Source organism: the organism of the source record quoted next, unplaced genomic scaffold (genome assembly GCF_019419815.1).
Source record: "Pyrus x bretschneideri cultivar Hongxiangsu unplaced genomic scaffold, Pyrus_bretschneideri_v1 Contig24, whole genome shotgun sequence".
NCBI classification, from domain to species: Eukaryota; Viridiplantae; Streptophyta; class Magnoliopsida; order Rosales; family Rosaceae; genus Pyrus; species Pyrus x bretschneideri.
The window spans coordinates 5,887,205-5,954,963 of NW_025999546.1; the positions used below are offsets into that span (position 1 = coordinate 5,887,205).

At 36.0% G+C, this 67,759-nt stretch overlaps 5 protein-coding genes and 1 long non-coding RNA gene across 8 annotated transcripts; 3 read left to right on the plus strand and 3 right to left on the minus strand.

Moving 5' to 3' along the window:
* The first annotated feature begins 5,234 nt into the window (after positions 1–5,234).
* On the plus strand, positions 5,235–12,704 carry LOC103945829 (linoleate 13S-lipoxygenase 2-1, chloroplastic). The gene is made up of 9 exons (XM_009356413.3): positions 5,235–5,785; positions 7,917–8,185; positions 9,209–9,446; positions 9,946–10,266; positions 10,401–10,486; positions 10,694–10,804; positions 10,885–11,186; positions 11,388–11,654; positions 11,810–12,704. Exons 1-9 carry the CDS (start codon positions 5,395–5,397, stop codon positions 12,567–12,569), a joined length of 2,745 nt encoding a protein of 914 aa, XP_009354688.2. The 5' UTR covers positions 5,235–5,394; the 3' UTR covers positions 12,570–12,704.
* A 184-nt stretch (positions 12,705–12,888) lies between these two features.
* On the minus strand, positions 12,889–16,892 carry LOC103945827 (O-fucosyltransferase 20). The gene is given in 8 exon segments (XM_009356411.3): positions 12,889–13,484; positions 13,487–13,652; positions 14,009–14,267; positions 14,389–14,672; positions 14,794–14,883; positions 15,483–15,651; positions 15,917–16,071; positions 16,073–16,892. Coding segments are annotated over 8 exon segments (1,746 nt in total). The 5' UTR covers positions 16,628–16,892; the 3' UTR covers positions 12,889–13,416.
* A 14,569-nt stretch (positions 16,893–31,461) lies between these two features.
* LOC103945826 (vicianin hydrolase) lies at positions 31,462–39,112 on the minus strand. 2 transcript variants are annotated; one of them, XM_009356410.3, is made up of 13 exons: positions 38,848–39,110; positions 38,681–38,750; positions 38,188–38,246; positions 37,939–38,014; positions 37,318–37,395; positions 37,111–37,198; positions 36,757–37,009; positions 32,934–33,049; positions 32,606–32,829; positions 32,367–32,398; positions 32,186–32,288; positions 31,992–32,100; positions 31,462–31,855 (listed from the first exon to the last, which is right to left on the minus strand). In XM_009356410.3, the coding sequence occupies exons 1-13, from the start codon at positions 39,058–39,060 to the stop codon at positions 31,687–31,689; spliced, it is 1,590 nt and encodes a 529-aa protein (XP_009354685.2). In that variant the 5' UTR covers positions 39,061–39,110; the 3' UTR covers positions 31,462–31,686. The 2 variants fall into 2 exon arrangements, with proteins under 2 accessions (XP_009354685.2, XP_048442156.1); XM_048586199.1 differs by having other exon boundaries at positions 31,705–31,855; positions 31,966–32,100; positions 38,848–39,112.
* Positions 39,113–40,530: 1,418 nt separating this feature from the next.
* Positions 40,531–41,636, plus strand: LOC125478239. The gene is made up of 2 exons (XR_007259043.1): positions 40,531–40,869; positions 40,991–41,636. It is a non-coding gene; the product is annotated as an uncharacterized LOC125478239 (long non-coding RNA).
* A 1,644-nt stretch (positions 41,637–43,280) lies between these two features.
* On the minus strand, positions 43,281–46,518 carry LOC103945825 (box C/D snoRNA protein 1). The gene is made up of 5 exons (XM_009356409.3): positions 46,210–46,518; positions 45,571–45,772; positions 45,333–45,401; positions 45,099–45,231; positions 43,281–44,414 (listed from the first exon to the last, which is right to left on the minus strand). The coding sequence occupies exons 1-5, from the start codon at positions 46,430–46,432 to the stop codon at positions 43,800–43,802; spliced, it is 1,242 nt and encodes a 413-aa protein (XP_009354684.3). The 5' UTR covers positions 46,433–46,518; the 3' UTR covers positions 43,281–43,799.
* Positions 46,519–51,978: 5,460 nt separating this feature from the next.
* Positions 51,979–59,270, plus strand: LOC103945823 (protein EMSY-LIKE 3). Of its 2 annotated transcripts, none has more exons than XM_048586358.1 (10): positions 51,979–52,343; positions 55,294–55,505; positions 55,597–55,709; positions 55,844–56,108; positions 56,237–56,419; positions 56,512–56,580; positions 57,768–58,010; positions 58,098–58,166; positions 58,275–58,338; positions 58,723–59,270. In XM_048586358.1, exons 1-10 carry the CDS (start codon positions 52,316–52,318, stop codon positions 58,743–58,745), a joined length of 1,269 nt encoding a protein of 422 aa, XP_048442315.1. In that variant the 5' UTR covers positions 51,979–52,315; the 3' UTR covers positions 58,746–59,270. The 2 variants fall into 2 exon arrangements, with proteins under 2 accessions (XP_048442315.1, XP_009354681.2); XM_009356406.3 differs by having other exon boundaries at positions 51,981–52,343; positions 56,201–56,419.
* Positions 59,271–67,759: the final 8,489 nt, after the last annotated feature.

Consider the following 67,759-nt stretch of genomic DNA (forward strand, 5'->3'; position numbering starts at 1 on the left):
CTAATTAACCATGGATGTACATATAAAGCAAGATTATAAATATGCATGCACAAAGTAATAGCAGAAGCAACAAAACTAGTCGTAAGTACAAACCCCTTTCGAGATCATTGACCTAAGTGGTTGATCTATTATTTGCTTTCAAGATTCAATAACAAAATTCAAAACTCATTCACCTAAGGCAAAACTAGCCGTAGGGTTTCTTTGTCCTTTTGGTCCTTCTCTCAACTTAAGTTACCAAAGGACTTAATATGGTCCAAGTGAGCTCCATTGGGTCCCTATCAATCCAACATTATTTCGACGCTCAAATTAGGCATTAAACGTCTATGATAATTAATTATTTCATCATTTCCTTCTTACCAAAACTTTTTTTATTCATCTCACACAAAGACTATATATATGGTGTGCAATCATTAAGTTTTTATCGACAAGGCCGTGAGACAAATACAAACTCTTTGGTCGTTTTGAAGGATTGAAAACAACCTTTCAATCTACCTTATTGTGAATAGCTCATTATTGACTTTACGTGACTTCACTAATTATGAGTGACACCTAGCCATATATCATTGCCCCCAACGCAATATAAAATGTATAAGGAAAACCTATTCAATTGCAAGTTACAATGAAGTTTGATCCATCTCTACACAATACCCCCAATCACATTGTCAGGGTATAGATAGTCTATGTCTAACCCAATGTGATCCCTTATCTACATACATGATACTTATTGTTAAGCTATCAAGAATTTATTCTCGATCACATTTAGTACTTTGGCCCAGTATTCTTTGATTATGTCTTAGAGTATTCAACTTTCATTTAAACAAAGCTAGAGATCCCTATTGTATATTCACCTAACACTATAGATAAGGAGATGACCCATATGTAACACCTTGATAGCCTTTGGGCATGACACGTGTACAAAGTCACCTTGATAGCCTTAGGCGAAATCTATACCGGACCACTAGCTACTGGATACTAGTGTCCCAACAACTCGTGCGTCGTGCCTCGTGCATCGTGCTATCATTTTAAGAGAAGGTCAAATCCACAAGGCCGGTCACTTTCTCTTCCCATGTTAATTGCTTTCCTCGTAAATCTAAGACCACTTGTAGCTACATCCAAAGACATGAAATATCCATGCGAGAACCACACATTCATGCACCAAACCCTATTTAATTGCGCATCTTTGGAAGTACTTGGGGTCTCATCTATTGCGGAATACTTCAATTCCTTATAAGAACATGAGGTTTGGTAAACTTTTCAATGTGAAATTTTATTTTTACATCTCCGCATGCCTCTTCATATGTAACAAGTTTGTACATTTAAATATGTGAACAACACCATTGGGTAAGAAACTCGTACCCAAGATGGCTCAAATCCCTTGTTATATTGGCATTGAGCTACAAAATTAGTCTTGTAAATGGCATTTGAGCTGTGGCAATTAGGAAACCACGGATGTGGAACTTCACACCATGCCTCCTGCTCAAGTGTGCAACTTCGTGGCAATTCGGAACTATATATGAGACTAAGTCATGGATAAAAACTTGTTTGTACTTCTTGTTCATATTTGGTTGATTGGATTTCCAGGGAATGGCAGTTGAGGATCCTACAGGCTACAGCTGAGCATGGCTTGAAGATAACAATTGAAGACTACCCAATTGCAAATTATGGTCACATTCTGTGGGATGCCATTAAGGAGTGGGTGAGTGATTATGTGAGCCACTACTATCCAGACCCAAATCTTATTGAATCTGATACGGAGCTTCAAGGTTGGTGGACAGAAGTAGAACCAAAGGTCATGCAGACAGGAAAGATGAACCATGGTGGCCTTTTTTGAAAACCCCGGAAAATCTAATTCACATTTTGACTACTATCATTTGGGTAACCGCTGGTCATCATGCAGCAGTGAACTTTGGTCAGTACATGTATGCTGGATATCTCCCTAACCGCTAACAAATATGATATCCATTATATCTTTATTTGGACCGCTAGATTAAAGTTTGTAATAAATTGGAAAGGAATTTGATTATTCGATCATAAAGATGGTACAAAAATGTGATCTACTTATAATTACTCTTATCTCGTTGGATATTGGTTATGTGTATCATTTGCCACATTATATGATACATTAATGTGATCCAAAAATGTGTTATCGCTAATATTTTTTTAAGTAGAACGATGGTGTCATTGTGTTAAATAATTAGTTGTTAAGGAGCGAGAGAATTGATGGATTAAATCTACAGTAGAGTACATAATCATGATTGATTTCTACCACTGCAGAAAACAGAGTCACCTGCCTAACATTACTCGAACATTAAAAAGAACTAAAGCTAAGTAATGATATCTCTGTTTTTATGGAAGAAAGAAATCTCGTTTCTTTAGCACTCAAACAAGCTCTTAACTGGCAGGACGGTTGAAACCTCAACGTGTCATCATTGAAGGAGATTCAAAGATTCTGCTACTTGCAATTTAAGAAGATTCAGATTCATTGGAAAGTTCCTTCAAATTTTAAGAATTTTTGGTACATGCTTCAGCAAATTCTACTAAATATCTTTAAGACATTTATTTTGGTCTAGGAATTTTTACCATTTTGCTATATATTCTCATGCTCGATTGATATGTATAGTTATATGAGCTTCTGTAGTGAATTCTAAAGAGTAATGCTAGATATACTAAATTTTTTAAATTAAATTTACAAACCAAATGATGTGGTTGTAGATGATTAGATTATTAATTAAATATCAATTAACGTGTTTATTTCTTATTAATGACACATCATTTAATTTAAAATTTTTTATTTGTCTAGTATTATCCGAATGCTAAAATTGTCCTCATCACCGTATACAGCTTAAACGTAGAGATAGATAGCTTTTAAATTTCAATGGGTCGTAAGGAGAGATCCAGTATTATCCGAATGCTAAAATTGTCCTCATCACCGTATACAGCTTAAACGTAGAAATAGATAGCTTTCAAATTTCAATGGGTCGTAAGGAGAGGCCCCACTAAACAAGGACTAAAGGGAAGGTGTTTATCATTTTAAGCCAATTGGAAAAGTCGTCCCTTACTTCTCTCCCTTATGCCAACGCATTTATGGAATCCCATGAATTTCACAGAGAAGGACAAATAATTACCGGACCACTAGCTACTAGTATCCCAACGGTCATGCATCATCCGTACCAAATAAGCAAGGCCGGTCACTCTCTCTTCCCGTGTTAATTGCTTTCCTTGTTTAAGCCGACAGTAAATTCGTCGATACATCCAAAGATATGTTAACCACACATGCATGCATCAAACCCCAAATAATCGCGCATCTTTGGAAGCACTTGAGCTTTCCACTGTAGCGGAATACTCCAATTCCTTGTAGGAACATGGAAGAGGTTTGGTAAACCTTCCAACATGAAATTTTATTTTTACACTTCCACATGCCTCTTAACGCATGAGGAATTTTTAAGTTTAACACGTAAAAACATTATTAGATGACGTAAGGCATGTGTGGTCATTGAGCTTTATACTTAGGCCAAACTAACTCTGATAAGAGACATTTCATCACATCCTCACACATGCATGTCGTTCAATATTCTAATGAATAGAGCATTGGGTTTCTACTCATGCATCCTGAGTTTGAAACCCCTCAAACCCCTAAATTATTTTAATAATTTGGAACCTCTCCCTCCCCTTAATTAATAATAATAATTTAATAAAAACTACATCTTTATATACTATATTTAATCCTAACAGGTCGAAAGAACAAATTGAGTGAACCCATATGGCATTAAATATGACAATAATCAAGTCAATGAGCTCCTAGCCAATGTCAACTGTAATTAAATTTAACTTCTCTCTCTCAACTTCAAATCTTCTTACCCAAATTTTTTTTTTTTAACAAACGATATTATCTACATTAAATAAGTGGAGAGTGAGCTAATCTTTACAATAGATTAGATATAATAATGTACTCATTTTATTTATGGCCTCACTGTAGCCCGTTGAACTTAGCGATACTTGTCCTTAACCTAACTTCAATCTAACAGTATTAATTAACTTTGATATATCTCAAAGAAAGCAAAAGGCAATAAACCCCTTAAGCCCCCTAGAGTCGCAACCACGTACGTACCCCGACCACCTATCTCGCCGGTGAACATCCCCCTCCTCCCCACCTGCCACTGCCGGCCAAGTCTCCATGCTCTTTCTCTTCTCTTTTTCTTCGAAGCTGTTCTCTCCAGCACAAACCACCCCAAAAAGCAGAAACCAAACCCACACTAGAAATCCAAGCCTTCATCTTTTACACACTGAAACACTGAGTTTCCCATTTATTTCTTCAAAACAGAGAAACCCAGACCAAGGTGAGAATGTGAAGGTAAAAGAGTTCCACATTGGTGAAAGACGAAACTTTACAAGAGCTTATAAGAAGTTAGGCTACTTCCTATATTGCCAATTGATTTTGTAGTGGAACTTTCAACTTTCTTCAATTAAAATCTAACAATCAAAAACCTCAGATAATGACAGCTTCGAGCCCAATTTCACAAATTTGAAAAAAAAAAAAAAAAAAAAAATTCTAGAATTTCACCAACAAAATCTCGTTGTATTGGAACCCGTATCGCAGAATTTGATAGATGAGTAAAAAAAGTAGTTCTTGTGCACTGCAAGTTTTCTCGGCGAAAGGAAAAAGGGTTTAGGCGAGAGGAAGAGCCACTTGGTTCTTTCCATTTTAGGTTTCGGAGATACCAAGATAATTAACACTGTTGTGTTAAGTGGAGTCGTCACGAAATTAGAAAAGTCACATAGAGGACACTTACATTTGGAGGATAATGTTTGTGTTCCTCCGTGAGAAAACTAGTATTCTTACTTACAAATAACGAATCTTTACCATCTGAACATTAAAGTCGGAGCTATTAATTCTCTTTATCATCATCTAAATATCATATTTGCAGAAAAAAAAACATTTAATTTGGAGACATAATTTAGTCATTCGTCACTTAGAAAGACTTGGAAAGAGACTTGAAGATAAGACATGAAGTACTTGGAGCTGACGAAAGACTTGCCCCAAAACTAAGTGTGTGGTGTTTTAGGATTCACACACAATGGACCCCACTTAGTGGTATAAGGTTTTATTGTTGTTGTTGTGGAGAATGATCTTTAGATGTTGATGAACGATTTTGATTATAATGTTTGGACGGTAAATATTCGTTAATCGCAAGTAGGAGAAAAAGTAGGTTCCCACGAGAAGAACTCAAGCATTATCCCATTTTGGGTGGAGAAGATTTGAAGTCCTCACCCTCTCTCTCATTTATCTCTCTATAAATGCATGAACTCGCAAACCTATTTTAGCAAATTAGAAGCTTTCAAAAAAATTCTTCCAGATTAGAAAGCATATTAATCCAACTCTTAAGTGAGACGACGATGACGTCTCAGCTACAGAAACCCATTTACGCTCCATCCTTCTCTCTCTTTCCAAAATCGTCCATTAACCCTAATCATCTGATTAAGCATGGTAACCCCTCCCTGATCAGCATCGTTCCGCGCCACCATGTCCATCAAAATCGTAACAAGAAAAATTCCTCCTCCTTGGTGATCCGTGCCGCTTCTGGTGAGCTCAAATCATCACCTGCATCAGTGTCCACGGTTACTTCAACGGAGAATCAGGCGTTTACGGTAAAGGCTTTGGTGACGGTGACGGTAACAGCTGGAGGGTTCCTCTCCAGCCTAAGCTTGACTCGCCCCCTCGATGACATTACCGACTTGCTCGGAAAAACCTTGCTTTTGGAGCTTGTTAGCGCCGAGCTTGACCCCAGTAAGCAAACAGTACTCTAAGCATACAGAATATATATAACTTTTCTCATTAGAAAAAACACACACAGATTGTCTTACAGCCTCAGCCAGTTTGACCGTAAACTTTTTACTTCCACAAATATTTTTAGAGTTGAGATTTTTTTTTGTTTAATACAAGTGAGTTTTTTCTATTATATTTGTTGTTCATTATTCGTTCGAGTTTTTTTTTTTTTTTTTTTTTCACGAAAATAACAAATGATTAGCCCCAAGGTTATCCAAAACAGTCCTTCTTTTTTCTTTATAAAGAAACCCATTGGAAATCAACTCTAATCAGACACCTGATTCAATGGACAGAAATCCCCTTTCAAATCTGTATTCGGACTCTTTCTGTACTTGGATAATCGGATTGGTTATAGAAGTGATTTTAACGTATCATTTTTAACTTCTGACACACTTTTCCTTATTTAAGACAATTGAATTGAATAAATCAAATGAAATCTACTACTATAATTAAATAATAAGAGTGTGTAAGAAGCTAAAAATGATATGTGAAAATTACTTTCCATATTTATATAGCCCCCCTTCCGTTGAAGGATGCCTCAAATAAAATTATTTGAGAAAGAAGGACACTTTGTGGTGCTCATTCCATAACTTTTTTCAACGATTCAAATCATCTATATTTCCGTTCATCATTATAAATCATCCTTGCATAAATTTGGACAAATCTAAAATCATTATAAGATATCCATTTGTAGTGAAGACCATAGACGTGTACGGTTAAAAAAAACACTCATTTGACCATTTAGTCTAATGGTCAAATAGGTTTCACATTGGGGTGATATTTGATAGAGAAAATCTTAGAGAAAATACCTAAAAGATTGATTGTTTGATCGTTGTAATACGATGTGGAGTGAATCCACAGAGAATCTCTCAAACATGTGGGATCCCTGGAATTAAGGAGACTATAAGTATATATATGTATATTAGTAATACAAACACAAATAACTATTTTTATTAGGGCTGCTCATTTTACCAACTCTTTTGTTGGTTTCTTATTTTCTTTTCCATTTTTTAATGGACAAAATTTTGGTTCCGGCTCTTGATTGATTAAACTCTTAAATTTGAACTTTATTAATTTAAATATTTTATTAATTTGAATGCTTTTACTGAAGGATAAAAATGTTATTTCGGTATTAATCAAGAAATTTAATAACAACACCTATTAATCCTTCCCAAAATCATGCAAAGATTAATACCAAATAGGGATTTTTTATTTACTTTTTTCTTCAAATTGAATTGTAAGAAATATAATCAGATTTTTTATTTTTTCAAAATAAAATGTCTTATATTTATTTTTAAATATAGGTACGTTTTAAATTTAAATATAGTTACATTTTATCATAAAATATGGGTACATTATAAATAAAAAAATGAATACTTTTTACACTAAAAATGGTACATGTTATCATGATTCTTTTTTATTTCCTACGAAGAGGTTATGTGAAGAAAAAAATTAAATTTTCAGGTTAAATTTGTCTTTTGATGGAAAATTAACGGAAGGGATTTTGTGAAAACAATTTGAAGCCTTACGGAATGTTTGTGTAGCACAAATCTTAGGGATGAATGTGAAATCTAATCTTTGAGGTTATATTTGTCATTTGAAGAAAATTTATGATGGTATCATCATTTTTGGATGGAAAATTAAGGGTTTAGGAGCTTTGTGAAAATAATTTGGTACCTTAGGAGGTGTTAAGTGTATTTTCCAAAACCTTAGAAAGTTTTTGTGGACAAACAACAGGATATAGATCTACACCATAAGAAGGGGAAATGTTTGAATCTAAGACACGGTGTTTTGAAGAGGAATGTTATATCCATCTGAACCATTCACCACTTGGTCACTATTTCTCTTTCCGCAATACTGTTTTTTGCAAACATGAATTTCATGTTGATGAAATGAGAGACTTCGCATAGCGGAATCTCAACTTTCTTCAAATTAATGGGTTTTATGGTGGATTGTTATCACATTAATGGGACCTCAACTTAATTTCTTCACATAGCATATGATTATACAATTGTATGAACAATTAGCACTTTAAATTTTACAAATACGGATTGAATTTATTTACTACATATTTTTGAATTGGGCTTTGTAGAGACGGGGTTGGAGAAGGAAACAGTGAAGGGGTATGCGCACAATGCGAGCCACAAAGACAACGAGGTGGTGTATGAGACTACTTTCACCATCCCAGAAGGGTTTGGAGACGTTGGAGCTGTTCAGGTAGAGAATGAACACCACAAGGAGATCTTCATCAAGAGCATCGACCTCGATGGCTTCCCGAAAGGCACTGTTAATATTCCCTGCAATTCCTGGGCTCATTCCAAGTTTGACAACCCTCGGAAGAGAATTTTTTTCACCAACAAGGTCCTCTATTTTAGATCCTTATATTTTTTTCGTTGCTTTCTCATTATTATCATACAAACACACACACACATATATACATGGGATTAGGATCAAGAGACAAATATTTTGATAAATACTTTTACACTCTTTTTTAGCGATTAGATCTTATAACATCTGATGGTCTTGATTAATAGTGATGTGGAAGCTTTTACGACTTGATGATGATGTAGATTGTAACTAACAATAAATTTTGTCACTCCCCTACACTTTAGTTTAGCCTTTTAGAAGGCTATACCATTGCAATTTTGCAGTGTAGTTGAGATTTATGTCTTGTACATGTCGTTGATGTATTGTTGAAGTTTTTTTTAATCAATAATGCTTTGTTCAAGAAGGAAAAAGTGATCGTTTTCTTATCTTCTTTCTTAAGATTACCCATTGTTCTAAAAATCTCCACCTAGGGCCCTTCTAGACGTTAGGCAGCTGGCCACCGTCCTAATTAGTCCCCAGACGTTTGAAAAATGAGAAAGTATGCCTAGCCCATCTAGGCGGCCGCCTAAACCTGCCTAGGCATCCGCCTAGATCGTGACTCTCACTTAGACACAAAATCAATAAGTTTCTTTTTGCATTCTATTATGTCAATAAAATGTAAGAAACTTGTTGAATACTTAGATGAACACTCATCATATGTTTGTCCCCCCATATTTTCAATATATTCTAACACTTCATAATTTATATGCCTTTTTTTTCTTCTTTTTTTTGCAATTAATGTATGCCATTGAAATTAGGTGTTTTTTTAAGTATAAATAGGCACTGATTTATACAAAATATATAATATATTTACTTAAATCCGCCTAGTTTGCCTAGGCCTGCACCTAAAATCCGCCTAGCTGCCTAGGCGCTAGACCCAGCACGCCGCCTGACTAGCTCCTAGCGTCTTTTAGAACCTTGAGATTACCTTGTGTTTTGACTAGTTTTGGCTGACATATTCATCCACAAAATTAATTGATGTGTTAATTTGTGTGAAAATGTAATGATTCCAAGCAGTCGTACATACCATCAGAGACGCCAAGCGGGTTGAAGAAGCTAAGAGAATCTGAGCTGCAGACTTTGCGAGGAGACGGGCGGGGCCAAAGAAAAACATCTGATAGGATTTACGATTATGATACTTATAACGACCTTGGCGATCCGGACAGCAATGAGGAACTGGCTAGGCCTGTCCTTGGCAGCAAAGATCACCCGTACCCCAGGCGCTGCAGAACTGGAAGACCACGCTCTAAAAAGGGTAATTATATAACCATCTAATTACATACTAATCCCTCAAATGGTTGTATAAAGTAAACGCCATGCCCTTTTCTACTCAATAGGTCCGTAGTTGGTAAAGAAAGCTTGCCTATCCCGGGTTCCAATTCAACCTCTTCTTTCTATTTCACTTGGAATATGAAGTTACGTCACGAGAGATATAGGAAAAGAGTGGCAGAAACCCTTGGCAGCCAATTAGCTCCCATATTTATGAAAATAAAACAGTGTTCTAGACACACAAGACTAAAAGTTTGTTTTGGTTCGTGTCTCATAACAAACATTTACAAAAATAAATTTGTGTTTATGCCTTTTGAAATGGAAACTCATGTGCTTCAAGAACTTAATGTTACCAAGGACAATGATTCAAGCTATGAACCATTTTCTTTTATTATATGCTAATTTCGAATGTGGGAAATTGTATGACTGAGAAACTATGAGAGCAATGTGATTATTGTATCATATATTTTCCACCAATATTGCAGATCCTTTATCGGAACAAAGAAGCAGCAATGTGTATGTACCAAGAGATGAAGCGTTTTCAGAGGTGAAACAGCTGACATTTTCGACAAAGACCCTGAAATCTGTGCTACATGCGTTGATCCCTTCGCTTGAGACAGCACTTCTTGATCCAGACTTAGGATTTCCATACTTCACGGCCATAGATTCACTATTTAACGAAGGAATCACATTACCTAAGCCAAAGACCGGTGAGTTTTTCCAGACAATCATCCCAAGGCTAGTCAAGACTATTACAGATGGAGGAGACGATCTTCTGCTCTTTGAGACCCCTGAAGTAATTGACCGTATGCCTCCCTCCCCCACTCCCTGTGTATAGATCACGATCAAGCAAAAATTTCTAAATGATGATTCCCTCTTGAGGAAAATAGACCACAAAATTGCTGGCTTCACCCTGTATATCACTTGTCTTCTATTGCAGGTGATAAATTTTCTTGGTTTAGAGATGAAGAATTTTCCAGGCAAACTCTAGCTGGTCTTAATCCATATAGTATCGAGCTAGTGAAGGTATGCTTTCTTTATTATTTTGCTGATACAAGTAGAACTCCCCCACTTCAATATAGAAATTCAAATTTGTATATTCCATTTATCACCCGAGGTCGCCATCTTCTTTGGTGATCAAGTAATTAAAGAGTTAGAAGCGTATCTTGTTTTAGCTGGTTAAACTCTATTTTTTCCTCTAGTGGCAGTAAATTCTGTAATTTCCTAATGCAGGAATGGCCATTGAAAAGTAAACTTGATCCCGAGGTTTATGGCCCCCCTGAATCATTGATCACAACAGAGGTGGTTGAAAAGGAGATCAAAGGTTTTATGACTGTCAATGAGGTATAATAAACACACCCCCAATCTCTTTGACTTGCAACCGGGTTATGCTTTAAGTAAAAGAAAATTGCTTGAACATGTAGGCCTTGGAAAGAAATAAGATGTTTATTTTGGATTACCATGACCTGCTCATGCCTTATGTGAACAAAGTAAGAGAGATTGAAGGTACCACACTGTATGGTTCTCGTACACTATTCTTCCTCACTGATGATGGGACACTGAGGCCTATTGCCATTGAACTCACTCGACCGCCTGTTGGTGACAAGCCACAATGGAAGCAAGTCTTTACTCCAACCTGGGAGGCCACCGGTTGCTGGCTGTGGAGGCTTGCTAAAGCCCACGTTCTTGCTCATGACTCTGGCTATCATCAGCTTGTCGTGCACTGGTAAGAAACTCGTACCCAAGATGGCTTAAATCCCTTTTTATATTGGCATTGAGCTACCAAATTAGTCGTGTAAATGGCATTTAAGTTGTGGCAATCAGGAAACCACGAATGTGGAACTTCACATTATGCCTCCTGTGGCAATTGGGAACTATGAGACTAAGTCATGGATAATAACTTGTTTGTACTTTTATATTTTCACAGGCTGAGGACTCATTGCTGTACAGAGCCATACATAATTGCAGCTAATCGACAATTAAGCGTAATGCATCCCATCTACAGACTTCTGCACCCTCATTTCCGGTATACAATGGAAATCAATGCTCTGGCTCGAGAAGCCCTCATCAATGCAGATGGAATCATTGAGAGCAGCTTTTCACCTGGAAAGTACTCCATGGAGTTCAGTTCTGTTGCTTACGACCAGCTTTGGCGCTTTGACATGGAAGCTTTGCCAGCAGATCTCATCAGAAGGTATTGTACTTGATAAAACTAGCATAAGACTAATCTAAACTATTTGATGCAGGAAACTTTGTACAAAGAAGATTTTCGATTTTTAAAAAGAAAACTTCACTGAAAACCCCACGGAATTTGAACTGCTTGTTCATATTTGGTTGATTGGATTTCAGGGGAATGGCAGTTGAGGATCCTACAGCTGAGCATGGCTTGAAGCTAACAATTGAAGACTACCCATTTGCAAATGATGGTCTCATTCTGTGGGATACCATTAAGGAGTGGGTGAGTGATTATGTGAACCATTACTATCCAGACCCAAATCTTATTGAGTCTGATACGGAGCTTCAAGGTTGGTGGACAGAAGTTAGAACCAAAGGTCATGCAGACAAGAAAGATGAGCCATGGTGGCCTGTTTTGAAAACCCCGGAAAGTCTGATTCACACTTTGACTACTATCATTTGGGTAGCCGCTGGTCATCATTCAGCAGTGAACTTTGGTCAGTACACGTATGGTGGATATTTCCCTAACCGCCCTACAATTGCTCGAACCAACATGCCAACTGAAGATCCATCTGAGGAGTTTTTCCAGAACTTCATGAAGAAACCAGAAGTGGCTTTGCTGATGTGCTTCCCCTCACAAATTCAAGCAACAAAAGTGATGGCCGTGTTAGATGTACTATCGAATCATTCACCCGATGAGGAGTATATTGGTGATTGTCTAGAGTCAGCTTGGGCTGAAAATCCTGTTATAAAGGCCGCGTATGAGAGATTCAGTGGCAATTTGAAGAGGTTAGAAGGAATTATTGATGAGAGAAATACCAATTTGAAACTGAAAAACAGAGTTGGAGCAGGAGTTGTTCCATATGAGCTTTTGAAGCCATTCTCAACCCCCGGTGTCACAGGAATGGGAGTTCCAAACAGCATCTCCATCTAAATTTGATGATGAGGAATCGATGTTCCAAACAGCATCTCTGTCTAGATTTTAGGTTGATGTTGTAAAAACTCTTTATGTATTCTATTTGGCCATTAATAAATCAATAATACGGGGTGCTTAAAGTTCTGATGAAAACTGTTGCATGATTCCACCAAACTCGAACTGGAACAAGTAATATCAGATCACGTCCAGTGTGTAACTTGTTTCTTTGTTTCAAGTACAGAGATCATTACATGAAAGTTACAAATTTCAGCAATAACTGACGCTGCTGCAACTTCCCCTATGCAGAGCCGGAAAATATGTCAACAGCAACATGATGTGAGCTTGTGAAACAGATATATAGCTTATTACTTGAAGTATGCTTATATACACGTATGTCTATATTATACATCAACGTGGTACAATACAGTAGATGAACGAACGAAAAATGTGGAAAATCTATCCTAAAAGAATTCTTCCTATAAAGAATTAAAGAATTAGGGGACCTTCGCCTTCTGCTGAGTTGCTCATGAAAGTCCGGAAGTGAATCCAGGTGACTGAAGCTTCAGAGTTTCTCTCCACAGAACCTTATATGATGTTGTCTTACAAGCAGACATTTGTCTTGCCTCACTTGAATTTGTACACCAAGGAAGGAGTGTAAAAGAAACAATGTGAGCAAACTCACAAAATGAGTGTGATGCTACGGTTGCTCTTAAAATCACCGTCCATCCAAAGAACCATCATTGCACTGGAGAACAAACCACTTTTCAGAAGGCTCAAACTCAAGGGATTTGCTGAGAAATTCCAATTTTTCGATTAGGCGGTCCATTGCAGAGTTAGCATTGTGCTCGAAATCTTCAGCATTGACTCACATGTACGAATGAGTATTAGTTTCATTGCACATGCACTCTGGAATGGGGTACTTTGTGACATCTTTCCAACTCTACTACTCCTGAGGTCTGGCTGTCCTAAGGAATCTCTGTGCAATTCCTTTATGATTCTATTGAACTCTGCTTCAGGGAGAGAAGAGTTCAGAAAGTACGGAAGCATATGCCTCTTGTCTGGGGTTATATACTTCTTGTGGCCAGCGTAGGCACGATGTCCCTGAAAGAGAATACAAAACTTGGTGTAAGTGAAGTCTCCATCAAATTAGATAAGCAAACTACGTAAAAGAACTATTAGTATGATAATTTCAAATTGTTCGCCTTCCATGCATATTTTCTCAACACATTCCTTTTTGTTGCTCCAAATTGGAAGGGCCTCAATGACACATCACTCATATTTCAGATCAGTTGTGCATTTATCTAAGCATTTCATTTGTTTCACTCGATTTATTTTGAGCATTTCATGCATTTATCTAAGCATTACCGGTTAACTTGATTTATTTTGATCATATTTGTTAATTGTTTTATCTAGCATATAGTATATACATTTACTTAAACAAAAACAAATAACTATACCTGCATAACATGGCCCATATTTCCCCCATGAGAAGGCATGAAGACATCACTATTCTCGGAAACTATATAATCAATGGCAGCCATGACAGACGCTCTGTTTGCAAAAGGTTCTAGTTCACCAGGCAAAGCAAGATCTTCCTTATTGTAAAAATGGGGAAATTCTTCGATTAACGGTAGTAAGGCTTCTTTTCCACCAAAAGGCTGCCCGCCAGCCCAATATATTCTTGCACTTTTTGGAGCTCCAAGAGCTTTAAGCAACCTAAAACACAAGATGTGGTTTGTCAGAAAACTCTCTGCAACATACAACAAATACAAATACAAATACAAAAAAAAAGCTACCTATTTGGTTTAATTAAAATGCCTAAATGTGACTATCATACCTGGTCACCTCCACAGCATTCAAGGGGCAGAGACCTGCAAGTTTTCTTTCATGGTAAGTCATGTTTGATCTTCCAGTTAGGAGCTCTGGCCGCCGAATCCTCTCATTGTAAATTATCTCATCATATTTAGGATTCAAACCAGGAAGACAACCGGTCCTCACCCATACGTCCTTCTCCATTCTTAAATGAAGCGCAAGGTATGGACCCTTATTGTGCATCCTCTCTGCAAGCTTGGTACCAATTCCCAAAATTGGAGGAGCAAACCTCAATGCATGAAAAGCAACCTGAAGTCAAATAAGGAAGAGATTACAGTCAGCTGTCTATAGGACCTTGTTCCAATTCTGTAATGAAACAAAGTCAGCTTGCATATACAAAAATAAATTATAAACATATTTAGCAAATTACCTTGCATCGAAGCTTTTGAAGATCAGAGGGAAGATCCTTAGAGAGCCTTGAATCCAAGCCTCTTAGAAGCAGAACCCCTTCTCTTTTAATCTGCATAGAAAAGGAGGAATTAGCATAATTTATAGTGTCCATTGGAATTCCACAGGAAATTCGTTTGTAAAACCACAAATAACAAAACCGATAAACATGGTTAAAAAATCATGTTACGAAATTAGACACAAGGAAAATGACTTAAGCATGATCAGAAAACCCTAAAATCGTCATTTGTTTTACATAGTTAAAATGTTCGGCAGCACATAAAGTTTATCTGTAGTCTGCACATAAGGTTTACATAATAAGTACAATATTGTAGTCATAAGGGTTGGACTGGACGGCTCTTCAATTGTGTTACCACGGCATGGTTAGAGTACATTTCTAACAGTTAGAGCTATTGAGGCCTTCCCATGCTATTGTAGCAACACTTGTAGACTAAAATATGAGAACAACCGTTAGAAAGCTGACATTTTTCGTAGGAACGCACCAGCAAAAACAAACCAAACAAAAAACTTTTGGTGTCACTAGGCCCACAAATAACAAACTAAACAGCTGCTAAAGCATCTTTTCCTCTATTCCATATTTCCTTAATTCAAATATTTAGGAAAAACAACCGGGTTGCTTCAATGCAAGCACAAAGACAGCAATGATCTTACCCTCTTGTGATAATGCGACCGAATCCAATTAGGCGAAGCATGTAGAGGAGTCCGTTTCTCCTCCACTGGCCTTGTCATTATATGCGTCGACGGTAGTGCAGAAACTATCCGAACATCGTCAGCAAGAACTTCCTTAAAGTGCTTCAAATCAAATATATCAGAAAATTCACTGCACCCAGCAAACGAAACACAGAAAATCAATTTCAGTCTCCTAAGCAAATATATTGCAACATAAGCTATTCATAAACCAACAACAACAAATCCTAACTATTCGTGGGGTCGGAATCGGATAATAAACCATTCTAAAAAGGAAATATGATAATTTAGCATAATTATATGAATCATGATACACAACAACACAAACCCATTGAATCCAAAAAAAGGCAGGTAATTTAGTGAGAAAAAAATGTGAGTTGAGGTGCAACTTTGTATACCTTTCATCTCCCCAGATGACATTAACCTGAAAAATAGGAACCACCAGAGCAGCTCCAAGAATCCTGGCAATAACGACAGCATCGACAATCTGATTCCTCTGCTGGTTCATCCCACCAGAAACCACAACAATCAGGTATTTAGTCCTGTCCTTCACTGATCCCCTCACTAGCTCTCTTATACTCCGTCGTCAAATCCAAGCACGGCCGATACCCCAAACCATCCGGCTGCTTCCAAAACTCACTCCCATCAGCTTCCTCTCCGACCTTCCCACTGTCAGGCTCAACCCCCACCTCTGATTGCAAAACCTCACTCGAAATCAACGGCTGGGATTCGCTCAAAACCTCGACTTGGTGGCTGTTTGCACCGTGTGAAGTAAAACCCATGTGTGATTTTAAGTACCTATTGGAGACCAAGTCATGGAGCTGAGTTGTGGAACATGGGTATGGAGAGTACGGGACTAAACGGTCGAGATTGAATCCCAGCTTCAGCATCCCAATCATTCCAAAGAGGAAGAGGAAGCAAACCCAGAACTTTGGGGTCCTGTAGTTGCTGAGCCAGCTCAAGCAGCTGCTGCTTTTGCTCCTTGAAGATTTCTTGGGAGAAACGAGGAGCGATTGCAGAGAAGAGGAAGACAGAGAGTTGATAATCTGAGAAGGGACTGAAATGTAAGAAAGCTTCTTGGTGGTGCTGTTGTTCTTCGACTTGGCCATTGATAGGCTGAGAAACTCTGTAATAACTCTGTCTCTTCTTCTTATTTGAAGAAAGAAAAGCAAAAAGTTGAGATTTATTTATGAGATTCCTTCACTCGCATTGACCGCTCAGAGGCAGAGGGAGAGAGAGAGAGATGGGGTGAAACAGGCGGCGGGAACATGGAAGTCCGAGAAGAAGCGTACGCGTTAACGTTTATATATATATATGAAAGAACAAGGGGTAGGAAAGGAAAGCTCGCAGCTTCTCTTTAAACAGAGGGACTTCAGCTGGTTTATTTATATACAATTGGCGAAGTGGGATGTGAACTATTAAATCCTGTCCCTAACTTTGTTTAATTATTTTTTTTTTTTAATTTTCTGACAGGAATCTATCTAACTACATTATACATGTTTTCTGATAAACCTTTTTTTTTTAATTTTTTATAAAACTAAAAAATTGATTGAAAATTAATTTTAGTTTTTTTAGCTTTCACAAATATAAAAACTAATAATTTTCAACAAAGTTTGAAAACTTAAAAAAAAAAAACTTTCAGTTTTCAAATGTAATTACAAAATAAATTTTAATTTTTAAAAATAAAACTAATATGATTATTACACGAATTTTGTAAAAGATTATAAAGTAATGTTAGCGAGATTAAATTGTAAACAAAATGATGTGGTTGTTGATAACTGAATTATTAACTAAGTGTCGATTAATATATTTATTTTAATTAATGACACATCATTTAATTTGTAAATTTGATCTTTCTAGTATTATTCTTTTATACGTGGTTAATGGCTGTATTTTTATTTGGATGCAATGAGAACAATATTAAACACATGGTTAATTGACCAAAAAAGAAACACATGGTTAATTAATGGCATAAGCAGAGCAATATTTCGGTAGTTGGGTCAACAAAATTAATTTTCAAATTTATTTACCTAGTTTTTTTTTTAAGCAAATGATATTTTTTTAGGAAAGGTGTGAGCTTAATCTCTCAATAGGCTAATAATAATATGATTTAAATTTATTTTTGGTAAAAATCAAATATAAAAACTCTCATTTATAAATAAAAGAATTTCACAAAATTCTAATATTAAGTGACAGTTTTAAATTTATTTTTAAAAGGGGGGGACAACTACATCTCGAGGGGAATGCGTGTCGTGTTGTAGTATATAGCCGGCTGGCTAGAAAGGATCAGTCAGCAGAGAGAGAGAGGGGGAGGGGCACCACCATGTGACTCTCTTTCCTACAGCCTGGATTATTATTGGTCCCTATGCGTAATTTCTCTCCCAAATCAGACCAATAGGGAGCTGTGAACCTATGACCTACCCAACTTCCTATGCTGCCCAACTGGCACTGCTCTGCTTTCCCATGCTGGCATTCTTTTCCACGTGGCAGATAGTGACTTCTCAATTCCCCTGCCACATGGGATTTTCCTTTTCTTACTTTTCTGTTGTTGGGGTTTGATCATATTCTGGGACCCAAAAAATTACTTAAGGTTACATGTAGAGTTGGATTTGGGACAAATAAAGAATGGATAATGGGATGTTTCTTTTCGCTATAATTGGGAATGGATTTTGTTTGTACCATGTTTGATCAATCCTGAACTACCGAGCATCAAACAACGTCATACTTTCAAAGATCCATTAAGGGGTTCATGCTAAGGCACCCTTGCCAAAGCATTAGAGTTTCCCTTCAACCAAAAGGTCAATCACAACGCGAATGTCATTATTGTACTTAAACTAGTCATTAGAACCCACTAGTGATAATTATGCTTAAACTTATGTATTTGTGTAAACCCTTGACTATTAATGAGAACTCATCTACTCCATGAACGTAGCCAGACTTAGGGCGAACCACGTACATCTTGTGTTTGCTTCCCTATCTCTACCTCTTTACATATTATCATCACTAGGTGACCGAAGCAACCGAGCGAAGGTCACAAACTTGACACTTTATGTTGTTCCAAAGTCTTCACCGATTTTGTGCATCAATAGATTTTTTTTTTTTTTGGTCAAATTACGTGCCAACCGAAGCACCAACCGTGTTGTATTGATTTTGTATCAATTTTTTTGTGCCAATCAATAATGGTGCAGTATATACCGTACCAAAATTTTATGGTACAATTTGGTAATATATAACATTACTACAGTATTACCATACTGTACCGAAAATATAATATAATATATAATTACATAACACATATTTATAATATTCCAATCATTTGAAAATAAAACCCTACTTATATTAGCATTGTTGTTGGTAACTTTGATCTTTTGAGTTGATGGAAATCAAACACAAAAGAGTTCCCAATTCTTTTAGAAATAGCCAAGGATATCTTCGCAATCTCCACTTCTATTGTTGCTAGTGAAAATGCATTTAGCCTAGGGAGGAGGGTTGTTGACCCTTTTAAAGCATCCTTAACTCCTAAAATGATAAAGGCACTAGTGTGTACCAATGATTGGCTTAGGGTAGATGAAATAAACTTCAACAAGGAACCAACGGAAGATATGCTTTAATTTTACAAGGAAATGGAAGAAGTGAAAACAAGTAAGATATGCTTTTAACTTTTTAGTAAATTTGTTATTAAATGGGTTTCAACTTTAATTCTTCTTGCTGCTAATATGTTTTCTTTGTTTGTAATGTAGGTTTGACACAAGCTCAATCTTCTACAAGTTCAATGCCACCTCCAAAAGTTTTGACATCTTAAGCTTAAAGAATTGATCAATGAATTTTACTTTTTGAAGTTTAGTTCCAATTTTCATTTGGTTTGAAACTTTAACTTCTATTTGTTTTGGTTCGTAACTTCTATTTGGATTGTAAACTTAATTTTCATCATAAATCTTGATGCATCATTTGAATTATTGCGTGTGTGAATTGTGAATGATAAATAATAGACGAATTTAGGCTACAATGTATGCAATAAAGGTACCAAAAAAAAAAAAAGTTTTGCCCTTGAATTGGGTTAAAAAAATAAAAACAAATTTTGTCCCAAAACAAAGTGGCAATAACTGTAATATCCCACATCGCCCAAGGGAGTGGATCTTGTAAGCCTTATATGTATATTCTCATCTCTACCTAGCATGAGGCCTTTTGGGAGCTCACTGGTTTCGGGTTCCATAGGAACTCCGAAGTTAAACGAGTTAAAGCGAGAGCAATCCCAGGATGGGTGACCCACTTGAAAGTTCTTGTTTGAGTGCTTAGAAACAAAACCGTGAGGGTGTGGTAGGGGCCCAAAGTGGACAATATCATGCTACGGTGGAGTCGGGCCTGGGATGTGGGGTCCTGGGTCGAGATGTGACAATTTGGTATCAAAGCCAATCCCTGGGTGGAAGTGTGCCAATGAGGACGTCGGGCCCCTAGGGGAGGGTTGGATTGTAACATCCCACATCGCCCAGGGGAGTGGATCCTGTAAGCCTTATATGTATATTCCCATCTCTACCTAGCACGAGGGCTTTTGGGTGCTCATTGGCTTCGAGTTCCATAGGAACTTCGAAGTTAAGCGAGTTAACGCGAGAACAATTCCAGGATGGGTGACCCACTGGAAAGTTCTTGTGTGAGTTCCCATAAACAAAACCGTGAGGGTGTGGTAGGGGCCCAAAGCAGACAATGTCGTGCTACGGTGAAGTCGGGTCTGGGATGTGGTGGGGGCCCGGGTCAGGATGTGACAATAACCATTGTCATACCATGCCAACCAAACTATTTGGCAATACCGAACTTCGGTATATTGAAAGTTTGGTACAATAATGGTAATAGCTTTTTCCAAATCAAAAGTTTGGTACAGTAATTGGTATGACGGTAATCGTACCAAATCCACCCCTAACTGTAATCGGTTTACGAATTCAAATCTTATATTTGAGTCTAAATATGAAGCCAATCATTTCCAATTTATAGGAGACAAAATTTATATTTATTTTTCAGAAATCAAATTTAAATTTGGTTTTCAATATGAAATTTGAGTTTAAGATGGACCCTATGCCAATGAGAAAGATATTATTCATCCAAGAAAAATAATATTTGAATTTTGAGCACAATAAGTTTCAATGCACATAGCCAAAAATCAAATTTTAAGTTTTAAAAATCCAATGTTTTCTTCTCTAACGCAAAGACTTAAATCTTAAAATTCAAAATATAAGAACATAAGTTTAAGAATACAAGTCCTTGCGTGGAAGAAGAAAAACAAAAATTTCAAACTCACCACCTTTTTGGGACTCAAATATAAGAAAATAGGTTTAACATTTGAGTCTTTGCATTGGGGATGGTCTTTTTACTTTTTTTTTTCTCTCTTCTTTTCTTTGTGATGAAATTCTTCGCAAGTAATTTTTTTTGTGAGTTTGATTCCTGTAGAGGACCAGATTGTCTGAAGCTAATCCCCTTAAGAGGATTATTTTAGTGGTGCAAATTTAATAGTTACAGCCAATTATTAAGAAAATGAAACTATTAGCCAGTCCACATAGAATAGGCTTAGAAAGATCAAGAAAGATATATAGAACATTGACTTGTATAAATTTGTGTGAAGAAATGACATTATTTCATATATAAATCAGTTCTTGATAAAATATTTCTCTTGTTAATGTTTGAAGAGGTTCAAAGTGAAATCTCCCCTCCCTTGTTAATATAATAAAGTTATATATTTATATTTAACGGTTAGAGAATAAATTGGTTTTAAATCGTCATTAATAAGATTTTTCATTGTGAAGAGGAATGCAACTATCTTTATGTTTAAAGTAATCCAATTTGTTTCTTTAAAAAAGTGGTCATAAAGACTTATGATTCAATTAGTTGAAAATGTTAAGTCATGTGTTAAACATTTTAAGTTCGACATTCTCTTTCTCAGTATTGCAAGTATAAAAATATACGATTGAACAACTTTTGTGAGTGGTACATTGGTGAGCGATGTCAATTTACCTTACTTGTAATGATAGCATGGATCTATGATTGCACGTACATTCTTAACCACTACTCAACACACACTCATTCATCATAATTGGGTAATCCATGACAATTGTAAAATGAATGGGTGGGGGATTTTGAAAGGGACAAGTTCATTCAAGGTGATTATTCAAGATATATCCTAATATGAGTCCGGATCCTCTTTGTGAGAATCTCGAAGATCTATGAATCGTGTCCGTTCATCATATATTATACGATCAAAAATCATTTTAAATATTTTTATTTAAAAATAAATATAAACAATATTTGATAAAAACTGACCGCACAATGTACGATAAACAAACACAATTTATGAATCTCTAGAATCCTTATCCCCAAACCCAAAAAATAAAAGTGAAAAGCTCTTCAATAAACGTACAATGCAATCTTGTTTTCTTGTTCATAAAGTAATTAACCTTATTCATCTTATTGATTAATTAACAGAAATTATCAGTTAATTATGAGTGGGTGATTGGTGATTAAACAACCAAAGTGGAAAAGTACCAAACTGAAATATCAAGCCATGACATGGACAAGTTGGAGTATTAGGAATTACGGAGTGGGGCCCACTCGGACTGTAGCAATAAATGACGACTAACACTCAGATTACGCTATTCTCGGCCTTTGGTCAAAGCTCATAAACCTACATACCCACCTTGGAGGCTCCAGCTGTGCCTCTCTCGTGTTGGACGTCCGCGTGGCCAATCGCCTTCAACATCTTATTCAAATGTCTTTTTCTCATGCCAGAGTCTCACTCTCTCCCTTGCGAGAAATTTTTAATTGTGACAAAAATATAAATGGTATAGCATGTGTCTTTATGTAAATGATGAAAATTTTATTTTTTAAGTTATTAATTTTTTAACACACATATCCCACCATTTATATAACGACAAATAGTGTACCATTTTATGTGCCGATGACATTAAAAAATCTCTCATCCCTTTCAAGGTTCCAATGATGGCTTCTCTCCACATTGACACCAGTCACCACTCTTATTATATACTCTTCAAACTCACATCAAGTCTCTACTCAATATAATCTCTTTCGAAAGATTGAAGATTCAAAGCTTCTTATTCATACCATTCAAAATAGGTGCATTATTGAAGATATTCGTTAGCTCTCTTTTTTTTTTTATCTTTGTCCACATATTTCAGGGAGTCATAGTCATAGAGAAGACAAACTTTCTAGCAGATGTTATTTATCTAATGTGATCTACTTTCTTTTTTCTTATACTTGAATGGAGAAAATTCCGGTGAAGGAAAAAATAGTGCACATACAGATGATATAGCACGTGTTTTTATGTAAGTGGTGGGAAATTTATTTTTTAAGTTATTAATTTTTTAACACACATATAACACCATTTATATAACGACACATAGTATACCATTCTATGTGCCAATTACATTAAAAAATCTCTCATCCCTTTCAAGGTTCCAATGATGCTTCTCTCCACATTGACACCAGTCACCACACTCTTATTATATACTCTTCAAACTCACATCAAGTCTCTACTCGATATAATCTCTTTCGAGAGATTGAAGATTCAAAGCTTTTTATTCATACCATTCAAAATAGATGCATTATTGAAGATATTCGTTAGCTCTTTTTTTTATCTTTGTCCACATATTTCAGGGAGTCATATTCATAGAGAAGACGGATCAGGATCCTCTCCTAATCTAAGGATGAGGATCCTCATGACCAAAGGATGTGGGCCGTTGGATGAAAATTCAACGGTTATAATTATTATAACTTTAAAGGGACCCCCCTTTTGTAGCCGTTGGATTTTCATCCAACGACCCACATCCCTTGGTCATGAGGATCCTCATCCTTAGATTAGGAGAGGATCCTGGTTCAAAGAAGACAAACTTTCTAGCAGATGTTATTTATCTAATGCGATCTACTTTCTTTTTTCTTATACTTGAATGGAGAAAATTCCGGTGAAGGAAAAAATAGTGCACATACGGATGATATAGCACGTGTTTTTATGTAAGTTGTGAGAAATTTATTTTTGAAGTTATTAATTTTTTAACACACATATCACACTATTTATATAACGACACATAGTGTACCATTCCATGTGCCGATCACATTAAAAAATCTCTCATCCTTTCAAGGTTCCAATGATGGCTTCTCTCCACATTGACACCAGTCACCACACTCTTATTATATACTCTTCAAACTCACATCAAGTCTCTACTCGATATAATCTCTTTCGAGAGATTGAAGATTCAAACCTTCTTATTCATACCATTCAAAATAGATGCATTATTGAAGATATTCGTTAGCTCTTTTTTTTATCTTTGTCCACATATTTCAGGGAGTCATATTCATAGAGAAGACAAACTTTCAAGCCGATATTATTTATCTAATGTGATCTACTTTCTTTTTTCTTATACTTGAATGGAGAAAATTCCGGTGAAGGAAAAAATTACGCACATGCCAATAATAATTAAGAAGAAGAGAGAGGGTTTCGAAACTTTTACATTAATTTGAATGATGAGGAGTTTTGAACATTACTTACATATTAAGTTTTTTACGTACATCGTGCGAGAGTGTGTTTCGAAGTGCGAGTATGTGAGTTCATCATTATAAATTTATACAAGTGCAAATCCTTTGGCGATAAGGTTACAATTGTGCTCAAGTTATCTCATATGCCATAATTTATAAGAACATTGTAACTTCTTATACAAGTGCAAATCCAATGCACTAATTAATGTCAACTGAAACGCCAATGCACTAATGCCAATTGAAACGCCATATATCTCATATGCCAATTTTTATTTATTTATTTTTATATTTTAAGGGGAGGGAGAGAGGGAGAGCTCAAAATTATTACAATAATTAAGGAGAGGGGAAAGTTTGAAATCATTAGGCATGAGTAGAAACTCAATACTATATCCACTAGAATATTAAACCACAAATCAGATATCTCATATCTCATCATTTGTGACACATTTCTCACCAAGTATGATTGCATATACCAAATATGCCAATAGACTTTAGTGGACCTCGATTAAGTTTGTATTGTTTCAATATTGAATGATGCATTCAAAATTTTTAATTTATGAATAATTTTCAACTATAAGAAGCTGTTTTCACTTAAATATAGGTCTTATGTTTGATGTATAATAATTTTATATTAATACCTTGTGAAATACTAAGGTAGTGACATAGCTTTATCATCGAAGAATTATCTCGTTGTGATATAGAATAAATGTAAATACGTGGAAGACAACAAATGCATATGATTGAATTGACATTCTTTTACAATAATACAACATTAAAATGCAAGGTATGAAGAGGAAATGCTCTTAGGATTCGCCTTTGCCTTTGCATATATCGTAGTGATGAATCGTGTCATGATTGATGACCAGGCTAGCTGCTATAGAATAATTGTCAGCCGTCCCATTGGTGGTCTAGGTAGTTGAGTCATATATTCTTCAGTCATACACGTCAAGCCAGCCAACCACGATTTCATCATGCATGCAAGCTGCAGCCTGCAGGAGGGTAAATCTGAGATGTAGTGGATAGATGAAAAATGCTATAGATTCATTGGGACATTAAGTATTGGTTTGGAACTGATGTACTTTTATAAAAAATAAATATAAAAAAAAAATTGAGCTCAAAAAGTCTTTTAGTAAACACTTAAAAACAACTTATTTTCACAGTTTTGAGTAAAAAAAAAAAACTGAAAACGTGAAACAACAAAAATAAGCTTATTCTCATAACACAGTAGAAGTAATATTTTTTTAAAGCACAGCAATACCAAACTAGGCTTAACAATCCTTCACTTGCGAAACACTTAATTATATATGATGCATTTGCATGTGTTTTTATTGTTCTACTTTAATGTAAAGTGGAGAATTTTAATTTTTAGAGCTCTTTCTTGCGGAATACCAAATACATTTCTTTTTTCTTTTTCTTACTTTTTTCGCAAAACACTCTTTGTTTTTATTTTTATTTTGTCCAAAAACACCCTTTATTTCATTCATGGTTGTGGTTGGTAAAACATGAGCATCGGTCCATAGGTTTCTGATCCACCTTTTATTTTCATAATTTTTCTTGGTCAATTTGACATATTCTCTAGCTCTCGCATGCCAAAAGAGGCCAATTCCCTCATCATTTTATAAAATTATTAAGTTATAAAAAAGACATGTGTGACAAAAATAAATTGTAAATTTAAATGACCTCAAACTCAGTGTATATATATAAGGGTGAAGTGCTGATTTAGTCACTGAATTATCACTTAGTGAAAATTAGGTCTCTAAATTATTTTTCAGGAAAATAAGTCCCTAATCATTAAAAATTACTAATTTCACTCCTACTATTATATTCAAAGCTATTTTATCTAATTTTTCGCTAACTTAAGTCGCTTTATACACTTTAGGGTGTAATGCTGTCATTTTCTCGCCTATAAACCGTTAACATTTCATATATGTTGCGACTCTAACGTATACCTCCAAAGTTAACTCCAGACACTATTTCTTTATGAAAATATACCAATCTACCCTCCAATATGTATCACATGCAAGTAACGTGACTTAAATTGATGGAAAATTGAATATAGTAGCTTCAAATATAATACTAAGGATGTAACTAGGCAAATTCTTTTTATAATTCAATAACTGATTTTTTTTTGGAAAAAAAAATAGTTTAGGGATTGAATTTTTACTCAGGTGATATGTGACATCCCACATCATCCTAGGGGAGTGATCCTTAAATGTATATTCTCATTCTTACCTAACATGAGGCCTTTTGGAAGCTCACTGGCTTCGGGTTCTGTAGGAACTCCGAAGTTAAGCGAAAAGGGGGCTAGAGCAATCCCATGATGGGTGACCCACTGGGAAGTTGCTCGTGAGTTCCAAAAACAAAACCGTGAGGGAATGGTAAGCCCAAAGCGGACAATATCGTGCTACGGTGGTGGAGTGGGCCCGGGAAGTGGTCCCGCCGGGGCCAGGATGTGACATTTGGTATCAGAGCCTAACCCTGGTCGTGGTGTGCCGACGAGGGCGTCGGGCCCCTAAGGGGGGTGGATTGTGACATCCCACATCGCCTAGAGGAGTGATCCTTAAATGTATATTTCCATCCTTAGTAAACACGAGGCCTTTTGGGAGCTCACTGGCTTCGGGTTCCGTAGGAACTCCGAAGTTAAGTGAGAAGGGGGCTAGAGCAATCCCATGATGGGTGACCTATTGGGAAGTTGCTCGTGAGTTCCCAAAAATAAAACCGTGAGGGAATGGTAAGCCCAAAGCGAACAATATCGTGCTACGGTGGTGGAGCGGGCCCGGGAAGTGGTCCTCCCGGGCCGGGATGTGACAATTTGGTATCAGAGTCTAACCCTGGTCGCGTGTGTGCCGACGAGGACGTCGGGCCCCTAAGGGGGGTGGATTGTGACATCCCACATCGCCCAAGGAAGTGATCCTTAAATGTATATTCTCATCTCTACCTAGCACGAGGCCTTTTGGGAGCTCACTGGCTTCGGGTTCCGTAGGAACTCTAAAGTTAAGCGAGAAAGGGGGCTAGAGCAATCCCATGATGGGTGACCCACTGGGAAGTTGCTCGTGAGTTCCTAAAAACAAAACCGTGAGAGAATGGTAAGCCCAAAGCAGACAATATCATGCTACGGTGGTGAAGCAGGACCCGGAAAGTGATCCGCCTCGGGCCTAGGATGTGACATGATAATTCAATTACTAAATTAACAATTCACCCTATATATTATGGTAGGATTATCTCAATTTCGTGATACTTGCCAGAATTTATTAATAAGATTTCGACGTGGTCGTTTAATAGGCATACACACACCGATATAAAACAAGTAGTTTTCACTTTGATTAGAGTTTTCCATCTCCGTCTCGACAAAGATAAAAACAGAAAGACTTTTCTATATGTGCAAACTCCAAATGTATGCTTCACTATGAACAATTTAAGATGCAAGATGGTGACAAATACATGTCTGAACTAAAATAATATATGGTAGTTTAAATGTAAGGATCATAGCATTATTTAAGTTTATTGTATATTGTGAGATATGCAAGCATGTTCAATATTTTAGCATAAATAATATCTTATACTAAAGAAACTGATTCTGCTTAATCTGGACAAGTTCTGGTCTCTTCTTATTGATTGGACGTAGAGAATAGTCGTCATATAATTCCATTCAAGGGAATAAAAAATTATGCATTAGGATTTAGTAGTATTTTTTTATTGATGATAAATTTGATATCTAATTGCGATGTCATATTGTGTGGCTTGTTCCAAATCCCCCACTACAGTATCATTCCAAATCTCCCACCTTCAATATCATTGTATGAAAAAAAGAACAAAGAATATTATATCTATCAAAAACATATTTTTGTATCACTATTTTTATTTCTTTTCTCCTAGATATACGATCATTAATTTTTCTTCTTTTTGTTATACCATATGGTGCTGGTTATTTGACCTATATCATAAATAATATAAGAATCAAGTTGTAATTGTCATTGCTTAACAACTCTAATTATATGTCCTAACCATTTTAGTTTCTATAAACAATTAAGATATCATTTGGGTGGTTATAACTAAAAGTACTATCTGTACAACCAACCCTACCTAGCTTAACTAATTTATATGAATTATCGTTTCGAAAGTGAGAGACTGAGACTCAGAGTAGGTGCAAAAGTCATCGCTTCCTAATAGCTGGTTGTCTTTAATTTGTCTCTGGCTTTCCTCCTGCATCTTGCCAAAGATTTAACACGCTACTACTTGTTGGTTCAACAATAATATAACTTAAGCGACTAACTAATATCCACAATGGCGGATGCACATTGAAACCAAAGTAATCTCATAAATTTGAAAAATATACATGTGAAGGTTTTCCAATGACTCTTCAAATGTTTAGCAATCCAATCGTCATTATCTTTTTGATGGAGTAGTACTCACCTAATTAATTATTAAAACAAAATTAATTTTATTATATTAACCATATATGGGGGTTGTTGAGTGGTTAAGCTCATATACGAAGGAGAAGTTGAACAACCAGGCTTTTAAATAAAAGGAAAATAAGAGTAGAGAAGATGTGCATAATTATTATTATTATTATTATTAGTTCTTGAAAATTACATTTCTTAGAAGTAGTTAAGGAAATTGGCAAGTGGATCTGCCCCACCTTGCCATTGGAAAAAAGGTAAAAATTTGTACCCATTAACGCTACAAATTCAACTGTAATCTTTACATACGATTTCATCGCTGAACGAATATGACATTTTCTTTCTTGGAGACGAAGGTATCATAATGTTGACTTAAATGGCAGTTGCAAATCAAGCATTAGTCGTAGGTCGCCCTTCCCCCACCCCACCGTTATTGGGATCGCACCTGGCCATAAATTTTACACCAGTGTAACATTGTCCCTCAGACATCCACAGGTTCAAGTTCAACACAAGGTGATCAAGGCAAGTGACTTTTCGTGTGCTTATAAGGTGGCATGCTATTCTTCATATTGGCAATAAATTTTATGGTGAAACCTCAATTTCTTTAAGCTCGACTTCAAATATTTCTTAGACATCTCGAATGTGGAACAATAGTATTGATTATTGGCTCCACAAATTCCTCATATGCACCACTATCAAATGGCAAACCAACTCGCCTCCTTTCCCGGCTTTCCCCCAACCTCCCGAAAAGAAACTTTGTGATTTTTTGCCTCCTCTTGAATAATTGATAGCCTTCGGGCTTTTAATTAGAAAAACAGAAAGCAAAAAAAATTATAATTTTGGTAGCAACATTTGTGTACAAGGAGAAAAAGAATGTGTGATTATCAATTCTCATATATTTTGACAGAAGCGTAACTTGCAATGAAACGTGGCATCAAGTTATTTCAAAATAATAGTATGGCACTTTTCATACATGTGCAAAGCTTGTGTACTAACCATGTTATCCTCCATCCCAATCTTTCATTGCTCATCAAATATATATTACACTTTTTGAAGTGTATATTCAGCAGACAAGGCAGGGGAAGTGGGGGACAGTGTTCTTGTTTGTACCAAATTATCAATACAAAAGTGTGTGCCAAACCTTGAAGTTAGCCTAAATGATCACGAGAGATGGATAAGGTAAGTTAGATTTAGTATAAGTTCAGGATTTAATTCATGCTTATATATGTAATTACATAAAATAAAATAAAAAACATAAAATCAAAGTGTTTGAAGAATGATTTGACAAATTAAAGAGGATAAGATGCAGATGTAAATGAGTGCTAACAAGGAACCAAACCAAAGCAAACAGAGATTGCTTTGAATTGAGTAGCTAGAGGAAACAAGGCAAATGCCAAAAGGCTGATCGATCGACCCATGTTTCTTACATGTGAGTCTTGTCCCCCTCTCCATGTTCATTTATTTCATGTTCGCTTCTAGTGGCTATAATTTCTCATCCCATTTTGTTTGGCTCTTGGACACTTTTTTCATTGCATGATAAATTTTGTCCCTCAAAGATGTAGCAACTTTTAATTATTTGATGTACTACTTTTGGTTCTAACTAACTTCTGAACCCATACACCACGAAAATTCATCTGATCTCTTTCATCATGGAAGGGACTTTGATCTCCTAAAGATAATTATAATACACCAAAGGGATTAAGAAAAGTAGCTCATAGGTGCATTAGAATGTAAAATTTTAATTAAGCATAAAAAGTTGCAAATTCAAAACTTAATGAGGGATCAGTAGTTTGCCTATATTACGAATGAATAAGCTAAAAAACTGAAACCCCATCTGGTTGCCACGACTTTAGAGTTTTGAAGGTTGGTGGCGTTGTCGCCCCTCAACTTTTGCTCTAGAATTTGGGGGACGACAATGCTATTGACCCTCAACTTTTTTCCCTAGGTTTTGGCTTTAATCATACCTATTGTTTTGAATTTCTAAGATTGTTATTTTCTTGGAAAATTGGATTCTTTAAAAAATTATATTTTTGAGGGCTAAAATTGTGCCTAAAGCTTTTATTAGCCTTTCGTGGTTAGAGATGACCTTAATCCTATGGTCGAATAATATTTTTCTTTACTTGTAAGTGAGAGATTTTAAGTAAGAATCTAGCGGTGCAAGTTTGATACTAATATTTCTCGGAATTGGATTCGCTTTGGACCTTAGTGTCCGGAGCCTAGGGATCAAATCATTTGGGCCACTGATTGAAGTGTAAAAGAAATCAGAGCTGTTGGTTTTGTGTGGTGGGCCAGGAAAATAAGTTAATGAGGACCGTTGGATTGAATTGATTCCTGAGCTTCGGACTCTAAGGTCCGAAGCAGATCCAAATCCATATTTCTCCACCCATTTGTGTAAATCTATCACTGTATAAAAAATTATTAAATAATGTAAGTGCAAGGATCAATGTTTTAGATAGATGTAGTATTTCCTACAAGATAGCGGGGAAAAAAGGAGATTCCATATGTTAGCCTAGCTGGGCCTTATTTGTTGGCACCTTAGACGTGCAATATGGCCAATTGAATTGGTTTCCATTTTTGGTAATAGTAGGGGTGGAATCCCAAACGTCACTACTAACTAGAAATCAACCTGTACTAGACCTAACAAAGAAGCAGCTTTATCATCAAATGCTAGTCGACCTTTATCTACTGGTTGAGTTCCGATCAAGTAAGCAAGGAGCCTGGACAGGTCAAAAGATCCTGCACGCTTGACCAATTTTAGCGTAAGTATGGGCCTTCATATATGATTTGCTATAAAGGCAACACAACGATATGGTTGCCTCTTGGTTATTGAATTCCTGAATCAGGAGCTTGTTGTATTGCTATACACTAGTTGAAGTTTGGGCTGATCTAAAGGACTGGTTTTCACGAGGTAATAGTTGACGAATATTTGATATTCAACGTGTGATCAATTATTGAACATATCAATAAATATCCTCGTAACGCTGATGTTTTCCTAACCAAGAAGAAAAAAGTTGAATATAAACAGGAGCAGCAATCAGTTTCTTAAATAATACACGACTCAAGAACAAGTGATACAGTTTCTGATGGGTCTCGATGCTATATATGTGACCAGACCTTACTGATGCAAGAAGAGAAAAAACATAATATTCTATCACGTAGATGGAGAGAGTTTGGTCTTCAAGTAATGAGTTATTGAAGTACTCTTATAACCTTATTCCACACTCATGCACCATCAATCATTTTAGGAGGAACATCTTAAACCAATATGCAGAATACTTGAGGTACCTTTTCATTTTATTTTTGTAGTCAATATAAGTGAGCCCAAATCGAACAGTGTAGCCTGACTCCCACTCATACACATCCAGAAGTGCCCATGCAAAGTATCCCTTCACCTTAACGCCCTCCCTGCACACGTATTGAATTAAACATCAACTCCGTATCAAAATTTGAATTGATTTGCAGTGTATAGATTATGTGTGTGTTTTGCTTTTTGATTAGTTAAATGTAGTTGACACCATATCCGTAAATCCTTTGTACTGACTTGATGGCTTTCGAAAGATATTGAAGATGTTGATAATGGTATCTAATCCTGGTACTATCCTTGAGGGCAGTCTTAATAGGCAGGGAGCTATTATTTGCCTCGCCAACACCTACAAAAAATCAAAGTTCAACATTTCAAATTCATATAAGATATATAGCATAAATTATGCGAAATAATTAATTTGTATACAATACCATTTTCGGTAATGTAAATCTCCGGGTTGTTGTAATTTTCCTTTATATGCAGCATAAGCTCTCGAATTCCCTTTGGGTAGATGTACAGCCAGCTCAAAGCAGTCTGCAAAAACCAAAGCAGGCTCAAATTTGTGTGTGTGTGTGTGTGTGTGTGAGAGAGAGAGAGAGAGAGAGAGAGTACCGGTGTGCCCAAAGGAACCCCATTTTTCTCCGCTGCATGTGCATGGCAGAAGAGCAAATTAGCAGAAGAGACGCACACATTTGAGTTGTATATAAATATGTATATATACATATATCTATATATATATGTGTGTGTGTGTATAAATATATATATATGTCAAATTTTGTATTTAGTAAATGAGGATGGATTAATATTAATATATATGAGTTGAGCATGGATATAGCTTTAGCACTACTTACTAGAGAGAGCGGTATTCATGTCTCCAAAGAAACTTTGGTTAACAGTTGTAACAGTGGAGAGTGAGGAAGCATCTGCATAAGTACTCGTGTAATAATTGACACCAAGGAAATCCAGGGATCCTTTAAGAAGCTTTGATTCTGCTTTGCTGAATTTAGGCAACCGATTTCCCACCGCAGACCTCATAGTTTTGGGATACTCACCGAATGTAACAGGACGAGCAAACCTACGTAAATTTTTTTTTTTTTTTTTTTTAATAATTCAAATGCAACTATGCTAGCTACCTAACTAATTTAAATTAATTTTGATTGGAGTTGGTTAAATGCTCACCAGCCGAAAATAAAATCAAGAGACTTAGAGGCCGCCCTCTTACTTGCAGCTGTTTCAGATTTTGCTACATACCAGAACGTCACAACCGTAATCCCAATTTGTCCTTTCTGAGAGGCCTGCATAAATACAAGGGAGTTTTAACGAAAAGTCTGCGGTACTGTTCACTTTAACTAAAAACCATATTTTTACACTAAAAAGTCAATTCTAGTATTATTAATTTAACCTTTATTTTGTCTTTATCGTTAAAACTCAAATTCTTTTTAACGAAAAGCCCGCGGTACTGTTCACTTTAACTAAAAATCATATTTTTACACGAAAAAGTCAATTCTAGTATTATTAATTTAACCCTTATTTTGTCTTTATCGTTAAAACTCAAATTTTTCAAGTCATTTTCATTAGTTTTCCTTAAATATAACTCAAGTTTAAAGCAACTTTAAAGTGTCAATACTTTTTCTTTGGACATTTTTTTTTTTAAACAAATGATATTATTTATACTAAGAGGTGAGGGAGTAGGCCAATTCTCAAAATGAGTTAGTAATAATATGGTTCAAATTCGTTTTTAACGAGAATCGAACTTAAGACCTCTTACTTATAAGTGAAAAAAAATATTTTTTGGGAAGTATAATTAAGTAGCCAAGTGTTTTGCTAGATAAGATCATTCCCAAGTTTATATTGGAGACACAAAAATGAGAAATATCCAAGAGTGAAAATGGTGACCTATGAGAAAAACAAAGAGATGCGGATGAGAGACGAGAGGACGAAATGAACAAACACCACCTATCTATCAAACTAAATGGGCCACAGACCCTTTTCTTTCTCTTTTCTCTAAAAATTCGCCTTTCGTTCGGTACCATTTAAGATACACTATGATAGCTCACAATTACATTTTAAGACTACATAATTAAGATAAAGTTTAAGTTAGTTGCAGGATCATTGGTTGTCTTTGATCTCAATATTTAAAAAGAAAAACTAACCAAAATGACTTTAAAATTTTAGATTTTAATAAAAAAAACCATATACAAACTTTATTTAATGATAATGACAAGAAATAAAAAAATAAAAAATAAAAAACAATACAACCCAATTGTGTGTAAGCACGTGCCAACCAATTCAATTATCAAATCAAGTTTCTGCTGTGATTGTGAGCAGATATAACTGGTAAGAAGACTTACATGCAGTGCAAAATAAGTAGTGGGAGTAGTACAATGAATGATGAGATGGAATGGATGGATGAAATAAATTATTTTTAAAATGATGAGATGGAATGGATGGATGAAATAAATTATTTTTAAAACATTTCATTGGAAAGGAAAACTTGAGAGTGAAGCTTCAATGGCTTTTTTTTCTTTTAGAGAAGGAGAGAGAGAAATCTGTTTACGTATAAAAAAAAAAAGTAATAATTTTCAACAGAAAACGTTAGTGCAAAAGCTGCATCCAAATTACTTTTTAAATATTTCATCGGGAAGGAAAAGGTTCAGAGAGAGAGAGAGAGAGAGAGAGAGAGAGAGAGCGTGTGTGTGTGTGTGTAAGGCAGAGAGTGTGAGGGTAGTGCCAACCAAATCCCTTTAAACTGGCATCAACAAACTCCAAAAAAATTTAAAAAGAGAGAAATTTGAGATAAAAAAAATATATTGCTGACCCAATAATTTGTAAGGAAATAGTTAAAAAATAGTGATAGTGCTAGTGTTCGATTTTAAGAAATATTCAATGTTTAATTTACAAAATAATTAGTTTTTTGTTTAAAAATAGTCAGTGCTTAGTTTACAAAATAATGATAGTATTAGTTTACGAAACAGTGATAATACTAATGTTTGGTTTGAAAAATAGTCAGTGCTTAGTTTACGAAATAGTGATAGTACAATTACTTGGTTTAATATATAGTCTATTGTGTTCGGTTTAAGAAATAGTCAGTGTTTAGTTTACGAAATAGTAGTAGTACTAGTGTTCAACTTAAGAAATTGTCAGTGTTCAATTTACGAAATAATCAGTGTTTAGTTCAAGAAGTAATGATAGTATTAGTGTTCCGTTTAAGATATAGTTAGTGTTTAGTTTAAGAAATATTGTTCAGTTTAAGAAGTAGTCAATGTTCATTTAAAAAAATAGTGTTCGGTTTAAGAAGTAGTCAATGTTCAATTTAAGAAATAGTATTCAGTTTAAGAAGTACTTAATGTTCAATTTAAGAAATAGTGTTCAGTTTAAGAAGTAGTCAATGTTCTGTTTTTGAAAGAATCACAGTATTAATGTTCATAAAACTGAATAATGAAAATTTTCTTTATTTTTGATTTTGTAATATTATTACTTAATTTATTCAAAAACAATTGAAAGAATAGTCAAATAAACAAATAATAAAATAAAAATAAAATGTTTATGGAGTGAGGTGAAAGGAGAGAGAAGAGTGGGGAGATGTGAAAAAAAAACAAAAAGAGAAAAAAAGTTGATGTAGACGGGTGAGGTGAAATGAGAAAAAAAAAATGGATGGGAATATATGAAAGAGGAAGAGAAAGAGGTTGAACGGTTAAGTGGGGAAGAATGTGTGTATGTGATGTGAGTGTGACGCAGGTTCCCACGCGTCTGTATATGTTTTTTTTTTTTTTTTTTTTGTCTGTTTTGTTGTTATGTAAAACTTTTGTCATTTTTATTAAAATTTGAATCATTTTTATTAAAGTTTAAGCTATTTTTATTAAATAAAGTTAGTAGATGGTTTTTGGTTAATTAAAAATTTTGATAAACCCTTTTGATTACAGTTCCTTATTTAAAAACTCCATATATATTTGTTTGTATATTATATTTGACCCTTATAAACAGTTAGGGCAAACTAAATTACAACCTCTTTTTCCTACTTCTTCCATTTTCTTCTATCATATTTGTCTTCCTTTTATCTCTTCTTGTATGAAATACTTTAGTTGAAAATGCTTGACAGTCTTCAACATTACTACTTCCCAGTGTCCTGCATCCACCATCAACAAGTCTCTACAAGTAATTGTAGTTGTCGACATATGTTGGCATAAACTTTCAACATATGTTGACAGGAATTAACATGTGTCTACTAGGTGCTCAATGAAATGCCCAATGTACCTTTTTGATCGATATTATGACTCTATTATTTAAAAATTCTGGCTACGCCATTGGTCTAAGTTGATGACAAAGAATGACGTGATTATTACTATAATAAGGTTGCATACATTGTGGACATTTTATTACGTTGTCAAGGTAGGTTTTTGTACTTCATCGTGGTTGAATTACGAAATTAACGTTTATTATTATACCAATGATGTACTATTACAATATAGACATATATTATTACTAGAGATTAATGTTATGAACTTACACAAGATTTACAACATGATGTCAACCTACAATTAAGGTCAGGATACACCATGATTGTTTGAATTTACATTCCAAGATTACATAATTTATCTTAACATTATATTTAATTAGACAAAATGACGTTGGTATTATTATACCAAGGTTTCCCTTTACGGTGTACGTTAGGTTACTTCAAATTTACACTTCAAGTTAGGTTACGTAATTATCTTCACGTTATATTTAATTACACCAAATGACGTTGGTATTACTATACTAATGTTGCACTTTATGGTGTGAATGTTAGATTACATTGTTAAGAACCTAAGATAGTACATTATAGTTGGACGTTATTGCATTATAGTAGAATGTTCAAATTAAATGGTACCGAATACTTTATTAAGGTACCGGAGACGGACCCTTTTTAAATAAATACTCTGGAATATTTCATTTGAAATAGCCGTGAAATAATGTAGCCATGCACTTTTTTAAAACAAATGAAAACGTGATGGGAGCCAACCTGATACTTTTGCCTGTATATCTTCACAGCGTGTGCATGAGCAAGTAGTAGATGATGACCAACAATGTAAGGCTCAGTGGCAGAGTTACCAGCAGTGCAATTTCCGACATAGTTTGAACATCGACCGGGTGCATAAGTACCGCCATTGTATCCATTAACACAGTATGTAATTGGCTCGTTCAATGTCACCCAATGCTGAACACGATCCCCAAATGTTTTGAAACAAAAATTGGCATAATCTTGAAAATCATTCCTGTTAATGATCAAATGATCCATATTCTCATTTACAACTTTATCATCAGGGTGGATTAAAACTTGGTTAATTATTTGTATCCTTCAGTTCAATATACTTACACAATCTTAGGGCTTAAAAATCCACCGTACTCATCTTCAAGTGCTTGTGGTGTATCCCAATGGAATAGGGTCACAAAAGGCACAATTCCTGTTTACATGAGATTGCAGGGATAAGCCAAAGATCTTGGGAGGACTGATTTATCGCACTGAATCAATGAACAAATAAAAGGGAGGCATTAATTTTGAAGAAGAATAGTGGATATATACCATTGGATAAGAGCTCTTCTAACAGATTGTTGTAGAAGTTGACTCCTTCTTGGTTCACTCCACCTTTAATTGTACCCTCTGTGACAAAAAAAAAAAAAACTACAGTTGTTAAGTTAAATCGAACCTTGAACCTAGTTTACTTAAATTCATTATCCAATTACGACTCTCAGTACAAAAAAATATATTGTAGAATAATTGGGAACTGGCTGCGATGTTTACCAGCACTTTCTATTTTCAAAAGAATGACCAATACTCTTTCATAGTATCAAAATATGTGGTGGAGAATGGATTTTGATTGAAAGACGGAGATTGGTTTAGCTGATGAAAATTATTAGAAGAGTATGGTAGAAGATTATACAGTTAGTTTAATTTGTAGGCTTAAGAACTTTGTTGTTCACTGTTTTGTAAGTATAAATTGTAAGCTCTCCTTCTCATTTTCTACAGTCTGTTCAACTCATCAATATCAATACAAGGTCTCATTCCTTTCTAAATCTTAATCTTAATCTTCTCTGTTTCACTGTAATTAATATGCATAGTTTCATAACTTTTTCAATGTAGTTTATAATTTAGTCAAATTTTGAGCAGTATAATGGAAATTCATAGATGCATCTATAATCTTACTAGGTGGTATTCTTGACCATGAGACAGAAAATCTGAAGGAGTCCAAGCCGATCTTTTTTATCAATTTTATGTCCTCCTGCGTGTGACGATATAGCATTCAATTAATCCAAACATAATTAATTTCTTTTTCAAGTAGGTGAAGTAAAACTAACTGAGACTAACAGTCAAACATATATAATACATACGAGTGATGAATAACTAACAGTCAAACATATATAATATATAATATATACGAGTGATGGAGCAAACCTTGTAGTGATCGTAAAAATCATTGGCTACGTTCCCATTGCCACCATCCGAAATTTTTTCTGCCATGAAAAATTCTCTCTTATAATTAAGACATTGATTTTTTATCATTTGCGATAAAAATCCACTAAATAATGTTAAAAGTACATGTTTATTTGATACCGGATCTCATCCAAACTCAAAGGAATTGAGTTCACTCATCAAATGATCAAGATCATTAAAATTTGATCCAACAACTACAAGCAGAAGACCCTCTAAAAATTATAATAATTGTAACTGTTGGATCAGATTTTAATGATGTGGATCATTTGATCATTGAGCTCAATTTCTTTGGATCCAGTTCCCGTTTACCCCTCATATGTTATAAAATACATATAGCCCTTTCGTCGTTTACTTAACAAACTGCCAAGCATGTATGATATGAATTAAGCTCCGAGTATTAACACCCTTTCTACTTCCAATTACGAGAGAGGGAGAGAGAAAGAGAGACAGAGACCTGGATGTTCCCTAGTGAAGGTATCCCATATACTTGGTCCCTTTCCATGAACAAGAGCTGCTCCTTCAGACTATGCATGGGAGAAAATATTTAAAAGAGATCATATATATATAATTACATGTAGTGCTAGCTTTGCTCTCAATATGTCTGAAAGTAAATGTTCTCACCTGATAAGCAGCTAAACCAGCTCCAAAGATGAACCCAGGTGGGAAGCTAGTTCGATTAAATGGCATCGAATAATGACTCGGTTCAACTTCCACAGCAGCACTTGCTAACAAAGCAAAAAGTACGAGGATGAAGCAAAAAAGAAGACGTCCTCCGTTACCACCCAACATGTTTCTACAACTGGTTCTCTTCTGCCGCTCAAGTACATTGAACATTTTGGAATACTACCTTCAACCTCTCAAGTCTTATCATATACTATATAGAGAGAGTCCGGAAAGAATCATCTCAAATCCTGTACTTTTTAAAATTATAATAATTTTAATCCTTTAATCAAATTATATGAATTCAATTAATGGAGTGAAAGGATTTGATTGAAATGATCCGGAAATGATCATTTTCCAGAAAGTCCAAGATAGCTACTGACAGGTCACACTCCTACATTATAAAATGCCGTGCATGTTTCTCATGTTATTCAAAGGATAAGAATTGTCTGCCTTTTAGTTTTGATGCTCTTCCGTGCTTTTCTGTTTTATGTGATCACGGTTAACCTACGTTAATATTTTATATTATTTTTTATAAAAATAATAAGACAAAATAAATAGTAATATAAAATATTAACGTGATTTAACCGTAATTACACAAATAAGAAAGCACATAAAAGCATCAAAACTAAAAGGGCAAACAACTCTTGTCCTTATTAAAAAGTTCAAAGTAATTAAAATTGTCACTGAAGCGGACGACTCATATTATTGGCTGGGTTACGTACAATGAAAAGACAAATTCCTCACTTGGACCGTACTTTTACAGACTGCAATGACTGATTAGTCCTCGTTATAAAGATGCGTTTACATATAGCCCAATAAATACCATTGCAAACATGCTAAACCTGAACCATCTATTTGGCTGAGCCTTGGGGATATCTTCTCACCTCTCAACCAATCGTATCCGATCCATGGATCTTTTAGGCATCTTAATTACCATCACAACGAATAGGAAAGGAGGCTCAAGATTTTCATTATCGGGACACTGTATGACACATTGACACTCAAACAATATTCACCATGAACGCAAGAAATTCGGAGGATTGATCTATGAATTTTAGTTGAATGAAAACTTTTATTTTTAAGGGTGCGTTTGTTACATCGATCTATTTCGGATTGGATTAATTTTAGCGACTAGGTTGGATTAGCTTAGAATAAACTAAGTTAAGACTGATTTAGTGAAGTGTTTAGTGTAGTGTCAGACTAAAAAGAAATGTTCTAATATTACATTATTTAGGAAGATTATATTTACACATTCCAAATTACTTTTCTCACACCTTTTAATTTTTTTTAATATTTTTCTATCAAGAGTTAGTGTTGTATAGAAAATATTAAATTTTTTAAAAAGGTGTGGGAGAAGTAATTTGGGATGTGTAAATATAATCTCTCTATTATTTAATCTATATTTATAATATTTTATCTTTATTATTAATTAATAAAATACTCATTGTCAACCAAAACTTTATGAAATTACCAGTTTAAGCCCCTATTTAAAACAGAACATGAATAAGAAATATGAAGCATAAATATAATTTCATACAACCAAATTTTTTTTTTTTTCAAAACCTCATCCACATATAATCCTAACATATCTAAAAATAAAAAATAAAAACCTTTACCCTCCCACATTCTCTCTATCAATAATTTTCTCACGTATTTTATGTGTGCCTATATGCTAGTTATTATTTAATATAATCTACTAATATTTATTATTAGTTATCATTTTCTGTTTTCTAGAATCATCTTCCACTTCCTCTGTCTAAAGCCGTTATCCTTTACTCCGCCCAATTCCACATCTCCATCTCTCTAGAACAAACAACTTTTTAGCTGAAAGAGAGAACCAAACTCAAACCTACCATTTGCCAAGTTCTGTGAGATTGGTTTTGCAGAACCCAAAATCCCTGAATAAAAATCCCTCTATCTCAGAAAACTCCATTCGCCATGGCCGTCGCCTATAAAGCTCTCTCCCTCTATTGAAAATAGGTTTTTTTTTCAGAACATTTGCAATTAGCTATTCGAATCCGGGTTTCACAATTCAAAGATTGGTTTTGCACTTCCACCGAATCTGGGTTTTTTTTTTTTTTATTCCATCGAGTTTGTGCAGATGTGCAGAAGACTAAGATGAAGCTGTGGTTGCAGATGGAAGTGGGCATCGGCCATGGTTGTCCGCCTGCCAAGTTCTCTGTCTTTGTCTACCGGCGAGGGCCCAGGCGAGCTCGGAGGTGAACGGACGACGGCAAGAGCAGAGAGAGAGCGCGACTTGATTATGGGTTCTTCGAGATTCAAAACGAGCAGAAGAAGAGTTGGAGACTCTGGGTTCTCCGCGATTCAAAACGAACGGACGAAGAGTTGGTGATTCTGGGTTCTGGGCTTTGGGTTCTCTGCGATTCGAAACGAGCAGACGAAGGTTTGGCGATTCTGGGTTCTCCACGATTCAAAACGAGATGACTTGATTCTGGATTCTAGGTTCTCCGCGGTTCTGGGTTGGCGGGTGTAGGCGATGTTGGCGAACCGAGCAGACGAGGTCTTAGCAATCCCATGGTATTCGGGGTCTCGCTAAGACGTCCTAGTGAAGGAGATAGTCCATGTAAGTAACAAACAGGACTACACTAATGTGTACTCCAGTCTAGGAAGGATTAACGAGCCTAAATAAACGCACCCTAGTATCGTTAGTATTGGTTCCTAAATGTGTTACCTTATGGAGCATTGATCCTTTTCAAGTAATTCTAGATTAGAATTTCCATTCAAAATAAAGATTCAAAGAGGAAAATAAGAGATAAAAAATTTAAAAGTTACACAAAGAAATGTTGTTTCACATTGTGACAAGTTAAGAGCCTAACACTCATGAAATTTTAATTCATGGATGCATACTCCAATTGGTCTAAAATTCATACAACAATACTCCGATTTTCTTTAAAAAAATAAAATAAGGACCGGTGACTTGGAATGCATGAATGCTCTAGAGAGCTACAAACAACTTGTCAAAAATAGACAAAAGAAAATTGCAGCATAATTTAACCCAAATTTTTTATCTATTTATCTTCAAAGCTTTCACCTGTCAAGGGAAAGGGATCCAAAAGGATTCCTTCCACCTAAAGACAAGTATTGTCTGCTCTTTCATTTCCGATGTCCTTCTATGCTCTTATGTTTGTGTGATCATGGTTAAATTACGTTAATATTTTATATTACTATTTATTTTTGTTTTATTATCTTTATAAAAAAAAATATAAAATGTTAACGTAGCTTAACCGTGATCACACAAAACAGGAGAGCAAAGAAAGGGCACCGGAAGTGGAGGGCAGACAATCCTTGTCCTCCACCTAATCCACAAAATTCGAAGATCCAGACATTTAAAATTTGATCAAACGGGTAAAGTTATTATAACTTTTAAAATGAGCTTCTATTTGTAGCCATTGAATCAAATTTCAATAGTCTGGATCCTTAAACTTGGTAGATTAGGAATAAGGGATCCAGAGAGCGTCCCCCGCCCTTAACACCAACAAGGGTACAATTATAAAATAAATCTTCAATCAATCAAGATTTAAGTCATGAGGTTTGTAGTGCTTTGTGGTGCATTTCTACCTTTTGAGTCTAAAATTCCTCCGTGCCTTCGAAGATCCCTCATCGAAACATGGGTTGAATTTGTTATAACTTCAACAGTTAAACTCCATTGACAGTGTTAAAGAACTTAAGAGTATATACTAATTATTAAAAAAATAGTCACTCATATGATTTACTTAGCATCTTGTTTGGCAAACTTAAAACCGGAAATCACTAAGTCATTTATGATCATTGAGTAATAATTCAATCATCAACATTCACGCCATTTGGTTTAGAAATTTGGTCTCTCAAACATTGTTGTGTCCATTTTGATAGATTAACTAGACCTTGTATCCTCGTGCAGGAGTGGACGAGCTTAATGATGGTAAGTTGATGAAATCGAAAGATCCTTTAACCATTACTGATTGCTCTTTAGAAAATTTTGGCAGTCGATCTTGAACTTGGGAAATCATCACAGATGGGTAGCTACGAGAATAACTTAGTTGCTCCAAAAGCATGAAAACTCAAATTATATATTTCTATTAATTTGTTAAGAGTTAGTCGTCCTGTATCCATAACTTGGATACTTGGTGGATTACTACCTAGCTAGAATTCTATTTTTCGATACCATTAATTGGGTATGCCGTTGCCACCTGATAAGCAGATGATAGAGTCCCGATGAAGCCCCTAGGAAAATTGGAAACCATTTTCTCTTGTGCAAACTCATAAATTTATAATTCCCCTCACAAACTTATTCAATCGTTGGGGACAAAATTCGGTGTGTGGCAGCATTAGCGACGATATGACAGGCCAACGCCAAACTGAAGTCCATCCAGTACTAGCACTACTACTACTACTACTACAAGGCAATAATATTTTGTCAAAAAAATATAATTTTACAATAGCTTTTGCTCCAAGTAAATTGGGGAAAGAAAGGACATTGCAACAAATGTCCTCAAATCAGTGTATATCGGAGCCATACTGACAAATTGCCAGGCGCATTGGATTTGTATGAATAAACCGGTGCAAGGATATCCAACTTCTTAATTGCGCCAAGCTGAAGAAACTGGACCCCAGTCCTATTTGGACCGTGATTGTAATTGTATTGCCAGTAAAGCATCCCCAGAGTAACGACTTGGCATGCGGTAGATGGAAAAAAACTAGGTACACACGAAAACCTCTTAAGATCTCAAATCAAGCAATCAAACGGCTCTAGCCAGTTGTTACTAGCTACTTAAGACAAAGAATAACTAGAACCGCAGAGTTGGATATCACCCAGAAACTAAAATGCAGTCAGCAGCAGAACTCTTAGTGGTGCTCCTCTGAAAGTTCCCTCTTCTAATTCCTTTTTTGGGGAATCCTATGAAGTCCAATTATTCTAAAATTTCTCCCTCCTCTACGTCGTCATCTGCTAATAAGAACTTCCTGACACTCGAAAGATTTCTTTCTGCTACTCCTTCCTTGGTAAATTCGCCTTCCAAATCAAGAAAATCATCAGGATTAATTTCTGCCATAAGATCTGAGTACTCATCTATTAAGCCTTGATCAAAATCAAAGTCCATGTCTTCAAAAAACACTTGCTTCTTAGCATCGGAGCTGGAATGTGAATCGTTGCCAGTTTCCACAGTTACAGACAAAGGCCTAGCAAATGAATCATCGAGTGGTTTCTCGCACCTCCTTTTATTAGAGATAACAGGTGGGGAACTTGAAGTCACATGTTTCATGAGATCAAAGACCTTAGGATAGCTATTGTCTTCTTCTATTTCCTCCTCCTTAAAGGGAACACCTCCTGCGCTTAAATCATTTCTTCCATAAATCTTAAGCTGTGGTTTGCCGAAAGTAGGAGGGGAATTTTTAACTACTTCAAAATCAAGACTGTGCGAAGGGAGAAAAACATAAATGACAGGGTATTCCAAAATAACTAAGTTTGCTAACTGCTGCCTTATCGGAACTCTTATATCCAACTCACAGAAAGGTGACCTAGCCCCCTGTAATAACATCCAAAAGATAAAATCAGAAACAATTATGAGGCAGTAGTTTTATATTTCTGAGAGAAATAATCAAAATACCACCAAAGCAGGTACAATAGGATTAAAAGTGAATTCTAATTTGACCCAATGAACAAAACTTTTCGCCATACCATGTACAAATTCTGTGTGTGTGTACACGCTTCTGTGATATTTACATTTACTGCAAGAAAAGTGTGCTCAGAAAAACCAAGCTAGTTGTAGGTTGCAACTTCAGCACCCATAGCAGGTGGAAAAAGCATAGGTAAGCCCAGAAGACTAAGAGGTGGTAAGAAAATGAAGTAACATCAGCAAAAGTGATGCTCAATCCATCTAACACAATGAAAGGTACAAAGAACATAATCGATAGCTTTTTCTTCAAAGTTCAAACTATCTTTTATCTTCTTTAAGGCTTTTCTTTTCTATCGATAACGTTTTCTTTCACTTTCCTTGTCACCATTTCCATATTTTCTACTCTCACTATCTTCTTGATTTCACAAAAGCTGCTTCCACATCTGGTTTACCATAAAAATTCCAATTATTCTTTTCATTTTCATGATTCTTCAAAGATTCGTGCACCTTAAGAAATATTTTCCTTTTTTTTTCTAATTTAAAAGGAAAAATATATATATATTAAGGCCTAGACTAAGAAACAAAATTACAAACCTTCGGATATTTACGAACAAAAAGCTTGAGAGAGTCAAGCTGTTCCTCACAGAATAGCTTTAGGTGATGATTCCATGGCCCAGGTTTTAGATGGTTCTCCATAACAGAGCATAGGTTCATGTTTTCATTTACTCTGCACGAGCATCAGTACGCATCAGTTATCAAAACACATGACCCAAGCCTAGACTAAGAAATTAAACATTACTAGACTTCTCAAAAAGCGTAGCAGCTTACTCATGGTCAATTAAAACAACATCCGTTGAATGAAATCGCCATTCAATTGTCCAGGAGATGCATTTCTTCCTGAAGGAGATCAGCCCAACAGAAACAAATATATAAGAAACTTAATGACTGATTCAAATCCTCCACAAACATGTTGGACCACTCACTATCATCTTCATTATAAGAGCGTATCTCAAATTATATACAGGACCAAGCAATAACCGTCGCCCAAAGCTTTGATAAATCTTACCTTTGATCATATCGAGTTTGATTTTTCTCCCTTTTTGACATTCCACTTGGTAGAAATAAGAGTTTTGTCCTGCGACTGGCAGCAGCACTCCGAAGGCTTTTAAGGTAAAAGGGTAGCCTAAAATTATTATATCTGCACAACTTATTTCTCAATCTCTGAGCAGACTCAGCAACCCTCTTCACTTCCTCAAGCAAATTGTAATCTAAAAACAGAATTGTCAATACAAATACAATGGTTAAAATACGCGAGTACAATCAGCAACTTTCACAATGCAATCTAAAACCCATGTTAAATACGCAAACGGACATCAAACCCGATCCAGAAAAGAAAAAAATATGAATTTATATCCTATAAGTTATTTATCTTCTTCAAAACCCCCAAACGAGGTACTCAAAAGTCAAAAGATTATGCAAAAAAATTGGCAAAACTACCACGAAAAAACTGCACTATGCCCATGAAAACATTCACAGTGAAAGAAAAAGCACTGAAATTTACCAAAAAGAAGTCAAATTTGCTTAACCAAATGCATTCCCCACAGATAGAAACAATTGGAAAATCTAATAAAAAAAAACTTAAAAGGGGGTCGAACTTAAATTCCAAAAATATCAAAGATGGGAACAAATTAGAAAAAGTAGGTACCTGAAAGGAGCTGATTGTCGTCGATCTGAGAGAGGGGGACGAAGCTGGTTTGGGGCCTCTTGCCCGTACAGCCAGTGCGAAGCTTGTGAACTTTGACGCACGGAAGGCTGCAGGAGCGTACGGAGCAGCCTGGACATTTGTACTTGGATGCTTTCTCTCTGCACTCTTCGCATACTTTGGGGTTTGGTTTTGCTGTACCTGCTTGTCCTCCGCCTTCCTCCATGGGTCTTCTTTCACACGCACTGACAGACGCAAAGGGGTTTGGGGAAGGACCGGCAAAGTAGGGTTTATGAAGTAGATCCTCACAACGTCGCAACGACGTCGTTTCGTTTGATATTGACTTTGACTTAATATACCCCACCCGCATGGAGAGGGAGTCGGCAAGTAGAGATATATGGAATCCGGATTTTCGCCGCATCTTCTTCCTAAGGATACGAAGATTCGTGAATTATATCCATTTATTGTAAATTATACGGTTAGAAATTATTTTAAATATTTTTATTTAAAATTAAACTTAAAAAGTATTTGACAAAAACTAACTGCATGATGTACAATGAATAAACACGATTTATGAATCTTCAAGATCTTTATCAAAAAGATCTGGAGAGGATCATATTGGGTATATATGGTTGCTGGATTTTTTGGCACAATTTAACCAAAGAAGTTTTTATTTCCTTCTGAATACATGTGGTGCACCTCATGTTATTATATAAGTGAAGGAAAACTTTACTTTTTAAAGTTAATTTTTTAACACAAATATATCACAACTTGTAAAGTAACACATGATGTACCATCTTATATTCCGGATACAATGAAAAATTTCTTCAAAATTCCATCTCCTAATATGCCTTTGTGTCATTTTCTATTCAATATTGTGCCATACCAGCGTACTGATAAATCAACACACAAAGATTGAAGACGACATGAACATTTCCTTCCAGATTTTTTATTTTTCTTCCTACATACTTAAACATTTCCTTCTGGTAGGACAATATGTAGACTACCAATGAAACAACCCTAAATAAATAAACTTTCATTATTACGTCAATTTTGGACATCATACACAACTCACAAAAGTTTTACGTAACATTGTTCTTTATGGTTGAAGGTTTTTTTTTTTTTTTTTTTGTGCGGTTCAACGAGTCCCTACATCTATATCGCTGTCGTTCCCGTCTTCCTTGTCTCCTCCCCCTTCGTCATGGCTGAAAGTTAATGTTGATGGGGCTCTCCATGGCTCAAACAAAATAGGGGACACAAGGGTGGTTTTTCGTGATAACAATGGTGAATTTATGGGAGGTTTTGTCCAGTGATTTTCTTACATCTCCAGTTCGTATCATGTGGAGTTTTTGGCATTTAGGGAGGTCTTCGACTTGCTAATCCAGGCTGATCACATGTCTGACAGTCTTCCAATTTAGTAACACATAGATTAGCTCGTATGACTTTGTTTTTCAATTTGAATTCTTGTTGGTTTGATGAACAACCGGATTTAATTTGTGACGTTTTACTTATTGAATCTACTCATCCTTAAACACAACATGAGTATTTTTCTTTTTTAAACATGAGTATTTAATTTGTGACGTTTTTATGGTCATACTTGTTTAGTACAATTAATTTTTCTCGTAACACAACATGAGTATTTTTCCTTTTTAAACACAACCATAAAAAAATAACCCTTAAGTAATAGTTATACTAAAAGCCACAGTTTTAGTATAACTTTAGGTGAAGGATGCACAGCCAAAAGTTTACAGTTACACTAAAACTGTGGATAATGTGGCTAGCTAATTTTAGTGAAGGATGAGAGAATTTATCCCAAAGTTTAAGCATTATACAATATTATTGATAAAGAAAATTATCATATAATATTAAAACTAGATATGTTGAAATAGAAAAAAATATATATTCAAAATTAGTTAAAAGGTTTATTAATTGATTTGCACCATAAAATTGTTATTTAGTTTCACTTCACCTTTGAAATTACTTTTGTCTCACTTTAGTTTATAATTCTGCTATTTTCGTCTCTTTTAGTCTTAATTCATCCTCATTTTCGTCATTCTATTAAATAAATGTTAAATTAAAAAGTAGTATGAACATTTTATTTTTGATAGAACTTTGTATCTCCAACTTACCTACTAAAACAATCCCAATAAGCAAACTAGAAGATAAGTACCCCACATCTGTCAATACATTCGCTATAAAGCAAGGTTTTAAAAGACACTAGGTGTGACAGCCCGTCCCGAATTAATTGTCCCGTAGGTGTGAAATGACGATTTTACCCCTGGTGGTTATTTGTCATTTTGGGTGATTGTTTTGTGGTTTTGTTGGTTGTATCTGGACCACACACTCTGATCCTCATCATCTTTCCCCGTATCCCTCTTTGTCTCGAACACTCTCTCTCTTTCTCTCTCCTTCTCACTTGTACGGACGAGACCTAAATCCCTTGCAAACGTCACAGATCGAAGTGGAAATTAATACCTTTGTGTTCGTGAGGACCATACGAGTTCAACCATACCAATTTCAGGTAAAGAATCCTTCGATTTCACGTCGAACCAGGAATCTCCGATTTGGGTCACTGTTCATGCACACGTGAATTTTTTACTTTTAAGGAATTTGAAGCTTATAGGAAGCTTAGTGAGGTCCTTAGGAAGCTCGGGGTGGTTCGTTGAGTGGAATTGGACGTTGGGAAAGCTAGTTCTGAAGTTGGCCGGTTTTTCTTGAATTTTTCCAACAAGATCCTGTGATCTTTGAGGTTTCAAACAGGTATAACGTTGTTCTACTCATCTCCAACTTTCCATTGGTGCAAATTTCATAGAAATTGGTGAAGAAACGAGTGAGAACGAAGGGTTTGAAGTTTTTCTAGGTTTCCGGTGACCGACGACTCACGCGGAGAAGATGACGGAATATTCCGTCAGTTTGGACAGAATATTTTGACACAGTCAGTCAGATTTAACGAAATCCGTTAGGGTTTAACGAAATCCGTTAGGGTTTAACGAAATATTTCTGACGGCGTTAACTAACGCCGTCAGTGTGCCTGGCACGTGGCCACGCGTGGGGGCGCGTAGGGTCGTGCCCTCAACGGCATGTGGAGCCTCGAAAAATCATTTTAAAATATGGGGATGTTCGTGAGGTTGAGTAGATCACGTTAGTGTATTCACACACCCCATTTGAGCATTGTATGAGAAGTTATTACCTATTTTTGGTTATGTGCTTAAATTGACATTTTTATAGTTGTTTCACATATAGGTGAGACCCATCCTGAGGAGGAGCGCAGTCATTCAAGGCAAGGGGGTTACGACCCTTTCACATATCAGTGAGTGGGCTTCTGGTTTTCCGTATATACCTATATACTTGTGGTTTTTCCCATAAAATGAAAAGGAATGTTTATATGTTTTAAATGCCATGCATAGCGTTTGCATATTTATTTATGCATTAGTAGTTGCATATATGTATGCTTAGTGTTGCGGACGCACAGGTAAGTGCCAAGTAAGTTTATGATTTATGATTGTGAATTAGTGGTTATGTGAGATGCATAGAGAGCTCATAACCTGCACCCCCGGTGTTAGTGCTCCCGCCCAAAGTAGGGCATAATCCTTCACGTGATGTTCACCTTCTGCACCACACGCTCATCTTGGATCCAAGTTAGGTGCACAGTCTTGTAGTACAGACCACTATAGGTGGTTCCGACTCGTAGGTGACCCGCGATTATTCGCTTAGTCTTCACGTGATCGTAGCACTTGAGCGTATTTATTTACACCTAGTCCTGTCGTACAGACCACTTTAGGTGGTTCCGACTCGTGTGCAGATATAGTTAGTGAGTTGGGGATTTGAGCTCTAGATTCAGCCGTACATGTCACGTTAGGTGACTCCGGCTGACATGTTACTTGCATTAATTGACATTACCTGGGTTACTTACAGTTTGTGTGGAGGCATTCGACGTGGCATATTTCTGAATATGTTTTCGATATATGTGTCTATTCTATTTTCTGGAAAACTATACAGGTTTTACGGCGAGGAGTTAGAACTTTTGTTAATGAAATGATTTTGAAAAGCTTTGTTTTTGCCCACTCACACTTTCTATTTTGCGCCCCTCCAGGTTCTAGTTAGAAGCAGCTTTGGTGGTTTACGAGGTCTTAACGGTGGTTCTGACAGAACATCACAAATGTAGGATCATCTTTGGGTGTTGTGTATTTAGTATTAGTTCTTCTGGACTGCACTTAGGCTTTCTGTGCTCTGAATATTGCTTATCACACTTACACTTGCACTGGTATGTTAACTACATTGTTTTGTAGTTTGGTTTTTATTTATTTGTACTTTTATTATTAATTTTGCTTCCGCACTGTGCACATGGTTACGTCACTCTCATGTGACGGCCAGCACGCCTTGATTTCGATCGAGGGTGTGTCACTAGGTACTAGTTGGGCAGTGAATTAGGGCCTAGCACCTAAGTGGCTAAGCGAGGACCTAGGTGAACTGAGCGGATTTAAATAAACTTATTATATATCGTATAAATAAGTGCCTATTCATACTTAAAAAATACATAATTGTATTGAAATACATAAATTAAAAAATAAAGTGACATATAGATTAGATAGTATAACATATTAAAAACATGGGAAAACAAAATATAATGAGTGTTCATCAAAGTATTAAACAAGTCTCTTACAATTTATTAAAAAAATAAATGCACAAATGAAAGTTATCTATTTTCTATCTAAGTGAGAGTAGCGATCAAAGTGGGGGTTTAGGCGGGCTAGACAGACGCCTAAGCATTTCTAAGCACACTTTCTTAATCTTCAAACGCTTAGAAATTAATTAAGACAGGTGGCCAACCACCTAGTGCTTATGCAGGGACTTAGGCAACGCTAGGTGAAAATTTTCAGAACAGTGCTATAAAGTTGTGTTCCTGATAAATGTGGCGAAAGAGATTCTAGAATTTGCAAACAAGCTTTTGAATACTGTACACTATGTTTTGAAGATACAAAGAAAGGATATAACATGGTTCACAACATCAATAAAGATTGTCAAATCTCACTCCATTGAGAAGCCTCTTTAGACCATATCCAAAGAAAATGTTAAATATGCCAAATACGATTAAAAGACATTCAAGTGTTTTCCAATGGACATGCCATATATGATGTGGCATGTGAGTCATTTGACTCCTTGCTTTTTAGCTTTTTTTTTTTTTCAGCAAACAAAGGAGTCAAATATATTTAATTTAATTTTTTAAATTATTTTTTAATAGTTAATGTAACTCTAGGCCCAATAAAATAATAAAATAAATATTTGACATATTCATTGGAAAAGAAGAAGATTTAGCATTTGTATTCAATTTGCCACATTAGCTTCAAATAAAATTTTGACATACTATATTTGATATATCATTTGGAGATACTCTTAGATTCATTGAAAAACCCCTTCAAATCTCGCAACATCAATCAAGGGCTTTTGGCTACCCCTAAAAGTCATAACGCTTACTATTTTTAAATAAACTAACTTAGACATCAAAAATCCATTGGCCTCACCTTCTTTCTCGTGAGAATTAAGCCATTGATCAAAGATGTTAATTGTTTTGTAAATACATTTTTGTTAAGTTCCAAAATTACGAAAATTAGCTACCACAATGATATTTTTTAAAAATAAAAAAATTCGAAATCAATTTATTCTCTACATATTTAGCGTAAATGTATTGTGTAAATTTTTTTTAAAAAAAATTGAGCGAATAATTAGCTAAATTAACAAAAAGTACAACTGGAGAAAGAATCATGTTGACCAAAAATGTTACGGAAATAAAAAATAAAAAAAATGCTAAAAAGAAAAAAAGAGAAGAAACTCGCAGTGGCAGTGATTCCTCCTCCGAAACCGACCGCCGCTAATTTCACTCTCGCTACTCTCCGAAACCCCACTTCTCCTCCTCCAATTCTGTTTCCTGCAGAACATACGAGGAACACTCTTGAATCTTCCACGACGACGACCTTTTGCTGCGGCATCTTGCGGTGTCGTTTGGTGCTGTTCGGACCTCAAGGTCTCTGGGAGCATATTTGGAATCGCTGCCAGGTTCAGCGCTTGAGATTGTTGGGTTCTGGTTTTGATTGAGGATTTATCAACTGCCATGGACTACGAGCCCTACGATAGCAGCGGTGAGCTTACCTTTCAAAGATTGATTCTTCCCAGTAACTAGGGTATATGAAGTGACTTCTCTGCTTAATTTGGGTTTTAGGTTACGTTCTTCTCTTAATTCTCATAAAAAAAAAAAAAAATCTGTGTATGGCACTTGGAACTGTAATTGGGGGTTTTGGGGATTGTTGCAGTGAAGGAATTAGGGTTTCCCCGACGTAATTATGGTGTTTAGCAACCTAAATTCACTTTCTTGGCCACTTTAGATTTTTTTTGCCTGAAGAGCATGAAGTTTCTTTGGTGTAATTTACTTCGTTACTATATACATTCATATACATTAATGAGCCCTTCTTGGTTTTAAAACGTGGGTTCTTTTGGGATTGATGATTTATATGTCATTGGGTTACTGAAGGAGGATTTGAAATTGATTTTTTTTACGATTCAGACCATTCATTAGTTGACACAGAGCGAGGTTTTGATTTTTTCAGAGAAGTTCATACTAGAATGTGAAAGAACGAAGAAGTGTTAGGATTTTGGCTCGTCAAATATGTCCTAATTGGTGTAGGATTGTTTTAGGAAAATTAGAGGTATACCGTTCTTGTCCTGGAGGGATTAGGAAAGAATTCAGTTTTCCTTATTCAATTTAGGTTTGGATTTCTAGAAGTCTATTTGGATTTGGATAAGTGTAATTTCCTAGTCCACTTAGAAATAGGAATTCAATCAGCCTTGGGACATGTAACCTACCCTCTGCCTATAAATAGGGTGCGGCAAGGCTTATTCTTCTAAGGAGAAAAACTGTGACAGCCAAGACAAGAGAGAGATTAGTTCTAGGGTTTGCAAAAGTTCTGTAATCTCTATTATTAATCAAAGGAGCGGTAGAGAAATCAACTGGACGTAGGCAAAAGTTCTGCTGAACCAGTATAATTCTTGTGTGTCTTCAAGTTTTCTAATATTTGCTAGTTAGTCTTCTTGTGTGTCTCTAAGTTTTCTAATATTTGCTAGTTTAGTCTATTGCCATTGGTTACATCAAAGAACAAGGTCTAGTGTGCGGGTTTATTCAACAAGAAGTAGTAATTAAATACAAATGATTGATCACTTGAGAGTTAACATCAATAAAGCTCTAGACTGTCTGTTGTTTCTTTGCAAATACCGCTGCTGACCATATTCCAGAGTTTGAGGGAAAAAAAGAAGGAATCTTTTTGGATTTTGAGACATTGGTTTTTCCAAGTTCTTTTGAATGCATAAGAAATTTTTTAATAAGAAAGACAAATCATCCTTTTAAGCATGTACATGCTGGCAGAAAAGAGCCGTTGATTCCTCAAGGAGAGCACCTATACTGTGTATCTGGGTTATTATTCTGTGCACCTTTTGAACTTCTTTCAAGTGTCGTTCACTAGTGTATATGCTTGAAGTCCGATACATATTTAGTTTCAGTTGTTAAACAAAGTCTGTCATGGTAAGCATATTCCATGCCATACCTAAGTTACAATAACTTGTGAAAAAACCTTCTTTGTGATGTATTACACTTTCTTTTCTCTTTCATCAGTATCTGTTTACAATTTACTCACATTTCTTCTCCCATTTATTAACAACATGCTTCCTGTATCATACAGTACATTATGTATTCGCATATACTAGCAGTTTAACTGGTTCAATATAAATATGACTTGAGAGGTTCTGGTGTTTCTTTATTTGTCTTGGTAAACTTTTTTTTTTTTTTGTTTTGGGGGGGGGGGGGGGGGTGGGTGTGGGTGGTGGTGGGGGAATGAACCCCAAAACCAACTACAATAAGTTATCCATACAAATCAATGGGTACTGCAAGCCCCTAAACCATCATCAAATAAACTAGATCCAATCCAGCAAGGCAAAATAATAAACGCCTAAACCCAAATTAGAACTCCATTAGCTAGACGGTCTGCCACAGTCCTTCTCCTGGTAGACATGGCGACTTCACAATTATTGATCCATCTCAGTAATTAGTAACCAATGCAGAAAGAGGGTGAAAACTTGCAAGCTCATACATCTGGATAAGCTGAACAGCAATGGCGGAGTCCATCTCAATTATAAGATCGCATATACCTCTATTAGCAAGAAGTTTGAGGCCAAAAAATAAACCCCATATCTCTACTTCTAAAATTTTCCACCTGCCCAAATTAACAGCAAACCCACCCATCCAGTCACCATGAGAGTCTCTTATAACAACTCCCGCCCCAATCTGACTAGACATGGTCCTCTGAGAACCATCAACATTAAGTTTAAACTTACCAGTCACAGGAGGCTCCCAAGCAAGTTAAACCTGAAACTTTCAAGCTTTCTCAGAATTAAAATTAGAAGCCATAGGCCATTCAGGAACAGCAGGGGAGATGACCTTCTTGGGGACCGGATGTTTGTTTATTTTAAGTTCTACTTGATAGGAGAAATGTAGTTTACTGTAATGTAGTTTAATGTATCTCAAGGATCTAATTAGTCTGGAAGTTGTACTCTAAGGATGAGTTTATTGAATGTGTTGTTCATTTTACAAATAAAACTCTTGGTGCAGCTAATCAGCCGTTTGAACTTGAAGTGTAGAAGGGAACCTCCGGTTTAGTTGCAGACACTTATTTTTTTTTGTTTTTTTTATGAAATTGGCAACTTCAGCTTTTTCCAGTTGAAATTGCCATCTTATTTAGTTCTTGGGTTTGCACCTATACTAGAAGTTAGAGATTTGAGAATTTTTATTGCAATTTCACTTTTTCCTATACATTTTCACTCAAGGACCTATCAATTAGAAGCTTGTACAACTGTGTCCATGCACTGAATCTAAAATCAGATGATTGCATCCCTCTTTGCTTGTCATGCACAGACAACCCGCAAGATATTCTCTTTCTAATCTAGTGTTCCATATTTCTGTGAATTCTGGCCATACAGCGTCTCATTTCGTTTTCATTATTGATTATTGTTGCATCCATTCTGAACCTCAAAAAACAATTGCAGGAACTGATGACGATCTTCCTCCATCACACCAGCAGCATAGAGTTCCCAGAGGGGGCCGCGTTACAGGGAATGGAAGATCTGGTGGGGGTTCTGTCCCATATCCTAGGATGTATGGTGAAACTGACATGGAAGCACAAATTCACCAGCTTGAACGAGAAGCATACAGTTCAGTTCTGAGAGCCTTTAAAGCTCAAGCTGATGCCATTACTTGGGTATTTTTGTGATCTATTTTTTCATGGATCTAATATCTTTAATTTGTTTGATCAGGTTTAGTGACTGCTACATGAAATGTATTTTCTTCAGGAAAAGGAAGCTCTATTGACAAACCTTAGAAAGGAGTTGAGGTTATCGAATGAGGAGCACAAAGAACTTGTAGGACGGGTTAATGCAGCAGATGATATCATAGAGAGGATAAGGTCTGATAGATTGAAGAATCAAGATACAGGCTTTTCGTTTAGTTGAGAAATGAGACCTATTCATTAGAATATTTTTTTTAATTTTTAATTTTTTTGTGTCTTTTAATGGGTACTGTGTTGGGCGATGCCAACAGGGACTGGAGACAGGCTGGCGGGGTTCAACCGGGCATGCTGAGTACTGTTCAAGCAGTGCATGATCCAATACCTAGTCCTACTGTCTCTGTATCACGCAAGAAACAGAAGATGGCGCAGTCAGTACATACACAGTCCTTTACTGGGCCAACACCATCATTTCATCCACCAGCAGTTACCACATCCCACCAGCCATCTTCGTCCACTGTAAAACGAGGATCTGTCCCAGCCCCAGCCTCAGGAGCCAAGGGCAAGAAGCATAAACCTGTGAGTTGAATATTGAGTAAAACAAAAAACAAGTCTGCAGGTTATTTATTCACTTATTTATTAGTTTTCCTTCGGTCACATTCTGTTAACAGGGTCAAATTTTGCCTGGTGCTTCTTCAATGAAGCAGTTCCCTTCCTCAGGTCCAACAGGAAGGGGTCAAGTTTCAAATAGAGTTTCGACTGGTGCCGTTGTAAGTGAACCTGCTGAAGGAAAGACAAATGATACCTTGATTGGGAGGAAAGTAAGGACTAGGTGGCCCGATGACAACACTTTTTATGAAGCTGTTATAAAAGACTACAATCAAGCAGAGGTATCTTTTACCTGTAGATGTGTTAAAGGAGTTTGTAGTAATGTAAAGTCATGTACCTGACATTTGTTCTTTTTTTCATTTCTGAATTTTAGGGACGGCACCATCTAGTCTATGATATGAATTCGGCAAATGAAACATGGGAATGGGTTAATCTATCAGAGGTATGCTTGATGCATTGAAGTTATATTGGCAGCATGTCGTTTTCATTTACATTGTGTTCTGAAAATTATGCATTGTAAAGCTATGAATACCAGAAGCTTATTTTAGTGGTAAGAAGTAAGATGCTATGGTAGAAGCTGAATTGTCAACTCTTGAATATAAGTGACCACTTGAAGTTTGTTTCTTCCTGAAAAATTTTAAAAATGTAATAATGTTATAATACTGTACTTAGTGCTTAATGTTCTCTGTGTATGTAGTATGTACTTCAAACATTCTGACAAGACTTCCTAAAAATTTTCTTTAATGAATATTTGTTGCTTCTTGCTTTCTACTCTTTGTTAACCAATGTTTTCTGAATTGTCCAATTTGTCCAATTGGGTGCTGTTAGCTGATTAATCGTAACATCCTCCCAGTAATATTTGCCTTTTGCACCTACTACGTAGCTTCTGTTCATTCCGTTGCCACCATTACTTGATTCAAAAAGCTTGTTATCTTTTTGGCGTACAAAATGTGATGTATAAAAGGTATCTGACAAGGGACAGTGATGTGAACCGATAGGACAAACAGAGAGGACAAACAATTAGGAGGTTAGGGTTTCAAGGGCCTTTATATAATTAGGTGGTCCAAACTCAATAAGTAAACCCTTGCAATATTATAGAAACAGCTTAATAGTTAAGAAATCACAATTAGGTTGGAAGTGATTCTGGCCCTTAGTCCCTGAATGATCACTTAACCAAACAAGCTCCACATAGTGATAGTATTAACATCCCAGCATTAAAAGAGATTATGAAATTAGAAACGGTCATAACTAAGCACCTTATCCATCACACACATATTGGAATCCTTATCAGGTATGTTTTGAATTGGAATCCTTATCAGGTATGTTTTGAATATTTTAACGCTCATAATGACTATGAAAAAAGAAGAAAAAAAAAGAAAAAGAAAAAGCCTGACAACTTAATCAACTGAATACTAATTGTATAGTTTTCGGTTACAATACTAACACTATGTTTGGTTCACACTTAATGGGGAGAATGAACAGGATTACAGGAAGGAAACGGAAATTCATTTGGTTTTCATGTCCTGTTTATGAATGATGACCAAGTGGATTTTTCTCACTCAATAATGATATATTAATTTCAGAATGTTTTACATAATTTCTTATGTTGGCTTATTACTTCTTGTGCAGATATCTCCGGAGGATATTCAGTGGGTAGGTGAAGATCCTGGAATCTCTCATCGTGGGGGTTATAGTGGATCTGGTCATGGAGTGAATAGATTTGTAGGCCGTGACAATGTTCCAGTTCCTGGAAGAGGTAGAGGGATCCCAAAGGCTCAAACAAGAAAAGATTTTCCGCCTTCACAAAATGGCATTGGGAAGAAGGCTCCAGACAATATCCAGTTACTTCACACAGATACTTTAATTAAGGAGGTCAGTAAAAGCTAGTTAATCCATATATAGTGAATAAATTTACTTTTATTCGATTGATGCATACTAAACTTTGTTAAATTTGAACAGGTAGAAAGGGTCTTTGGTGAAAACCATCCAGACTCTGTTGAAATTGAGAAAGCAAAGAAACTGTTGAAAGTAAGAAGGGCAACCTTAGACTTTTTTTTATTCCTTTTGTTGCATTTTTAAGTTTCATTACAAGTTTTTTGTTCTTATTTGCAAAACTGATCTATTGATTTTGAGCAGGATCATGAACAAGCACTTATTGATGCAATTGCAAAGCTTGCTGACATTTCTGACGGTGAATGCGGTAATCATTGCTTTATCTTGTTTTGTTATTCAAAGCTTACCTTGTTGTATGTAAGCTTGTAAATGGTTAGTGTCCACCAAGTCTACTTGCACAATTTCATATGAGCGCCCCGCCCCCCCCCCCCCCTCTCTCTCCTCTCTCCCCATAAATTCCTCGTCATTTTATAGAAAGTTGCATCAAACACAGAAGTGAGAACTTAATTTGGCATTTCATTTTTCTTGAAGAATTTATGTTTATGAATAATCTGGCACTTCATATGTAATTTTCTGGAAATAGAATATACATATCTCAAATGCTATGGATGAGAACAAATACTTTGGTGTGTATCATCTGTTTGGTGCTCAATTATTTTAGTTTTATTTCCTCTCTTGATGCCTCGTGTAGGACCTTTGCCTTTAAACAGCTGATGGTCACGGACACAGTTCTTGCACGGGCAACCGATGGAATTGAGAATGATAGATGGCTGGTTTAAAATCTGCAGCAGTCAAAAAGCGCATAAAAGGCTGGAAGCAGGGGGGGGGTAACGATGAGATAGGAGACTAGGCTGTGGAAGTGAAACAGATCTGGGTTGCAAGTGACGGCCGCCTTTTTGTACAATGATATAACTCCACACCCCAACCCAGCATGTGTAAAAGACTGGGGCTTGGGTCCTTTCCAGGATAGGCGTTACTGTAGAATGAGAGCTACTGCAGTCGGGCAATTATTTGGTTATAAAGAGTGGGCAGGCAAAGTCAACCTAGGAAAGCTCTGATGCCTTTTGTAACATTGTTTGATAGTGATTAGCGTGCTGCCTTGTGTAAATTATTTTTTACTGCCCTTAGCTGTTGCATACACGTGATGTGTGAACGTATACTCTCGAACATGTACTCTCTTTCTCTTGGCCTAGTGTCATTTCTCTTTTCGATATTGGAAGAGGTTTCAAAGTTCAAATCTCTCATGCTGTCCTCGGAGATACAAGTGTCTTAAACTCCAGTCAGAAGTGCATCAATGCAAAGTTAGGGCATGTTTACTTGGCACAAACGAGAAGGGATGGATACGCGATGAAAAATCTCACCTTGGTTATCTCATACCTTTATTTTTCGGATGTGCGAGCATGCTGAGGTTCATTGGTTACAATATCGGAAAAAGTTGTTCTGAAGACAGAAGAATTATTGTGGCTGTCGCGATTCAACAGAGCAACAAAATCAAATCTTACGGGGGAAATTTCTAAAGACAAAAGAGTCACTGTGGTCGTCACGATCCAACAGAGCAACAAAATCAAATCTTATGGGGAAAGAAGTTCTAAAGACAAGAATATTGTGGTCGTTGCAATCCAAATTTGCCAAATACAAAATAAAAAATATTCCGACCTTTAAGGAAATTGTTAGGAGTTTGTAGCTCAAGTGGTTAAGAACATTTACTTCTGCACTGTATCGATAAGGGGAACCGTGAAAGGGGTCTGGGTTATCCAACTTAATCCTATGTTTTCTGAAAGCAAAATTTTGTCTTCATTTTCTCTGCTAAGAGTGCTTTAGCTTGGTTGCTTTGCTCGTCACTTGTTCGTTATTTTGTTGTTGAGCAATCACCTCCTCCCCTCATGCGGTTCGGCTTTTACATTTCTCGAACTTGACTTAATGGCTAGGATCAAAGAAACTAAAAGTCTATGTGAGTTGTGAGCAACCATATTTTCATGCGCTCATTACTCGGGTGATTGTGTGTGCAGGACTGTAACCAACTAATACTTGAGCTTGATCAAGCTTCCAAAACTGACCCAGATGTTCAATTATCGGATGAAATTGTCTTGGCACTAAGAAGGTAAATCGCAGCTGCAGGAAAACCCTATCTCTTAAAAAGCATTCTCACACTCCTAGCTTTAGGCTTGAGTGTTCTTGAAACCTTCTAAATTAAGTTACAAGATTTTGTCTAATCAAAAGATCTTCAATCTCTCTTATTTTTACTTCAGGACGATGGTGATGAAGATGAAATATGCAAAGAAAAGAGTGTGGCGTGTTGGTATAGTGTGCGCAGCCTCTCGAATGGCATCAAGAATGCTTGATAGTTACCAACATTACATAAAGTTTAAAACCAGTCCTTTGGCTGTAAGTTTTCCCCAACTAGTTTCCTGCTTCAACCTCCTCAAAGCTTTTCTTAATTTTCATTTAAAAGAAATAGGAGGTAATTTAAATGTAGCTGATTTCAATTTGTTATTTTGGTTGCAGCATCTACTAACTCAGCAGAGAACACACCCTGCAATTCCTGTATTTCGTGCATTTCTGCAACTTCTGATGCCAAAGTTTATGGCTTGGATGATAGTAGGGCATGGGTAAACATAGAAATCTATCTCAAATTCTTGCAGCATCTATATATACACACACACATACACACATCAGTGCTTTTAAAAAACTAGTTTTAAGACTCGCCTATGCGGTTTTGGGGTGTGGCTATGAATTAAACGCCTCTGTCCAGCAGGAATTGGCTATAGACTAGCCTAAACGGCTAGGTTATTGCCGCGCATAGGCGACCTGAGAGTTCAATTTAAAAAAAAAAAAAAAAACCCAAACCCAAAACAACGTCATCTTGGCCAGGATTTTTACAAAATTCATGTTTCTAACTTAATTTCTATTAGTTTATTATGACTTTGTGATATGAATTAGAAAAATGATAATAATATTGCTTAACTTGTTTGCTTGATTGTTTTACAAAGTATTATATATATGAAGTATTATAATAATTTTAGGTACTGTGAGCTATCGCCTTATGCTTCGAGGCTATTGCCTAGGCCAGGCTATCCATGAAACGCCTTGACTTCGCCTTCATCTTTTAAAACATTCCAAAACATATATGGTATACATATATAAATAAGGACCTTCAACTGAGACAGTTTTACTCATTGTGAAAATGGTGCAAATTAATAATGATAGCTAATTTTTGGCAAAACTTGAGGAGCCGGAAACAGATACAAAACTTACATATCATTCATGTTGCTCTTCTTCCTGCAGGTTATATATCTCAGGACTCAAAAAGGAAAACAAGCCAATGCAAATTGCAAAATAAATAGGACACTTAGGCCTCGTTTGGCATGCCATATAAAGGATCAGATAGTATAAGTAATACGGAAGAAGACGTTTGGTACTCATATGTACTAATTAAGCACGGATAAATTAAACAGGTCCCACCATTTTAATACCCCTCACACCTGCTAAGTTATACTCTCCAAAACCCCCGTATAATTTAGTTGGGTCACAAATTCAATCTCTCTGCTCGCATCGCGAAACCTCATCCAAGTATTCCTTCTCTTTTCACCGTCCTCACCTTCGATCAACATCATACAAACAGAAAATCCGAGGTGGATATTAAACCTAGGCCATGCCGTCCCTATTCAGACATACATGGTGGCGGATAGACCTAGAATTGGAGAGCTGTGCCGCTCCAGAGCCATCTTCGCCACCTGAATCAACTCATTCTGAGAACCCGCATCGTCGTTGCCCATGACCCATTGCTTCTCTATAATTGCTCTCATCATCATCTTGCACGCGAGTTTGCCACTGCTATTGTATCTTGAAATGAGATCCCATGGTTGCGAATTGTTGCCACCTTGAACCACTGCACAAACTCAAACCCAAAAAGCACAAAATTCATTGCGTCACCCCCACATCATACCAGATCCGATTGCTTCCTATCATGAAGATAGGATTTGCTTCCTATCTTTTTATTATTATTATTTTTTTTTTTCAAATTCAGGCCAAACACTGTATAAATAATACTATCATTAGTCCGATATTGCACCAAACGCCCGACTAATTTAGTCAGTACTATCCAGTGACTATTTATCCTATCCGATTGAAATAAATAGTCAATACAGTCCGAACTATCAAACGAGGCATTATCTTGTTATTTCAATTTACCAAACATTTGGTCCACCTTGAAAAGAATACTTCGATATATATATTTTTTAAGTGTTATAATATTACATATGGATGGGTGGTCCACATAAATAGTTCGTTACTATTTATCTGAAGAAAAATTAGATGAATTACTATTTATATGAAGAAAAACAAATGAGTTACTATTTATGCACAATAATTTCACTATTTACTTGAAGAAAGTTTGTAAAACAAATAGTGTTATTATAGTAATCTTTTGCCTATAAAATGAGAGCATGCAGAGTAAGGAAGAAGAGAGAAAAGAGAAGAAAGAGAAGAGAGAAAAACATAATGAGGACAGGAGAGAAAAGAAGAAAGATATGAAAGAAAAACATACGGAGGAAAGGAAGAGAGAAAAGAAAAAAGAGGTATAAAGGAGAAAAAAAAAAAAAAAGGTATGAAGGAGAAAATACCAGTGAGCTAGGCTAAAGAAAATAGTGAGAGTTATTTTATACTTCTATTATTTCAAATAATGAAAGAAAGTACTACTGCTGCCCGGAGGACGTAAACACTTGCCAAACCTCGTAAATATATTGTGTCTCGTTTATTTTATATTCCACTACACCTACCATTGATTTTACAACATTAATTTATGCCCAAAAATTTGACATTATTGACATATTTTTATTTTTTTCAGAATATTAAAAAAATAAAACATTTCACCATCCTTATAGTCTAAGGCGTTGATAATTTCAAACTCCATCTCTCCCGTTGGTGGGTATTTAATTCAATAAATACATGAATTCAATAGCGTGTATGTTGTAAGATGTGATTGTCTAATATGGTATGACTATGTTACCTGCTATGTATATATACATGCATATACGAAGTATTGGACACTAAGCAACCTTGTATTTCTGTTTTTGGTCAACAATGGGGGTCTCTTCTCTGTATCCTAGTTCATGTCACCAGAGTCTTAGTTTTAGAGCAAAAAAATACAGTAAGACTAGGATCATGAGACGCAACAGTGTAATAAGATGTAAAACTAGTAGTTTAGATCAAACTTCGGACGGAGAGATGGGTGGCAAAAGGAAGCTTAAAATTCTGATCGCCGGTGGGGGCATTGGGGGGCTAGTTTTGGCATTGGCAGCGAAACATCGAGGGTTCCAAGTGCAGGTGTTTGAGAAAGACTCGAGTTCAGTGAGAGGGGAGGGGAAAGGACGTGGACCAATTCAACTTGTGAGTAGTGCATTGGCAGTGCTGGAAGCCATTGACGAGGACGTCGTGAAACAAATCATGGAAGCAGGCTGTGAAACTGGCAACAGAATCAATGGCTATGCTGACGGAGTCTCAGGCGAATGGCACAAGCCTCCAATTTTTTTTCCTTTTTTTTTTTTTTTTTGAAAAACGATATTTTTACACTAAGATTATTGTCAACCCTTGAAATAAAACTCAAATTTTAGATTTTAAACCTACTTCAACTTGCTTCAACTATTGGGTCAACTATGAATTTTAACCTAAAACTCATTTTTCTGGCAAATATAGCCTAGAATTCCTACCGAGTTAGTGGGTTGACCCACCATATATGTGTATTTTTTTAGTTTTATATTTATAAATTTATTGAATTCAACGGTTAAGACCTAATATGATCAAATCTAACAGTAAAGAAAAATATCTAATGATCTAAATTTAAATCTAAAATATTTAAAAAATATTCCGACCTTTAAAGGAAATTGTTAGGAGTTTGTAGCTTAAGTAGTTAAGAACATTTACTTCTGCACTGCACCGATAAGGGGAACCGTGAAAGGGGTCTGGGTTATCCAACTTAATCCTATGTTTTCTGAAAGCAAAATTTTGTCTTCATTTTCTCTGCTAAGAGTGCTTTAGCTTGGTTGCTTTGCTCGTCACTAGTTCGTTATTTTGTTGTTGAGCAATCACCTCCTCCCCTCATGCGTTTCGGCTTTTACATTTCTCGAACTTGACTTAATGGCTAGGATCAAAGAAACTAAAAGTCTATGTGAGTTGTGAGCAACCATATTTTCATGCGCTCATTACTCGGGTGATTGTGTGTGCAGGACTGTAACCAACTAATACTTGAGCTTGATCAAGCTTCCAAAACTGACCCAGATGTTCAATTATCGGATGAAATTGTCTTGGCACTAAGAAGGTAAATCGCAGCTGCAGGAAAACCCCATCTCTTAAAAAGCATTCTCACACTCCTAGCTTTAGGCTTGAGTGTTCTTGAAACCTTCTAAATTAAGTTACAAGATTTTGTCTAATCAAAAGATCTTCAATCTCTCTTATTTTTACTTCAGGACGATGGTGATGAAGATGAAATATGCAAAGAAAAGAGTGTGGCGTGTTGGTATAGTGTGCGCAGCCTCTCGAATGGCATCAAGAATGCTTGAAAGTTACCAACCTTACATAAAGTTTAAAACCAGTCCTTTGGCTGTAAGTTTTCCCCAACTAGTTTCCTGCTTCAACCTCCTCAAATCTTTTCTTAATTTTCATTTAAAAGAAATAGGAGGTAATTTAAATGTAGCTGATTTCAATTTGTTATTTTGGTTGCAGCATCTACTAACTCAGCAGAGAACGCACCCTGCAATTCCTGTATTTCGTGCATTTCTGCAACTTCTGATGCCAAAGTTTATGGCTTGGATGATAGTAGGGCATGGGTAAACATAGAAATCTATCTCAAATTCTTGCAGCATCTACACACACACACACACACACAGAGACACACACACATCAGTGCTTTTAAAAAACTAGTTTTAAGACTCGCCTATGCGGTTTTGGGGTGTGGCTATGAATTAAACGCCTCTGTCCAGCAGGAATTGGCTATAGACTAGCCTAAACGGCTAGGTTATTGCCGCACATAGGCGAACTGAGAGTTCGATTTAAAAAAAAAAAAAAAAAAAAAAAAAAAAGCCCAAACCCAAAACAACGTCATCTTGGCCAGGATTTTTACAAAATTCATGTTTCTAACTTAATTTCTAGGGTTAATTACAAAAAACTACCTCAAGTATGGGTCAAATGACACTTTCATACCTCATCTTTTAAAATTGACAATGTCATACCTCATCTTACGAATTTGTGTCAATGTTATACCTTCCGTTAGTTTGGCCGTTTATTTCTCAGTTAAATGCTGACGTGGCTTGATCCGGGACCCATTTTTATTAAAAAATTAATAAAAAATTATTAAAAACAAAAAAAATCATTTAATATTATTTAAATATTAAAGTAATAATAAAAAAGTACATAAAAAATAAAAAACATTAGACATCATCTTCCCTCTCCTTTCGTGCATCTCCCCCCTCTCTCTTCCCCATCATCTTCCTGCAACCCAGCAACCCAGAAAAGAAGAAGGAGAAAGAAGAAGAAGAAGAAGAAGAGAAAAAAAAAAAAAAAAAAACCCAAACCAAACCAAACCCAGTTCATCCCCCCCTCCCCCACCACAAACTCAACCCCCTGCAACCTAGAAAGGAGGAGGAAGAAGAAGGAAACACAAAAAAAAAAAAAAAAAAAAAACAATGGAAACCCAGTTCGTCCCTTGCAGAAGAAGAAGAAGAGGGAAGAAGAGGGAGGAAGAAGAAGAGAGAAGGAAAAAAAAAAAAAAAAAACAGCAGCAAACCCGTCCCCTCCCACCCAACCCCACCCCCCCCCTAACCTAACCCGCAGAATAAGAGGGAAGCAGAAGAAAGAGAAGAAGAAGAAAAAAAAAAAAAAAAACCCAGTTCGTCCCCCTGCAGAAGAGGGAAGAAGAAGAAGAAGAAGAGGGAAGAAGAAGAAGAGAGAAGAAAAAAAAAAAAAAAACCCAGTTCGCCCCCTGCAGAAGAAGAAGAAGAAGAAGAAGAGAGAAGAAAAAGAAAGAAAAAAAAATCGAGTTCGTCCCCTGCAGAAGAGGGAAGAAGAAGAAGAGGGAAGAAGAGAGAAGAAAAAGAAGAAAAAAAAAAAAAAACCCAGTTCGTCCCCCTGCAAAAGTAGAAGAAGAGAGAAGAACAAAAAAAAAAAAAAAAAAAAAAAAAAAAAAAGCCCAGTTCGTCCCCCTGCAGAAGAAGAAGAAGAAGAAGAAGAAGAAGAGAGAAGAAAAAAAAAAAGGGTCTTTATTATTTTAATATTTAAATAATATTAAATGATTTTTTTTATTTTTAATAATTTTTTTATTAATTTTTTAATAAAAAATGGGTCCCGGATCAAGCCACGTCAGCATTTAACTGAGAAATAAACGGCCAAGCTAACGGAAGGTATAACATTGACACAAATTCGTAAGATGAGGTATGACATTGTCAATTTTAAAAGATGAGGCATGAAAGTGTCATTTGACCCATACTTGAGGTAGTTTTTTGTCATTAACCCTAATTTCTATTAGTTTATTATGACTTTGTGATATGAATTAGAAAAATGATAATAATATTGCTTAACTTGTTTGCTTGATTGTTTTACAAAGTATTATATATATGAAGTATTATAATAATTTTAGGTACTGTGAGCTATCGCCTTATACTTTGAGACTATTGCCTAGGCCAGGCTATCCATGAAATGCCTTGACTTCGCCTTCATCTTTTAAAACATTCCAAAACATATATGGTATACATATATAAATAAGGACCTTCAACTGAGACAGTTTTACTCATTGTGAAAATGGTGCAAATTAATAATGATAGCTAATTTTTTGCAAAACTTGAGGAGCCGGAAACAGATACAAAACTTACATATCATTTATGTTGCTCTTCTTCCTGCAGGTTATATATCTCAGGACTCAAAAAGGAAAACAAGCCAATGCAAACTGCAAAATAAATAGGACACTTAGGCCTCGTTTGGCATGCCATATAAAGGATCGGATAGTATAAGTAATATGGCAGAAGGCGTTTGGTGCTCATAGGTACTAATTAAGCACGGATAAATTAAATAGGTCCCACCATTTTAATACCCCTCACACCTGCTAAGTTATACTCTCTAAAACCCCCGTATAATTTAGTTGGGTCACAAATTCAATCTCTCTGCTCGCATCGAGAAACCTCATCCAAGTATTCCTTCTCTTTTCACCGTCCTCACCTTCGATCAACATCATACAAACAGAAAATCCGAGGTGGATATTAAACCCAGGCCATGCCGTCCCTATTCATACATACATGGTGGCGGATAGAACTAGAACTGGAGAGCTGTGCCGCTCCAGAGCCATCTTCACCACCTGAATCAACTCATTCTGAGAACCCGCATCGTCGCTGCCCATGACCCATTGCTTCTCTATAATTGCTCTCATCATCATCTTGCACACGAGTCTGCCACTGCTATTGGATCTTGAAATGAGATCCCATGGTTGCGAACTGTTGCCACCTTGAACCACTGCACAAACTCAAACCCAAAAAGCACAAAATTCATTGCGTCACCCCCACATCATACCAAATCCGATTGCTTCCTATCATGAAGATAGGATTTGCTTCCTATCTTTTTATTTATTTTTTATTATTATTTTTTTTCAATTCAGGCCAAAACACTGTATAAATAATACGATCATTAGTCCGATATTGCACCGAACGCCCGACTAATTTAGTCAGTACTATCCAGTGGCTATTTAT

Bases quoted from the DNA above. Each gene is read 5' to 3' on its own strand.
- LOC103945825 (XM_009356409.3), bottom strand. From the start codon at position 46,432: ATGGAGGAAGGCGGAGGACAAGCAGGTACAGCAAAACCAAACCCCAAA. The intron at 45,402-45,570 runs GTAAGATTTATC...GATCTCCTTCAG, and splicing joins CAAACTCGATATGATCAAAG to GAAGAAATGCATCTCCTGGA. The intron at 44,415-45,098 runs GTTTGTAATTTT...ATGTTATTACAG, and splicing joins TTGTTCGTAAATATCCGAAG to GGGGCTAGGTCACCTTTCTG.
- LOC103945826 (XM_009356410.3), bottom strand. From the start codon at position 39,060: ATGTTCAATGTACTTGAGCGGCAGAAGAGAACCAGTTGTAGAAACATG. The intron at 38,015-38,187 runs GTTTGCTCCATC...CGTCACACGCAG, and splicing joins ATTTTTACGATCACTACAAG to GAGGACATAAAATTGATAAA. The intron at 37,396-37,938 runs GTAAGATTATAG...TTTTTGTCACAG, and splicing joins ATGGTCAAGAATACCACCTA to AGGGTACAATTAAAGGTGGA.
- LOC103945823 (XM_009356406.3), top strand. From the start codon at position 52,316: ATGGACTACGAGCCCTACGATAGCAGCG. The intron at 56,581-57,767 runs GTATGCTTGATG...CTTCTTGTGCAG, and splicing joins AATGGGTTAATCTATCAGAG to ATATCTCCGGAGGATATTCA. The intron at 58,339-58,722 runs GTAATCATTGCT...TGCCTCGTGTAG, and splicing joins CATTTCTGACGGTGAATGCG to GACCTTTGCCTTTAAACAGC.
- LOC103945829 (XM_009356413.3), top strand. From the start codon at position 5,395: ATGACGTCTCAGCTACAGAAACCCATTTACGCTCCATCCTTCTCTCTC. The intron at 5,786-7,916 runs GTAAGCAAACAG...TGGGCTTTGTAG, and splicing joins TAGCGCCGAGCTTGACCCCA to AGACGGGGTTGGAGAAGGAA. The intron at 10,267-10,400 runs GTATGCCTCCCT...CTTCTATTGCAG, and splicing joins GACCCCTGAAGTAATTGACC to GTGATAAATTTTCTTGGTTT.